General features: G+C 38.7%; 3 protein-coding genes and 1 long non-coding RNA gene across 11 annotated transcripts; 1 reads left to right on the top strand and 3 right to left on the bottom strand.

Annotated features, from left to right (window-relative positions):
- Positions 1-2507: 2507 nt before the first annotated feature.
- LOC144709913 (uncharacterized) lies at positions 2508-7279 on the bottom strand. 6 transcript variants are annotated; one of them, XM_078583586.1, is made up of 10 exons: positions 7140-7279; positions 6297-6422; positions 6082-6223; positions 5386-5490; positions 5157-5285; positions 4598-4647; positions 4419-4516; positions 4059-4343; positions 3278-3325; positions 2508-3132 (listed from the first exon to the last, which is right to left on the bottom strand). In XM_078583586.1, the coding sequence occupies exons 2-10, from the start codon at positions 6400-6402 to the stop codon at positions 2635-2637; spliced, it is 1461 nt and encodes a 486-aa protein (XP_078439712.1). In that variant the 5' UTR covers positions 6403-6422; positions 7140-7279; the 3' UTR covers positions 2508-2634. The 6 variants fall into 6 exon arrangements, with proteins under 6 accessions (XP_078439712.1, XP_078439715.1, XP_078439710.1 ...); XM_078583589.1 differs by having other exon boundaries at positions 5157-5224; XM_078583584.1 differs by having other exon boundaries at positions 4419-4647.
- A 160-nt stretch (positions 7280-7439) lies between these two features.
- LOC144709915 (uncharacterized) lies at positions 7440-8448 on the top strand. Of its 2 annotated transcripts, none has more exons than XR_013583149.1 (2): positions 7440-7541; positions 8147-8448. It is a non-coding gene; the product is annotated as an uncharacterized LOC144709915 (long non-coding RNA). The 2 variants fall into 2 exon arrangements; XR_013583150.1 differs by having other exon boundaries at positions 7447-7541; positions 8144-8448.
- Positions 8449-25814: 17366 nt separating this feature from the next.
- HSP101 (heat shock protein 101) lies at positions 25815-31459 on the bottom strand. Its single transcript, XM_078583007.1, has 7 exons — positions 30510-31459; positions 28953-29470; positions 28601-28882; positions 28131-28471; positions 27210-27489; positions 26882-27079; positions 25815-26176 (listed from the first exon to the last, which is right to left on the bottom strand). Exons 1-7 carry the CDS (start codon positions 31327-31329, stop codon positions 25889-25891), a joined length of 2727 nt encoding a protein of 908 aa, XP_078439133.1. The 5' UTR covers positions 31330-31459; the 3' UTR covers positions 25815-25888.
- A 29898-nt stretch (positions 31460-61357) lies between these two features.
- On the bottom strand, positions 61358-68820 carry LOC144709430 (uncharacterized). Of its 2 annotated transcripts, none has more exons than XR_013583027.1 (4): positions 68403-68820; positions 65218-65278; positions 62215-63221; positions 61358-61627 (listed from the first exon to the last, which is right to left on the bottom strand). XR_013583027.1 is itself a non-coding variant. In XM_078582981.1 (4 exons), the coding sequence occupies exons 1-4, from the start codon at positions 68456-68458 to the stop codon at positions 63164-63166; spliced, it is 321 nt and encodes a 106-aa protein (XP_078439107.1). In that variant the 5' UTR covers positions 68459-68820; the 3' UTR covers positions 62157-63163. The 2 variants fall into 2 exon arrangements, 1 of the variants encoding a protein (XP_078439107.1); XM_078582981.1 differs by lacking the exon at positions 61358-61627 and adding an exon at positions 65588-65733 and having other exon boundaries at positions 62157-63221.
- Between the last annotated feature and the right edge of the window lie 3269 nt (positions 68821-72089).

Here is a 72089-nt window from a genome sequence, read left to right as displayed (position 1 = left end):
TTAGGGTGATTTAATCTCTGTTGAAGATTAAATTAACCCCAATTAGGTTCAAATTATTCAAGAAGAACATCAATTGGATTCCTTACTAGCTTCCCTCGGACGACACTTGTACTTATCACTACACATCTTAAGTAGAGTTTTTATAAATTTTATTGTATAAGCTAAAATTGACAACGACAAGGGTTTAAAATTGCATAAAATTTACCCCTATTTTTGGCTTATCAGAGATAACAAGGAAAAATGATGACATGAGAAAAAAAAAACCAAGATCACACTTGCCTCCTCATCTCATGCTCCACAAGCCGAGTGGTGCTTTTTCTTCACAATTATTGATCTGAACAGTGCTTTAAAGAATGGACCCAAACAGATGTCCAAGTTTGGGCCCAAACAAAAGAATGGGCCCAAAAGGGATTTTGATATCACCAGACACGATATTGAATATAATTAAGAAATTTTACTAATTGTTTTAAATGCATATTAGATGTTGTGATAATTAAAAATTTAGATACTTTTCTTATAAATGCAGTTTAATTTTTCAAGATTCCAATGGACAGAGAGGGTTCTTAAAACTCATTGAGTCAGAAAGGATAATCATTCCTAATACAAGATATGTATAGAATAAAATAAATTATATATTAAAATAGGGTTTTCAAAATGTTGGATCAGTCTTGAGTTTGAAAATGGATATCAGAGAGAGATATATACAGAAAAAATGAAGACCAAAACCAGGGTTTTGATAGTTTCAACCATAAATTAGCTTTAAAATTGTATTAAAATGTAAATACAAGTTTTGGATCAATACCAACAAAAAAGCTATCAAGGTCAAGAAATGTAAACTCAAAAATATGCATCTCATAAAGGGAAAAAGAATTTGAAGCTATTAAAAATGATATGAGCTTTCAAAATCAAGAAATGCAATTCTGAAAACTCAGAAGAGAAAAATAATGCATTTCAAATCAATGAGAATAAATTTGGATTCTAGATTAAGAAAAAAATCCAAATTTATAGATGAAGAACACAACTCATAAAATTTAGGTTCTCATAGAACTCTAATATTTCTAAATTTTGAAAAGCTTCTCATTCTCTGATTATGTTTCCTATTTTTTAAAAATCCAAGATTATTTGATATTTTGATCCAGTCTTCCATCGATCAACCTCAGATTGAACCATTTATGATAAGTTTTTTTTATCAACCTAATGGCCCCTATTTGATGTATACAACAAGGATATTTGATTTATGATTGTTATTGTGATCAACTGGTGATCACAATACGGCAAGAGGCTGGTTGAATGTGTTGATTATTACCTTTCAAAAAACAAAACCTGATACTTTAATTACTGACAACAGCCAACAGACAAAACCTTTCGAAGAAGAGCAACATCAACAAAAAAGTTTTTGGTCCACTTTATCCACTTGCTATACCTCACAAACCAAGCTGTAGTCAAGAAATGCCGACTACATTGGCATAATGTAATAAGACATCTTAAGGGTACCTAACAGAGGATCTCAGTTCTTAATTTTGTATTTATTGAAATTATTTGTCAAATTTATCCAAATGTTATTTAGGAAAGTGCAAATCTATCAAAATGTTTTCATAATTTTTACTGATTGGATGAATTTATTGGGCTACAAAGTAGATTCAAGTCTGTATGAAAAAAACGACCCTTCAGCTGATAGAATATTAAAAAAACATAAAATTATACTCATGGTTTTTGGGTCCAGAATCAACAAAACCCACAAATCAAAGGATTGGCAAGAAATTCAAGATCAAGAGTCTTCATAATGCCATATAAAGTTTACATGAGCATTAAATATTTCTAATTTTATAATCTATGTTCTAGTTGTGATAATACACCCAGTTTTGATGTATGTTACATAATTCATATAGGAATTATTTTAAATAAATTTAAGAATTTAAATGACTGCTTAACGAGAACTAGCCGTAACACGTCCCATGGACCATTAGGTTGGCCGTCTGCCCTTAAGAATTTAAATGACTGCTTAGTTGGCCGTCTGCCCAACCCAGAACCACAACACCCAATTCCCTCCCCCCAGCACCATACAAATCATATACATATTAATTATTTTTTAATGAATCTTCCATATGGTATTAACCCTCTTTCCCATCCAACAATCAGTCCATTAGATTAGTACCACAAAAAAAACCTTACATAATGGGTGCCATACAAACCATATTCATATTTATTATTTTTTAATGAATCTTCCATATGGTATTAATCCTCTTTCCCAGCCAACAATCAGTCCATTAGATTAGTACCAAGAAAAAGACCTTACATAATGGGCACCATACAAACCATAAACATATTAATTATTTTTTAATGAATCTTCCATATGGTATTAATCCTCTTTCCCAGCAACAATCAGTCCATTAGACTAGTACCAAGAAATAAACCTTACATAATTATATTCATAATAATTATTTTTTAATGAATCGTCCTTATGGTATTAATCCTCTTTCCCAGCAACAATCAGTCCATTAGACTAGTACCAAGAAAAAAACCTTACATCATTATATTCACATAAACTATTTTTTAATGAATCTTCCATATGGTATTAATCCTCTTTCCCAGCCACCAATCAGAGTCCATTAGACTAGTACCAAGAAAAATACCTTACATAATGGGCCTACAGTAACAATCCATATTCTTCCCCAAGTATAAAACCAACGTGAACAGCGCCTCGCACATCTCCGACGCGCTGGGATCTTCTTCTACGCTGAGTTCTTGCCGGCGACGAGAGCAGTACACCATCCACGCGTGATCGAGCTTCCTCTCAAGCCTAATGGCGATCGATCCAGGAATTTCCGCATCTCTACGAACCACCAGTCCATCGCTACGCTCGCCGTAGCGCAGACGGAGGTGCATCGCGCTCGTAGCCATGGCTGCAGCCAGTGGAACGACCACTGGAACCCTAGACAGCCCCGAGAAGACGTTCCTAAGCCATGGAACCTCTGCGTGGGCGACGTGAGACATGGTGGCCAGCATTCCTGGCCCGGCGCCCACCTCCGTGTGGAAGGAAACCAGTGGGATCTGCTGCCATGGTAGTTCGTACCTCGCCAAGAATTGCCTCCGCCGATCGTAGGTTAGATCTTCCAGAGCCCTGAAATCTCCCTGCGGGGAATCAATCCGCTGATTAGATTTGATGGGGGACTGGTGGGTGTGTCGGATGGGTTCTGGTTTTAGGTGAGGGATCAGATCTGAGGTGAATCAGCGGATCGGATCTGGTTTATGGAGGGAGATCAGATCGGAAATTGACCTCAAAATCAGATTTTGCTCTTGCGGTAACGTCAGATCTGGTATTAGTCTGCAGATCAAATATAGTTTAAGCTATGAGATCATATCTGAAACTGACTCTCAAATCACATCGTGTTATTGCGGTAATGTGACATCTGAGGTTAACCAGCGGATCGGATCTGGTTAAATGGACCTCCAAATCAGATCGTATTTTAGAAGAAATGTCAGATCTGATCTGGTTTTAGCCGGGAGATCAGATCTGACGTTGACCCCCAAATCAAATCATGTTCTTGCGCTAATTTCACATATGAAATAACACTGTAATCCAAAAAACTCATTCAACGTATCCGCTGTAGGCTTGAATGAGGATGACCACTGCGTCATCATCTCTTGTCATCAAAGAGACAATTAAGGCTTGAGGATGGATGAAAAATTGCGAAGAATGAACTCCAATCCGTCATCAGTCATCCATCCTGACCTCAAAATGAAAACAGAACGGAACCTTTTGATGATTTAATCTTTTAGATTAACAACCCTCCTCTGTCTGTTTGATCATCCATTCCGTTTTTCGCCCTAGTCAAAAGTGTAAGGAAACTACAGAATCTGTGAGGGATGACTGAATGAATTGTCGTTCTGTCCATCCAATTACGTCGTCCATCATCATCATCATCATCAGGATGATGATAATGATGATTTAATGTCCTTACCATCATCCTGCCAAGTATGAATGACTGAATAATGATGACTCGTCATCATCATTATAAGTCAATCTGCAGATTGAAATGGGTAATGGCTGAGAGAACCTTGATCAGCTTACAGACGATGAACTCCATAATTCGCCTGGCTTCGTGCTCGGCGACTTGGCCGGGACGAAGGACGTCAGAGGCAATGGGGCTGCCGCCGTACGGGCACTGGACGACGGCGAGTCCAGAAACCATTGGCTTGAGCTCAGGCCAGTACATTGATAATGCTGCTGCAGAGTCTACCCCACCTTTGCTGTGGCCAAGTATCATCACCTTCTTCCCAGAGCCCCAGAAGAGCTCCTCAATATAGTTTTTGAGCTCCCAAGCATTTCTCTCCACAGAAGCCTGCCAGAGGAAGAAGAAGATAATAATGAAGATGAAGGAGCTTCAATTCTATTCAAATCAATTACTGAAGGAGACCTCGCTGTGGATTTTGGCAATGTGACAGGTAAGGCCCATCTTGGAGAAGAATCTCCTCGTGTTGACAAAGTACAGAGGGCTGAGATTACTAAAGAGACCTGCAGAATAAACAGGTTTTTCTTTGTTACTCTGAAATTCTTGGAACTTAGGAAGTATAAACAAGGTAGGTAAGAGACAACCAGGGACGAGCAAGTAGACAAAGCAGCTGGGCAGATGATGATCTCCTCTCCTGACACACCCAGAAAAAAGAATTGTAAACTAAACTTTGACTGGCAAGTACGGTTCGACGCTAGTCAACGTCATTGACCCTAACAGATGTTAATGGAGACGTTGATGAATTTTTGGGTGATTGACAATGGCAGTGACAAAGTTACCATTGATGGTTGACAATGACATGGTATCACAGACAGTTGACTCTGCTTGTGAATCAAATTACACATCATCATCTCTTTGAAACAAAAGGAGACTCTGGTTCTGTCTGTGCTTTGAACAATTTTGTCTTCTCCACTTGTCAGAAAATTTTTAGTGAAAATGTTATCAACCCGATGAACATTTGATCAATCGGCCTTATGGATGATGACATTGACAGGTTTTGTATGGACTGCTGATGGTAACAACATTTGACAAGACTGTCAACCAGAGTCAACATCACAAGTTAAGGTCTGGGTGCCCCACCAAACTCTACTAACAAGATCAGGGAAATTTGCCCAAGTAAACAGAGAGAGAGAGAGAGTTGACCTTATGCCATGAAGCAGCTCGTGGAATCTAACAGTGCCGTCTTCAACGGGTGGCGAGCCCTCAACCCTCTGCAGCCAACCAATATCTTCAGAAGATCCCCGTAGAGTTGTCCTTAAGCTGGTCCAGAAACTTGGGGAGAAGGAGAGAAACAACAGCGAGGAGAGAAGCAATCTTTGAAACCACAGAAAGGTGAAAATTTTGGCCACTTCCAAACTGGTCAAGATCTCACCCGAGAAGTTGATTTCCGAATCGACAAGTGTATTGAGACAGGGTTCCGAAGTAGCCGTGTAAGGCCTTCCAAATCTGTCTTAAGCTGCATGGTGCAAGTGTTGACCTGCAAAACATTTGATGCATCATCAAGATTTATGTAGCTATGCTAGTTGGTATGGTTCTTCAATGATAATGAATACGTCATTGCGGTTCATATTTGGTATGATGATTTTTTGTGAACACTATCATTCCCAAATCTGATCTTGGCCAGATCCTGACTATTCATTATCAATAATGAATGATGAGGACAATAACAATGATAATCCATCATCATCCTCATCATCATAGTCATCGTCATTCATTTTATGACAGCCAAGTGACATCAATGGATGGATGACGGGGACAATGAAGATAATGATCTGTTATCGTTGTTGTCCTTTTCTCATCATCACTGTCATCCCCAAAATCTCATTTTCATCATCCATGCCTGTGATTGGCAGAATGACGATTATGGTGCGACATGAGGACAGTAACAATCATGTTTATCATTGCCATCCTCCACTCATCATTGTTATGATGTCGACAGCGAATGCAACGTCATCCTCGTCATCATCAACGTCACTGTCATCCAAGTTAGGAAAAATTTGGAAGAAAAACCAGATGATCAAGGAGACAAATTAAAGTAAGAAAATAGAAAAACCAGGCAATTTATTACCTTTGCACAGTAAACCGACGTTTTTTGGAGCATTTCTTGTTTGACAAAGTCTGAAATCTGGAAGAAGTATCCACTTGTGATGACAAGCTGGAGATTGGGGGAAGTATCCTCAACCCAGAGAAATCTTTGAACGCCAGATCGTCTGGACAGATGACGTTAATTGACTGTTTGATCCACAGTTTCATGCTATTATACTTCCAATGATATTATATTACCAATAAAGTGCATGATCTTGCAACCGAAGTACGAGGTCAAGTCTGCAAGATGGGAGAAGATGCCATCCATCCAGCTAGTTGACGAAGTTAGAGAGAGAAGATTCATTCTTCTATGGTCTCCAGAACCTGGTTAGAGGATTATGGAAACATCGTTTATAAAAGGTCGCAGTTCCTCTCAAAAGAATGTTCTTGGACGAATAAGATAAACATATGGAAAGACAGATCGATGGACGGATGGGGGACAGATGGAAAGATAGATAGATAGATGGATGGATGGATGGATGGATGGATGGATGGATGGATGGATGGATAGACGGGTGGATAGATAGATGTATAGATAGACAGAAAGATAGGTAAAGTAAGAGAGAGACTGATTTATACAGATAGAAAGAAAGATAGATATGTAGAAATGATGAGAAAAAACTTGAGACAGGTGGCGATGTAAATAAATGGATAGATAGAGAGAGAGAGATGTATAAATAGAGAATAAATTCTGAAAGTGAACAGGCGTCGATAAACATCATAGCGATCTTGGCATGACGCATACAATCTATCAGATCAAAGATTATAGAAAATGATCAGAATAATCAGCCGATCAAGCTCAAGAACTGCAGCAACCTCTTCATCTACTTGGGTCTACCCATTTAAGATTATCAGAACAATCAGGCGCTCCAGAACGAGAACTGCAGTTATCTCTTCATGAACTTGCGTCTACCCATTAAAGATAATCGCAAATCACCATGAAATGCGAAGCAGAAAGAAAATTCGGAAAGAACCCAGAAAGACTCTGCTTCCTGTAAGAACATTAAAGAATTAAAACCAAGACAACCGCGCAATTCCAACCTGTTCAGCCAAAAGGGTATCTGCCGCGAGCAAGAACAAACGAAAAAGAAGTGTTCCCAGTGGTATTTATAGCGAAGTAACAAGGTGTTTACGCTCAGAACATGAAACGGAGAAGAGAGAGAGAGAGAGGACAAAATAGGGGTGACGGGTCTTCCACGAAGAGGGGAGATGAACGAGACCGGTCTAAGGCAGACTATCGTTATCCTGCTATTGAAACTATCGTTATCCACTCTACAGCAGGCCCCACCTCTTTCTTCTCTCTATCCTTTACTGTGATAAGTCTTTATCCTTAACAGAGAAGGAAATCCGAGGAAGAAGAAGACCGCGGCGATAAGCCTTGGCCGCGCGCCGCCCCACGAGAATTCGACACGAAGAACCGTGAGCTCCCTTCCCGGTACGCCGGTCAGTGTCGAATTAAATAATTTGCATGGCAGTATAAAATACTTTATTAGAGATTGGGGCATGGAAATATTATCATACACGGTTTTTGGAGTATGAGTTTATTTATCCTAATTCTTTTTATCCTCAGCAGTGTTCATTTCCACCGCTTTGTGTATACCGCATCCTTAATTTGCAGTTTAAGTTTTAAATTTTTTTGGGTTTAGTCGTTTCTATAGATAGACGCATGGAAATATTATGGAACACAGTTTTTGGAGTATGGGTTTATTCTTATTCGTTTTATCCTCGGCAGTGTTCATTTCCGCTGCCTTGAGTATACCGCATCCTAAATTTGCAGTTTTAAGTTTTAAAAATATTTGGGTTTAGTCGTTTCTAGAGATAGACGCATGGAAATATTATGAAACAGTTTTTGGAGTATGGGTTTATCCTAATTCGTTTTATCCTCAGCAGTGTTCATTTCCACTGCCTTGAGTATACCGCATACTAAATTTGCAGTTTAATTTTTTAAAATATTTGGGTTAGTCGTTTCTAGAGATAGATGCATGGAAATATTTTGATACGTGGTTTTTGGACTATGAGTTTATCCTAATTCTTTTTATCCTCAGCAGTGTTCATTTCAACTGCCTTGAGCATAGCGCACCCTAAGTTTGTCGTTTAAGTTTTAAAAATATTTGGTTTTGGTCGTTATTAGACATTGACGCATGGAACTATTATGAAACACAATATTGGTTTATCCTTTTTTTTTATCCTCAAGAGTGTTCATTTCCATTGCCTTGAGTATAGCGCACCCTAAGTTTGTCGTTTAAGTTTTAAAAATATTGAATTTGGTTGTTATCAGAGATTGACGGATGGAACTATTATGAAACACAGTTTTTGGAGTATGGGTTTATCCTAATGTTTTTTATCCTCAGCAGTGTTTATTTCTAATGCCTTGGGTATCGCGCACCCTTAGTTTGCGGTTAAGTTGTAAAAGTATCTAGTTTAAATCGTTATTAGTATAATTTTATGAGGTGATACAGCTTAGCTAACTGGTGTTGGCTAATGAGCGAATCATAAGCATAGTTGTTAGATTTGAATATGGTTTTCCCCAGTTTTACCTGAGTTTACCACCTCTTGAATTTTTAACGCTAATTATTATTTGAGCCTTATCTGTAGAAAATCATACATAGGATTTTTGTGATTGCGAGATCTTATTCTCTGACATACTAGTTATTATTTGACTCATATGCGAAAAAAACATACTTATGATATTTTTATTTGCGAGATCCTAACAGTTTCCCATGCTTTGTTATTTATCAGTCTAAACTGCCGCAATCATATTCTTTTATCTATTTTATTTTCACTTTAAAAGATCTTTGCTTTCTCACACGCCAATTTTTTTCGAACCATTATAATGAAGCAGTCGCTCAAAACCAACAATAAAAATCTTCTTAAGCAATGAGAGGTTTTCTCGACTGGATCAAATCTTCGATTTATGCAGAATATATTGAATCTAGAAGTAAGCGGATTCATGTATTGATATGCTGGTTGAAGTCCACTTATAATAACAGATTGATTAAACTGACCGGAGCTTAATGAGGGAATATGTTATGATGACTTGGTGTTGTCATTGAGAAGATAATATAGTGAACTTTACTTGTCTCACTGGGCAATCTTCTGAGAAATAATATTTTCTCTGGATGATGCATCTCAGCCAGAAGTATATCATTTTAAAGAAAAACACGCTTTAGGGCTAGAATATCAGGGGTTCCATTCAAACCCAAGGCATGTTTGCTATTCACTGTTGTAACAAAAAATAATCTGTGATCCCATGCTGGAGTTCTAAAATACAAACTAGATCTCTAAAATAGTTTTCAAGGGGAGTACCCTTGCACCTGAAATCCCCTAAGCAGTATAACCCATAACTTTTCTCCATTCCACGGCAAAAGGGAGCAACACAAGAGTAAATTATGATCCCTTTCAAACTAAGTATTAAACATGTGAGAAGGTCTTCATCCAAACAAAAATCAGCATAGTGCCTTTTCTTGGGAGGGGATTCAATATCATTGGCACAGTCATACTGAAGGTTTTATTATTCCAAAGAGATGAATTTTTTAGTCACTCACTTCAGAGATGATCAATGACCATGAACATTGGTAATTAGTCATCAATTCAAAGTTTCCTAAGGGCAACCAAACCATGCTCTCAACGGAACCAACCCAACCAATAAAACATAAAGTAGTTCTGGCAAACCTGGGGTCAAGACAGGGAAGCCTGACCACTAATCAAGTTGGCTAAGTTGACCTGACCAAAAATCCAGATCAATGGTCAAGTGAAGAGATCAGCAATTCGGGTCAGGTTGGGTCACTTAAACCAGCCAACCCGCTAAGCGCATGTGTCCCATTTTAAGTTTTTTCCTTTATTTTATTAATAAGGCTATACCTATCATTAAAAATCACTGTCTCTAGTAACATAAGTTTGAATTTTGATTTGTATTATGAGATATCCTCCGTCACTTTATCTTAAGAAAATTTGACTACCTGAGGTAATTTATTTGAGGATATAAGTGAAGTTTGATATCGATTCGTATCAGTGTTGCCTTCATTTATTTTTATAATGAAGTATGATAAGAAACATTATTTGAATATATGAAATTTCATGAGGAATTCATACTTTCTTTATTTTTTTTTCAGAATATATATAGCTTGATGTTTTTTAGAATTAGGATTAGACAGTGTGTAAATTGTATTCATATGTCTAGTTGTTTCAATGTGTAAACATTCAATACTTCTTTGAATCACTTGCGAGCATTCCCAAAATTTGTGAAATTTTCTCACAGTATATTTGTTGAATAAAAATTTGATAAATTTAAGGGATTATCAGATTAAATAGGTCAAAGGATGAATCATTCATGAATCATATCTGAAAATTGTAGTGATAAATTTCTGTTTGAAATTGACCATGAGATAACTAAACTTATTAAACAGAAAATGTATTAGATAATGGAAACTGATTGATTTATATGGTGATCTCGGGTACAAAAAATTAGAATTGAGATTTGAATTTTCTTTCTGAATAGTTGTGGTTTAGATTTTGACAAAAATAAAATTTATGAACATGGGAGCTAAATATTAATAACTCATCTACATGACTCAGAGATTAAAATAATTAATGTTACAAATCTATTGAGTTTCTCTTGCACATATTAGTGAGAAACTGAATTTTATAATGTTGATAACATTAGGGAATGCATTATTGAAGGGGGAATTTTTTTTTAGAATTAGCTGAATGCTTCAGATTAACAAGTTAAAGAGATATTATTGGGGATAATTTAAACCAATTCTTAGGTTGAGATACAGATGCGTGGTGTATTGATTTTGTAAAAATTAAAAGAATATAAATTATGTATGGAAAGAGAAAATAATTTTGATTAAAAATCAATAATATTAGTGAATTAAGATTCAAAACTCTTTAAAAGGGTTAATCCTGTGATCTCTTTATCCTCATACGAAAGATATTTGACTTTTGCTGATATTTTAATTGAGATTTCAATAATCATCTACTAGGATTTTCGATATTGCATTGAATTCATATTTGGTATAGTAAAAGTTATTGTGTTGACTAAGATTTTAGGACAGTTTACAATGGATAACACTATTTTGCATTTATTACTGGTTGACTGAAAAGAGTTGTGGTTGACTCGAGAGGAGCCTTGTGGTTGACTTGTGAAGTGTCAGGATGTGGCCCATTTTGAGCCTAATGGTGAAGCATGAAGAGTTGGTGCTTGACTTCGGAAGAGCCGTGAGTTTACATGAGTAATTTACAAAGTGTTGTATTAGTGTTTGTTTTAGTGAATAATACTGATTGAGGTTTAGATGACATACTTGGAGGAAGTGTGGTGATTATGAAGATGGTAGGACATTCAAGACAAAGGCTGGTTCAAAGGGAGTAGGGGAGAGATAAGCCAAAAATAGGGATGAATTTTACTAAAATTTAATCCCTAGTCGTTGTCACTTTCAGCTTATACAATAAAATTATAAAAATTTATAAAAGATGTGTAGTGATAAGTAAAGGTATCATCCAATGGAAGCTAGTAAGGAATCCAATTCGATACGTTGCTGGAATAATTCAACCCTAATTAGAGTTAATTTGATCTTCAATGAAGATCAAATCAACCTAATCAGATAAGGAAGCTAGAAAGGGCGGTAGAAGAGATGAGAGGAATAGAAGAAATAGGGGGCTCTAGATTGGCTTCTTTGATCCAAAGAGAAGGGTCAAAGGGGTCAATTAGAGAGGTTGAGAAAAATTTTGATTTGGTTTGGTTGGTTTTGTAGGTTTGATAATTCAAAAATAACTACACTATTAGATAATAAAAAGGGAAATTTAATCTCCTCGAAATTGAATTTTTTTTATCGTTTTTTTAATGTGCACTTGGAATAGCTAGGTAAATCTCTCAATCTCTCTTCTCAATCTCAGTAAGGGATTGTACATTTTGCTCAAGCCTAGTGATTTAGAAGTTCAGACCACGATCAAGAAAAACAAAGAAGGTACCAAATAGGTTGATCCAAGATGGAGCTCCTCTATGTCTTGCAGCTGTGATAGATCACCATCTAGAATGAACTCCTCCTCTCAAAATTAGGCTTTTATACTTATGTTACATGGTGAAAATTACCATTTTACCCCCCTTTAGTAGTTAATTTTTATCTATCAATTTAGGCTTGATCTGAATGATCCAACAGAGATAGAAAGAGGGGGTCAAGATGAGCAAATCCATAGAAAAAGCATCTCAATCGGACTTCAGGATTAAAAGTTATTCATAAATGAAAATTGACCGATCTAAGCCTTTGAATCAATTTCCATTTATTTAATTTAATTAATACACATAATGTCGTATCGTTCCCTGATTGGTCGACTCATTTGAATGTTAAAAGTCGGGTTCAATCTTGTAGTGCCATGCGATAACATGCATTTTTAGTGCCTTATATTATTATATTTATGCAACTTTATGCATTAAATTACTCATATTTGCATGTTATCAAGCTTAAAATGATTAAATCTATTTTTAAAAAAAATTTATGAATTTTCTATATTTTTAGGATTTTTCTAATAGTATATTCTAAAAGAATATAATTTTTTGAGAAAGAATATGATTTTTCTGGAATTTTTGGATCTTAAATTTGGAAAGATATGATTTTTATGATTCAAAATATATATTTATAGGTATTTTTTGGGCTTTTATTTGATTTAATATGAAGTTTTAAATATTTTGGTTTTTTTATGGCATAGTGTGACGTGGCGTGCGGATGCGCCACCACGTCAGCGTTGAGAAACAGATTTTTTATTTGTTTTTTGTCCTTTTGACATGTACATGTGGCACAGAATATGAAAAGTTGCGGAATACGAAAGGCCACGGAATACGAAAAGCCATGGAATATGAAAAGCCACGGAATACAAAAAGGCATGGAATAGCAAAAGCCACGGAATACGAAAAGCCACAGAATCCCAAGTGCTTTGACTTCTTAACAGACACAAACTGATGACATTGATGAGGAGAGAGAAGAAATTAAAGGCTAGGATTGCTTCAACTTCCAATGGCCATAACTTTTCATCTTCCCCTCCTCTTTCTATCCACACCCTCTAATCTATAAATAGAGGCCTGGATCATTGTAAAAAACATCTTGAACTTGCTTCCCACTTTTGTGGGCTGATTGAAAGAGAGTGAGTTTTGAGATCCATCAAGAGTGTTCTTGGTGTCTTGGGTGTGTGGGAAGAGACAAAAGAGAAGAGGGGGAGCTTACCGGCACTCGCAAATCGCCGTGATCCTGGCGGAACGTAAGGATCTAAGGTAAGTGTCTTCGCCTTACGTTGTTTCTCTCCTAACATCATCGTTATCATAGTTCTAGTTTTTATTATCACCGTTTCATTTATCACTTCATACGTTCCCATTCTCTCATCTCTCCATCCTTGTCATCGTGCCATTCCATATCCAACCACTATCCTCATTTATCCCATCGTTCATCCTCATATCCATCACAATCACTTACTTTTTACTATAAGTTAAATTAGCTTATATTCTTATACTAGCTCACGTCCTCAAATCTTGCTTTCGTCAATCCTCTCGTCCATCATCACTAGTATAAGAAAGTAAATCCTTAATCATCGTTCCCTGTGGAGACGATCCATACTCATCACTAACTAAGTATTTTCAAGTACGATCAAATATATTTTATTGAATAATCTCAATCACCAACGACAAATTTTAACCCTAAAATTGAGATTATCACCATGTACCCCTGTCCTGGAGTCAAAAATATAGAAAAAACAATAAAAAACTACATGACACATTGCAATTTGCACTCCCTATATGCTATTTATAATATAAGCCAGTCAAAAGGTGCCATGTCACCTCCCATGCATGCACTTTGCATGCACATCACGAGAGGTGAGCTTACCTCCCATATAGAGACAGGCCTGGAATTTTGCAATCAAGTCCCAGGTAAAACGTGCGCATGCAAACGGGCGCTGCTCGGAAAATATTTGTGTATATATCCTTTTCGATTTCTCTCTCCTCCTTCTCATAAAAACCATTAAAAATTGCTGATTAATTGCAATAAAACCCTGTAAATATTTAAATAATATCTTTACACCTTCACACACGACCTAGAGCTATTTTTAAGGGCATAATTGCAACTAAAGTTTAAGCAAAACCCCTTTGACTTTCGAAATTGCTTTAAGACTCATATTTTTCATATACATATATCCTTTTCCTATTTAAAAATTCATTTCTTCCACGAATAAATTCCAAAAAATCCAATTAAATCCTAGAAAAATCTATAAAATTCAGTAATTCGTCCCCATAGAAAAAATAATTAAAATTAAAATAAAATTTTAAACCTGATATTTTCATTTAAATACAATTTTTTCCAAGTGTAAATAAATTCCCTAAAATTTTTAAATTAACAGAAAATGAGGGAAAAATTACAATTCACTTAGAAAAATTAATTAACATGTAATATATGATAACAACCCCATTTTAAACTCTTTAAATGTATAAATATGTGCTAATTTCTTGAAATAAAGACATAATTTTGGGTGTTATCAGGGAGTAAGGAGTATCAATGGGATCTTATGGACTCTACCCTAGGTAGTCAAGGTGGAAGTCAAGCTGTGAGGAGATGCATCTAGAGTGCAAGATGAGGGACTGTGAGCTTTACTGAGTGATCTATAAATGGTAAACTTTAACTGCATTTTCTATAGAACTGTATATCCACTGGAGTACGAGACCTTTGAGCCCCCAACCTAAGTTTAAAAAATCTATACAGAGAGAGAAGTAATGTAGTTTTAAGTCAAAGGATTCTAAAAACAGATATAGATAATATGATTAGATGTCAAGAAAGTACTCATTCTTCCCTCAATTAACAAGGCAAAGAGGTTATATTACATATAAGTGGAATCTCCATGAATTGTTTTAGGCATGGGGCAAGTGTAAAACTATACCAATATACCTTACAGAAAGAATATCCTACTCCATAACTAAATATTAGGGTTTACAGTTCGTGGACAAACTGTATTCTTGTGGTCAGCAGTATCGAGAACAATAAACAAGACCATGACTTAATAGTAGGGTCATGATGAAGGTGGCATTTTTTTGGAAAATAAGTGACACTGAAAAACAAACAACAAATAATGATGAATGAAAAATTACTCACATAGAATAAAAGAAAAAGTATGAGTGATAGGTACATCACCATCAACAAACAGTTAATGTTAGCAAGCATAATAGGAGTAAAGGGACTGTGATGGATCCATGTCAAGAATGACAGCATGGTTGGAATGACAATAATGTGAGTAGAAATAGTCATTGTTGTGCATGAGGCAGCAGAGGAGGCAGAAAATCCATGAAAAGTAGGGTTAGGACTTGGGCAAGGTTCTGAGTTGGATTGCTTCTGAGTTTGACACCTATGTTTTACATTTCATGAAGGGGCCACGTGTAGCAAATGATGTGTTTTTCTTTCATCCCTGATTTGTCCATTTCTTAGCTCTATCATCATCTTCCCACTTTATGTTGATGATGATGATTATGTTGAGGATGATACTTCATTCCAGATCTTGCACTAGATCACAATGACTATTAAGTCATTATCATCTCTCTTTGGTGATGTGTGATTGGTGAGGATCACGATAGCTTTATCATCACCAGTTAAGAACACTATAGATTAATTCTTTACAATACTATTTGGTTTATTGTAAGTTATTTTTTGGGACAAGTTAAATGATACATTTTCATCAAGGTAATCATAAGTGTTTTTTAGGGGTTGTTAATCCATTTGTGTTTATATACAAAGTGAGAAATTATTATTGTCTAATGAGTCGAATGGCCCAATATGCAGTATGGCCCATTGATAATAAACCATATTATTAGGTAAATATGATTTTATTTACATAGTTATTAACATTAAACTAGTTATAGATGTATGTTATCAACCCTAAAATGATTAAATCCATTTTTAATATTGTGCATTCTTACGTAGTTTTAGGGTTTTTATGAAAACATATTCTGAAAGAAAATGATTTTTTGAGTTTACGACATAGTTTTTTCCTGAAATATTTTATATCAGTATGGTCAAATATGAATCTTTGTAAAAAATATCTTTAAGCTCACTTCTTCCTAGAGAGGCCGATTGAAAGAGAGTGGAGTTTTGAACGTCCACAAGAGTGGACTTGGTGTCTTGAGTTCTTGGGGAAGATCAACAGAGAAGTGAGGAGGCCGATCTGCATCAGGAAAGCACCTTGATCCTGGCCAAACGTAGGGATCTAAGGTTTGTCTCTCGCCTAATATTTGTTTCTTGCGTTCACTTACCTTTACTTAAATATTTGGGGTTTGGATGATGAAATGGGTGAATGGATGTAGAAGACGAATAAGAAGATAAGATGATGAAATGGGTGAATGGATGTGAATAGATCTGTATGAATGATGGTAAAATAGAATGGTGGAAGCATAAATGATAATGATCTAACTAATGTATGTGATGGAAAAATGGATAGGTGGTTGTGAGATGAAGAAGAGGATGATGGATTAGATTATTTAGGTTTTTTTAGATGAGACAAAGGTGACGAGATCGAGATCAGAGATGGCTATGGTAGGGTTAGATGATGGAAGATGGTGATGAGAATGAGATAATATGTATCTCCTATCATCCCTCTTGAATCATCAGTTAAAATGTATTTAAACCCTAATATCCGTTCTCTGTGGAGAAGACCATTGCTCATCACTAACTAGTAAAATTATTTTATGATTAAAGGTTTATAAATTATTCTTTATTAACTCAAATATCAAAGATAAATGAACACCGTAAATTTGAATTCATCAACCATTATAATGATGAATGATGAAAAAACAAATTTGTGGTGGTGCGATTTCCCATCAGATTTTACTGGCTGAAAAAATGTGGTTAGTTTCTTTTTTGTGTGTGGCTTCTCTTGCCCGAGGCTCTGTCTCTGATTTATGGGTTTCCTTGCTCATCATCGGTTACCATGTATGCATAAAATTTTTTCCCTCATTGGTTACTATGTACTTGTAATCCTTCATCCATGTAAGACTCCCAAATGACTTGTAGAATAGTACTGATTATCCAAGTTAACCCCTAATTGATTATCCAAGTTAGTACTGATCCATAACCTAAAACATTGGGAAACACCTTCTCTAATATCTCTTCTACTTTGGATAGGGAACTGATAAGCCTAAAAAATGTGTGTAAATATGTCGTTGATTTGGTGTTTAGACTAATACAATAAATTTTACAATTTCACTAAATATAGAATATAGAGCAAGCAAGGGGTCGGACCACAGGGAGGCAACAAGTAAGAAGTTTTATCCAATTTTAATTAATTCATTCAAATATGAATTAATTTTGCACTTAATAAACCTTAATTATACTTCATTATGTTTTTAACTAATCAAAATCAAGTAAGAAAACTTAATTTTGATTTTAAATATTTCCGTCAAAAATCTCAAGATAGAATTATTTAAATTATAAGATCAGATTAATTCGGACTATTAATCTCCCAATTATTATAAAAATTTAAAATAATTTTTATGAATTAAAATTGGGAATTAAATAATTAAGAAAAGGATTCTTAAATTGGACTTCGAGATGGATGAATTTTCAGTTCAAATTTTATTTTTAGGGTTTTTATATATTAAGTTAAATTTTCAAATAATAAAAATCGAAATCTAGAGAGAGAAACTACACAAATTAACCTAGAGAGAGAAAGTGAAGAATTTAAGGAAAAGATGAAATCCGACCCTAAATTAAAAATCTAATAATGCAGAAATCTTCTAAATTGATGTAGAATTAAAGATCAAAAATCAGTTCTTGAATCAGAATCAAAATTCAGTGTTAATTTCATTCAAAACCAACTTCTAGGGCATGTACATTTCGCCCATGCCTTGGCGTTTTAGAATCGTTCAAGAAGAAGATTGAAATACAAATCAGAAACTTACAACTTTGAGTGCAGAATTAAGAACTGTCGACTTCCAAAGAGTCCCTTGTGTCCTTCCTGGCCAAATCCTTGGAGAGAGCTTTAAAAAGTGAATTTTGCCCTTTTCCAGACCTGTATTTAAAGATCCAACCGTCTAGATTGTAGAGGGAGAAAAGACGAACCTACCCTCAAAATTTCAGCTCAATCGAAAGTCTAGATCTCAAGATATCGTCATTTTACTATAGATTAATCTAGGCCGTTGGATTTAGTTTATCTCTCCTCCAATAAGTTAGGAAATTGCACTTTTCTATTGGTTGGCATATTTATTTCTTGTTTTCTGCCTTCTCGGATTGCGCTCTGGCACATCGTTGTGCACCTCCACAGCGCGCAATCATCGGCAAATGATTCCGACATTTGAATGGCTAGAAACGCTCCACATCACCCTGAAATAATAAAAAAGAAAATTACAAAAGGCTTCTTTTTTATATAATTTTTTTTATTCTTTTCAGCCACAATTGTTGACCCACACGCGGTGAATCGACGCCGCATGCATGTATTCACGTGTGTCGGTTAGCGCGTGCATTTAATATACACGTATAATCGATTCAAGTGCAAATTAAAGTACGTGTGTCGGTTGCCGCGTGCATTTAATGCACACGGCTTACCAACGTGGTAGGCAAAGAAAAAAAAAATCAAAACATTTTTTTATTTCCTCCGACACGCCAATTTTTTTGACTTTTCTACCTAATAATATTCTTATTATGGCATCGCGATTTGCGATGCCATGATGAGCTAATAATGCTCTTTCTTCATATATATATAAAAATGTATCCACGTATTTGCCCGAATTTTGGGCGAATGACGTGGATGCCCCCCTTTATATTTTATTATATATACAAAAATACAAAATAAATAGCATATGTATTATTTAAATAAATACAAATCATTTCTTGGCGATATAATGGTCAAAAAATTATATAAAAATATAGAAAAATTCTATAAAAATTAGGAAAGCCCTTAACAACATTTAGCCAAGTATTTAAGGCCCTGTAATAAATATTTCTTCACTGAAATGAGGTTAAATTCCTTGTAAAAAATGATTAAAAATAAAAAATAATAGTAAAATCATAGTGTAAGTGATTTATCTTCGTTTTTATATGATAACATGCAAATATAGTCATTAAAACACATAAATATAATGTAAAATTCATCAATTAATCATGTTAATTTGCAAGTTATCAGGAATTAAATACATATTCATTCTTGGGACAATCTCCTCCTCCATGGAGGATGGGCAGTCTCATTTTGACCATCCACTCACCATTGCATACTTCTAGTCTTATCCTATATAGGAGTGATTAAAGACTTGTATGTCACGGTCCATCCCTAAGATATCATTGTTATATCAAGACTTACACGGCTGTGACATGAAACAATTATACTAGCAGATAGGTATAATACTATTTAGAGACTCATATGGAAAAATTCAATGAAATCTTTCCCTAAATGTCACCCACCATCTATTATGTTTGAAAATCAGTGATCACTATGATCTCATCATAACTCAGTAATTCATTGCATGCACTAAAGTGTTTCATAATAAAAATCACGCGATTATAATAATCAATGAATTTCTATTGAATCATATCTCTTTGTATGAATTTCATTTTTCACCATGATTTCAAAACGAGGGAAGAAAACTGAATGCGTACAAGGATTCAACGATTAAACATTATCACTTTACAATTCAAATGAGCTTGAAGAACCATGGTATGTCATTAATTTGTTCCAATTTTTTTACGGCTAATGTGTATTTTAAGTTGGCTGAATATGTTTATTCTATGTTTCCAAAACTGTATTTTAATCCTTGCATCATTTCACATGGAATAAATTAAAATTTTAAAAATATTGGTTTTTAAAAAAAATTCCTACCCTCTCCAATATCCCGACCATGAAATCGATCATATCCCACCTTTGAGAGCCCAACCAATCAGCATTCCTGCCAATGACAAATACAGCTAATCATTGCAAAAATGTACCATGGCATCACAACTCATGATGTCATCATGGCCCTTCATTAGCTAACACATATTTTTTTGTAAAGTGCAGGAGACGTGGACCAATAGAAAAAATTAGGGATTTAAGTTTCCATAAATGTAATTTCAAAGAATGAGACAAAGGGACATAAGTCAGCATGATAAATATTAGTAACGTGTGTATGTGTCCTCTCTCATCACAACACTCGCTGCGAGGATGAAACAAGTTGACCTAGCACATGATGAGGTGTCACCATGTCACAAATAAAATAAGTTTCAATATATTTTTATTTTGGTGCTTGGATACTTGCAATTATTTGAACCATTGATCATGATTAATCTAGAAATCTGAATCAATGATCACTGAGGAACCATCAGATAAAATAAGGGCATGAAACCCTAAAATTAATGTGGCGGTGAGGCGGATGACGAGAGAGAATATTTATACAAAATCAATGTCAAATATTTATAAAATTAAAACTATGAAATTCAAAGATCCAGGAGGCCCATCAAACTGAATTTCTTAGAGAAGCTTCTACTTTCTACCCTCTATCCTTCCCTGTTCTATGATGTTTAAGTGGAGGTGATCGCCAGTGTCAAAGTTGCCTTTCAACACATTTTTTATACTTGTAGATTATTAGAAATAGTGTGAGCTGAGATATCCAGGAGATTCATCCGTGATGCCTTGGGTGCTTGAGGAAAATTATTAGAACAGGAGAAGTCACCTACATCTGCAAATTACCTTGGTCCTAAGGATATTCTCCTTTCCTTGCATTATTTAATTTTCATCATCAAAATTTTGGCTAGATACATCTCTATATTCCATCACATTGCTTCCCATCATATTTATCACCTCTTAAACATTTACATATCACCTTGCTTCATCATCCCACCATTAATTAACCTTCATAAATATCAACATCTATTTATCCGAACACACTTACCCATACCTCCATATCGCCCCTCTAATTTCACTCTACCCTCATGAACTTCTTTCTCACTCCCTCTCGACATACCTATCTTCTACCTTCTATATGTCACTTTATCCTTATTCATAACTAGCTACCTGTATTTCACTGAGTACATGTTTTAGAACTATTAATGATTAAACTCAAAAACCAATCATGACATACGTAATACCCTAATTTTGATTTTATTGAGTTCCACATCAATGCATATTCTCTCCCTTTTTTTATCAGCACATTTTTTGATCAAACTTAGCCACCTACCCTACCACATTAAAATGTTATCAAACTTATCCAATAAAATGTTGCCGCACATTTTTTGATCAACACAGCATTGTTATTCATTTTAATCAGCAATTTTTGGTGTCACCATGATTCATCATTTTAATGCGCGTTTATTGTGATTTCATTCACACCTTTTTGGAACTTAGCCACCTACCCTACCACATTAAAAAAGTAACTACCCTTCACCTAATGATTGGACATTATGGCATTGCAAATTGTGATGTCATAACCACACATTTTTGTGATCACTAATGTAAATTATCAATGGTGGATATTAAAGATTGGTTGCCATATTATAAATTTGATTCTGAAATGTGGCAGAATTGATATAAAGCCAGAAACCCTAAAAAAAGTTATATATTCTAAATTATGCTTATTCCAACTTTAAAAATTCCATTAACTATAAATATGATGGCAAAAAACGTCATTAAAATACCCAAAATATAGATAATCAAAATATCATTTTTAAAATATATTTAATAATTTTAAGTTTGATAACTTGCTTATGATTATTTTTTAAAAAATAAACATAAAATAAATGATATGAATATTATAATTAGAGTGTTATATATTTCACATGTAAGTTACATGTTAACATACATGTCACAAAAGATTCAAGTTAAATAATGGTCAAAGATATGATGGTCAAGTACCAAATACTTTGAGTGATCTGAAGAAATAAATTTTTAGGTTTTATAAATTAAATTTAGGTTAATTTCTCTCTTCACGGTTCAACTTACATAGTCTTCTGGACTGGCCATGACATTGTTTTGTGGTTTTAAGGAAGCCAAACTTCATGAACAAGAGAATTGTTCGATGATTTAAGTGTTGTAACTGTTTGAACATTCATTATGAATTCTTAATTGGGAGTTTTGAAATGAATAAATCAACCTACGGTATTAAATATTGATAAATAATTTTCTTGAGTTTTGAACTTATAGATAAGTTATTATATTTAACTGAAATAGTATCTCATCAGTTATGAAAAGAACAGTTTTCAGATATGTATAACCATATAACTAGTCATATTTAAATTATATCATCCATATCTTATTATAAAATTAATAAATATGCCTCGCTATAAAAATAAGTTTTTATTTATAAATATTTTAATTTTCCAATCAATCCCTTAAAAAGTGTTCATTAAGTTTATAGAAAATTGTTCACAAGGGAAATTTGTAGATAACGGTTTTCAAAAAAATTGAAACTGAAGTTACAATAAATAATAGAATATAGTGAACTTGAATAATATAAAGATCCAGTTCTGGACTTTATTAAGAAGAAGACATAAATGCCTATTGGGTGAAATATGGATAAAACATATAATCTCATATTGCTAGTGTTTTTCAATTTAATTGGGGTCAATTGGACATATAATGGGCGATAGTTAGGACAAGAAGAATTTTAAAGATTTAATACTAATATTTGGAAATTAAGACATCAAGTATAACTGTGACAAGACCAATCATAAATCTGAAATCACTATTTAAAGTGAGTTATACACAAATCGTACAACTCATGAAAATTTTTGCAGTCATTACTTGTAAATCCTTGAGAAGTAGAGGAGATTATCCGTCTTATCCTATTTTATAAATTGAAATTATTTTTGGCACTGTTGAGCCGGATTTTTGGGGTATAATTACTACCAGATATTATAATGTAATAGACAAAATAAGAGCATAAACTATTTCCTCCCTTTCACTTATCTATTTCAAATAGATGTATACACATATAAGACTTTTTATTTTGATATATAAAGGTTTATAGCTCCAAATTTATTCTTTAAAAATTAATCTGGGATAACTCAAAAATATGTGGATTGATTGGAATCTGGGATAGCTCTTGTTACACTCAGAAGGAAGTCTCTTACGAACCTCATACTCCAAAGGCTTGCACAAATTTGGTTTGCTTCTTTTCATTTAACCATTCATGTTTTCTATACTCCTTCAATTCAAAATTACTAAACATAAGTGTGAATAAACATAATATAATAGTCCTCATAAAACCCTGAACCAACTCACTACTAATCATTTATATATGTCTCACTCATCTTAAGGGGAACAATTTAAAAATCAACTTTATGCTATATCAATTCAGTTTTTAAATAAGTAAAGTCAACCTTATTTCATAGGGGTCTCAAAAATTATAACCATACACGTTCTACATGGATGCAGCATGCCCATTGTGTCTGATTTCCTTTTTTATTCCAACACCTTCAAAATTTATGACCATATCTTTGCAGAGCTCATTTTCTCCCCTTTGTTCGTCTTCTCCATGGCCAAATGAGCCACATACATCAAAACATCTTTCTTTGGAGATTATATATTTTTTGAGTATGCCTTAGAAATTATAAACATTAATATTTTCATTTCTTAGGGGATATTTAAATTTTCTTTATAATATAACTCGAGCTTGGAAGAAGCCTTTTTTAACTGGTTAATGCCCAACTGTAAGGGCCTAACTTGGCGGCATTCCCTGCCCAGATGCTTGCGCACTTATTGGGAGGGTGTGTTTGCGTTGTAGACTCACAATATTACAGGATTGAGTCATTATGGGTAGCAATGCCCAAACCTGATCTTTCAGGCCATCGCCCCTGTACGTGGTGATGCACTACAGACTACGCGCGTGCCCGTCCATGCCCAAGGCGGGATGGATCAGGTGAAGTCCACGCATGCTAGGCGCGCGGGCCAACAAGCATGAGCGCGAGCGCGCCAAGCGCCACGCGCGGGCGCCAAGTGCCGGGCGGGAGCCAAAAGTTCTGCGCGCAGGCCCGAGACACGCAAGCCGGGCGGCATGCCGCGTGTGCAGCGCGCGGAGTTCTGCGGGGTACCACGCAGCGTGTGCAGGGCACGGGGCAGGGAGACATCCCGCCGAGAGACTAAGGCATGTGGCACACTGAGCGCGCTGAGGCAGAGAGACGACACTACCCAAGGGTAGTGCTGGGCGCGCTGCGCCCAGCTTGGTGTAGAATGCGGCGGCGTCGGGCACACTGCACGCGAAGGTGTCGGCGCGGGTGCTATTGACGTGTGTGATCGTCAAGGCAGGGATGGCGTGTGTGATCACCACGCTCGCGGGCGGACGGCGCCCGGCCCGGGGCACATGTATAGTGGCAGAGCATGCGCCCGTGTGCGGAGCGGCGACCTCCAAGCAGAGAGATGACACTACCCTAGCGCAAGGCGCCGCGTCTCATTTGTTGTATCACCCCTCGTCTTCCCCCATGTAATTGTCCCACCTACGATGTAGCACTTCATGATATGAATGCAATGAGCCTATTCCCTGACAGGACTGCTCCCCCACCATCTCCTCTAACCCCTTCTATGCGAACTTAAGCATTTGCAAAAAACTTCCGCTGCAAGATATCAAGGCTGCTCAGTGTTTTGCTCCGAGCACTGAGGCTGGCACACGCCAAATTCGAGCAAGAGACCTAGCTCAGGATTTGACCGTGTGACACTAACCTATAGCGAAGCACATACATCATGCCTCATGCACATGAAGAGGCCTATTATTTCATCGATTATGTCAGATATCTTGTTATATCACTGAAAATAAAATAGGTTTCCATTTGGACAAATATTTTGCATATATAAACTCTCTTTACTTTTTCCCATTAATATCTACGATAGTATCATTGGATCAACCTCTATATCATCTCAACATATATCTAAATTTCACAATTATCTCTCTCAAGTTACTACCTCATGTTCTGATAAATCACTCAAATTCACGCATCCAGAGAAGTCAATATTCTCAAAATGTCACTTTCTCACTAAATATCTTATGTTTAAAAATTACTCAACTCTCTTCTTCTAAAATAAATCAATCTCTTATCTATATTTATTTTAAAGCACACCATATTACTACTAAAATAAATATCTTATGTTTAAATGTTTAAGTTTTCAATTCTCAATAAAATACTGACTGTCTACGATGGTGTATACTCATTTCACAATTATCTCTCTCAAGTTACTACCTCATGTTCTGATAAATCACTCAAATTCACGCATCCAGAGAAGTCAATATTCTCAAAATGTCAATTTCTCACTAAATATCTTATGTTCAAAAATTACTCAACTCTCTTCTTCTAAAATAAATCAATCTCTTATCTATATTTATTTAAAGCACACCATATTACTTGGTTTTCAATTCTCAATAAAGTATTGACTGTCTACAATGGTGTATACTCATTTAATTCTCAACTTTTATCCTTGGACTCCATGTACTCGGTACCCTTCCCACACAGGTAGCCACACAAATGCAAGACCATATGACTTAATCAAAAAGGAATAAGAGGGCTTGAATAAGTAAACAACCCCACCAGCTTTTTACCAAGTCTTCTCTTTGCTGAGCTTACTGTCATGTTCTGAACAATTTCACTAACTAAACAGATGACTGGTTTATTAACTTTTCAATTCTGAACAAATCCCCCAGACTATTTTTTTTTCCTTTTTCTTTCTTTCTATATCTCTTCACAAATAATATATATGTATATATATATATATTTACCATCTTTAGCATGTAAATGGTCTTCAGAGATTTGAAGTTTTTCTGAACTTTTTAGAATGTACTAAATTGATGCTTTACAGGGAGAGAGTGAGGGAGAAGTTCAGAGGTCCATGTCCTCATCATCCTGGACATCAGGGTCAAGTTTCATCTTCTTCGGGGCCTGCGTGGCGGAGTCAGGTACCTGGATGAGGATTTCGGCTACGTGGCCGGTAGCCGGGTCCACCAAGCCGCCGTTCTTGTGGACAGTGTAGGAGAGAACGTCCTTGCCAGGCTCAGCATTGATGAAGACAGTTGAGTTTTCATCAATCTCCTCCCTGATGAGCATCCTGGACAGCTCTGTCACCACTTTCTTCTCTAGCCACCTTCTTATCGGTCTCGCCCCATACACCTGCCACAGACCCACCCACATCCAGGATCAGATGATGATGATGACATCAAATGATGATACAAACTGATGATGACATTAAATGATGATTATGTCTAAAGGTGACGCCAAATGATGATTAAGCGAAAGGGTGACACTAAATGACGATGATGACGATGACACAAATTATCATTCCATATGATGATAATGTCAGATGAGTTTGATGATGATGCCAAATGATGATGATAATGATGATGATGATGTATGAGAATTAGCAGTAAGGTGAATTTTGATTGCAATGATGAAATAGAAGCAAAGTATTAAGCAGATGAAGATGATGATAATGATGATGATGAACTCGAATAGACAGTAAGAGTGATGACTGTGATGATGATTGCACAAAAGAAAGATTCAAGTGTGAAGAGTAGAATGATGAAAAACCAAAGAAAAGGATGGTGATGGTGACAGTGTTGTTGATAAGATAGAAATGAAAGAACTATGATGAAGAGTAAATAGAAGAAGAAGATGACGATGATGATGCTGATGATGATAAGGGTAACAACATATGCGTAGTAGTATAGGATTAATAATGATGTTCTTGTTGATGGCAATGATGATGGTAACAATTCAGAACTAATATATGAAAATCGAAGAATTAAAAGAAGATAAAATTATGATTATCATGATGATGATAATTGATGATGATGAGAAGGGATGGGAATGGCTTACAGGATCATAGGCCTCTCGGAGGACGAGGTCAAGGGCAGCATCAGAGACAGCGAGGGCAACGCCACGCTCCGCAAGGCGGACAGCCACATCCTTCATCTGAAGACGTGCCACCTTCTTCAGCTGCTCGTGGGATAACGGATCAAACACCACGATCTCGTCCAACCTGTTCAGCAGCTCAGGCCTGAAGTACTTCCGTACCTGCCCATCATGCAGAGATAAATCAAAATATTAGAATTACTAAATGAAAACCCTGAACCCTGAACCCTAAAATCTAAACCTCGAACCCTTGACCCCAAACCCTCATGTTTATTCCTGTAATGTTGATTACCTCATTGAGGACACGGTTGCGAGCAGCTTCCATGGAACATGAGCCAGATAGGGCGGAGAGAAGGTGATCAGCGCCAAGGTTGGATGTGAGAATGATAACAGTGTTGGTGAAGTTAACAGTTCTGCCCTGGCCATCAGTGAGGCGGCCATCGTCGAGGACTTGAAGCAGCGTGTTGAACACAGACACGTGTGCCTTCTCCACCTCGTCAAAGAGGATGACACTGTATGGTCTCCGTCTCACCGCCTCTGTCAGCTGCCCACCTTCTTCATGTCCCACATACCTGTAAGAACCACCAGTCACAGCCAGGCCGTAAGAATCAGGAAGAAGCTTCAGTAAAGAAGACAATTATTAACGATGATGATTTCTTCCAAAAATTGATGATGATAATTGGCAAATAGAAGAAGATGAAGAATGTGATGATAAATTAGAAGCAATGATGATGATAAAGATGAAAAAGGTGATACTGAAGAACATAGAGAAGAAGAAGAAAAAGAAGAAAATGGCAATGACTAAGATAATGGTAGAGGCAGTGGGGTTGGTAGTGAAGAAGGACAAGAAGAAGATCATGATGAAGAAGAAAATGATGATGATCACCAACATGGTGAGGATGAAGAAAAAGATTAAAGAAGAAAATGATTAACATGATATTCTAGAAGAATTTAAGATGACGATGATGTGGAACATGAGGCTGATGATAGCGAGGATGAAGCTGAATAATAAAAATAAAAAATGATGTCAACGCAGAAAAGGATAATAATCATGATGATGACGATAATGATGAACTGAAAGAAAAAAGAAGAGGAAAAGGATCAAAAGAAAATAAATGACAATAATGACAATGAAACATAAGAAAATGACCAGGATGAGGAACCTTATGCACCATCAATATCATGTTGGTAAAGAGGAGGATATTCAACATACCCTGGAGGAGCACCTATCAGACGAGCCACGGAGTGTTGCTCCATGTACTCGGACATGTCAATGCGGACTAGGAGATTCTCATTGTCAAAGATCTGCTCCGCGAGGGCTTTCGCAAGCTCTGTCTTTCCCACTCCAGTTGGACCCAAAAAGAGGAATGACCCGGTGGGTTGCTCCGGCCGACCGAGCCCAGCTCGGGACCTCAACACCGCTTCAGCCACTGCCGTGACCGCCTGGTCTTGACCCACAACCCTCTGGTGCAGCCTCTCTGCCAGCCCAATCAGACGTTCCTTCTCATTCTGTCCAAGCCTCGTCACTGGAATCCCAGTCCACCTTGCCACAACCTGCACCAATTCCACCATTTAAGGAATTTCCCTAAACAGATGAAGTAATTCTTGTTTGGCATGCATCAACATCATGATGACAAATTCCACTTGCTGAAAATCAATAAAAAACTTCATTATATAGTTTACCTCTGCGATTTGGTCAGGCCCTACAGTCTCCGTCAACATAAGATTTTCATTGGTAGATCCTTCGAGGTTGGCAATGGCGACGTCAAGGTCTTGGATGGCGCCATACTTGAGATCAGCAACACGGGCCAGATCCATCCTACGCTCGGCTTCCTGCAAACTGAACATCAGCTCCTCACGGCGTTGCTTCAGCCGTCTAATCTCATCAATCCTCTCCTTCTCTTTCCTGTACTTCATGACCAATGGCTGCAGCTTATCCCTGAGATCATCAAGCTCCTTCCGAACCTATACATTGGGGAAGAATGAATTAGACTGATTATCATCAAAATTAGAGAGAGTAAAGATACAAACTTACCTCAAGAAGACGGGCTTTACTGGCTTTATCCTTCTCCTTTTCAAGAGCATGAAGCTCCACTTCAAGCTGTATCCTCCTCCTCTCGAAATTGTCAATCTCCTCAGGCTGGCTATCAAGCTGCACCCTTACATTAGCGCAGGCCTCGTCCACCAGATCAATTGCCTTATCAGGCAAATGCCTCCCTGTTATATATCTATTGGAGAGCTGAGCTGCCATAACAAGTGCTCTGTCTTGAATCCTCACACCATGGTGCCCTTCATACTTCTCCTTGATCCCTCTGAGAATACTGATAGTATCTGCCACGCTGGGCTCTGCCACATAGACTTGCTGAAACCTTCGTTCAAAGGCTGCATCTTTCTCCACATATTTTCTATACTCCTCCAATGTGGTGGCGCCAATACAGCGGAGCTGCCCACGAGCCAGCATTGGCTTGAACAGGTTTGCTGCATCCATGGCGCCCTCCGTACGGCCTGCCCCAAGCACGAGGTGGATCTCATCGATGAACAGGATGACCTTACCTGTTAAAGAACAAATTAAGTCTCTTTAATACCAGCTATCGCTAAATGTAAATAATTGAACTAGTGCCTTTCCTTAATCTCATTTGCACCAATAGCTGGTAAACTCTCAAATCTTAAGGTCTTGTATAAATGTTAATCATCGAAGAGCTGCCCTTCCTAAATGTCAAGAATAGAACTAGCAATCTTCCTACCAGCTATAGCTTTGACAACAGTGGTAAGAGCTCAAAGCTTAAGGTCTGGTATAAATGTCAAGGATAGAACTTGCGCTCTTCCTATCACTTAGAGCTTAACATCCGGCATATATGTTAACCATAAAACAGCCACCCTTCCGATTAGCTATAGCTTTTAACACAGTAGTAAGCTTCCAAATTTCAACATTCTGCCCAAATGTGAAGAATGGAACTAGTACCCATCCTTGTAGCTATAGCTTCTAGCACAGTGGTACGCGCTCAAATCTTAACATCTGAAGTAAATGTTAAGCATAAAAGAGCCGCCCTTCCTTAATCTCAAGTATAGAACTAGCGCCCTTCCCATCAGCTATAGCTTTGATCAAATCTTAACATCCAATCTAAATGTTACTAATCGAAGCATCGCTTTCCCTATCAGCAATAGCTTTGATCAAATCTTAACATCCAATGTAAGTGTCAATAATAGAAGCAGCGCTTTCCCTATCAGCTATAGTTTTCTGGGTTTTGTATGACCCAGAATGCGGATATTGTGGGGAGTACAGAAGATCAACATCCTACCGAAATATTAATAATAGAAGAAGCGCCATTCCTATCAGCTATAGCATTCATAACAAAGATAATAAACACTTAAATTCTAACATTACCTTGAGCTATAGCATTATTAGCTATAGCATTTAGAACAAAGATAATAAACGCTTAAATTCTAACATTACCTTGAGCTATAGCATTATTAGCTATAGCATTTAGAACAAAGATAATAAATGCTTAAATTCTAACATTACCTTGAGCCATAGCATTATTAGTTATAGCATTTAAAACAAAGATAAAAAACGCTTGAATTCTAACATTACCTTGAGCTTCTTCCACCTCTTTGAGCACAGCTTTGAGCCTCTCCTCGAACTCTCCTCTGTACTTTGCTCCCGCTACCAACGCGCCCATGTCAAGCGCCACCAACTTCACATCTTCAAGATTACTGGGCACGTCGCCTTTCATTATTCTCTGAGCAAGCCCTTCGACGACGGCCGTCTTCCCAACGCCAGGCTCTCCGATCAAAACTGGATTGTTCTTCGTTCTCCTGGAGAGAATCCTGACCACGCGCCTGATCTCCTCATCCCTCCCGATCACCGGATCGAGCTTCCCGGCCTGATCAACGAGATCTCGACCGTACGTCTTCAAGGCTTGGAAGTTGCTATCCCCGGAAGCGCTCTCCACCTTCTTCCCCTCTTTGCCGCGAGTCCTCTCCACCTCGGCCTTGACTCTGGCCGAGCTAACCCCGGCTTCCTTGAGGCAATCCCCGATCTGGGTATCCTCGAGGAGGCCGAGGATCAGCTGATCGACGGCCAGATGCGTGTCGCCGCGGGATTTCTGGGACGATTGCGCCCGTCGGATGCATTTGATGAGGGAATTGGAGGGGGGAACCTCGTCGGGAGGGGGGTGTTGAGAGGGGATTTTCTTTAGGGTTTGGTTGATTACCCGCTCGAAGGAAGCGGCGAAGGAGTCTTCTCCGCCGGCGGCGTTGGCGACGGCTTGGCGGAGAACGCCGCCGGCGTCGCCGACGAGCGCGGCGGCGAGATGGACTGGCGTTAGCTGGGCGTGGCCGGAGTTGACGGCGAGCTCGTGCGCTCCGGCGAGGGCTTCGTTCGTCTTGTGCGTGAATTTGTCGGGGTTCATGATCTGATCTCGCGAATTGCAGAAGAGAAACTTGGGATTTGAATCGAGATGTCGGGGTTCGTGATCTGATCTCGCGAATTGCAGAAGAGAAACTTGGGATTTGAATCGAGTTTGAATCTGATTTCGGGGAAGAACGAACCAACGGTTGTTTATATAGGATTCAAGAAGACGGTTCGTGGGTGTTCTAGAACAGTCTCGAGAGTCGTGGAACGGTCTGGGTCGTTCGATTATTTCTAGGCTGCTAAGATGGAGCCACGTGTGAGTAGCCGTTTCCCGCCTGGAGAGTATCCGTTGGGATCAGAAGGTCGATCGAATCTGCCGATCGATCGTCGGATGTATTTAAATAGGATCCGATTCGATCCGATTTGATCGGATTCCCCGTCCTTAGTGGCATTGGGCGGATATATTTTTTTATTAATTTTTTCAATTAATAATACTCTCTCTCTCTGTCTCTCGGAGAGACTCTCTCCGTCTCACTCTGACTATGTCTTCGTCTCTGTCTCACTCGCTCTCTGTCTCCGTCTCTCTCCGTCTCGCTCTCTCTCTGTCTCCTACTCTGTCTCTCTCTCTCCGTTTCACACTCTCTGTCTCTCTACCACCATTTCACTCTCTCTGTCTGTCTCTCTCCTTCTCACTCTCTCTCTCTCTGTCTCTCTCTATCTCTCTCTATCTCAATCTCTCTCTGTCTCTCACTAGCTATCTATCTATCTCACAATCCCTCTATCTGTCTAGCTATCTCTCTCTCTCTCTCTATCTACCTATCTATCTCACAATATCTCTATCCATCTATCTATCTCACTATATCTCTATCCATCTATCTACCTCACTATCTATCTACCTATCTACTCACTATAACTCTATATATCTATCTACCTATCTCACTATCTATCTACATGTCTATCTCTCTATCTCTTTATCTATCTACCTATCCATATCTCTGTCTATATCTATATCTATCTTACCGTCTCTACCTATTTATCTCACTATATAGCAGTATCTCTCTCTATCTCAGTGTCTCTCTATCTATCTATATAACTTATATCTCTATCTATCTATATATCTCTATCTATCTATCTATCTATCTTTCTATCTATCTATCTATCGTACATTTTTTAGAATTTATTTTAATTGTTGTTAATAAAAACATTTTTATTGAAACTGGCCCTTATTGGGCCAGTTTAATCATTAAAAGGGTGTTAAGTGCGCAGGGAAACACACCGAGGAGAGCGCCGACGAATCAGAAGATGCGATTGGGATTCGGTGCGTGGCATGCATGCACACCCGGTCGTGCGTGTCGTGCACCACGTGCAGCATGGCTCGCAGCACACACTGCACGACATGGACCAGTCAGAAGAGAGATCTAAATAATACGCACGATCCGCCGTGCGCACGACACATGGACCTCCACTTTGCCATGTGGCCGGTTGCGTTGCGTCGCACACCCTGCGTACAGCGCGCAAAAGATAAAAAATCTAGTGGAATCGGAAGAAACTGTTTTTCCGATTCCACGGCGAATAAGAGCACCTATCATGTTGAGGTTGTCAAGCACATCCTGCACCATCCAAGAAGTGTTTTATGGCATGAAAGTATTTTTTCGTTCCTGTATAAACTCCTCGAATGTAACGAGCCAAGCCGCATCGATCAAACATGGGCCCCGCCATTTTTTTGTATCCCTTGTGAGGTAGAAAGTGGTAGTGAAGACCTTCCTCTCCTCTGAGGTCTCTCTCAAATCGAAATGTCTTTGCAAATCGTAAAGGAAGTAAAAATCCCACCCCTCCCTATGGTTAATGGTGTACGGTTTTGGGGTTGGGACAGCCAGCAAGTCTTCTCCCCCGCTAGATTAAAACTTGGACAGCTCTGCTCTCCATTGAGTCGCAAACTGCATCTATAGAGATATCACCATCCTGGTGAGCTTCTTGATGCCGCCGTGCATGGAGTGATTTGTTTTTTCCAACTGCTTGAGTCTGGTCTCCAACAGTGACATCCTGGAAATCATTTCTTTTTCTAGTTTATCCACTCAAGCCATGACTCCCAATAGTTCATTGTGAATCCCACCTAGCTCTTGCTTCAAGCATTGCGCCCTTGAGCGCTTCTTTTGTCTTAACATTGTTGGATCTCCTCTATACTTCATCTCCTTCAGAAAAATGTCTCAATAATGATGGGTGAGGAACCCACCCTGGCTTTGATACCAAAGGCGATGCGGTCAAATCCATAGCTAAGAATAATGCTCGATCTTATTCTTGCCAGCTTCAACGATTGAGCAAGAATATTGAACATCTGTCACTTTTGCAGTTGAGGTCTTTTTGAATAGCTTAAGATAACTTGGAGGTCAATGACAGAAGGTAGGGCTAGGCCCATAGCATAAATTAAGAACATTAGATTATAACAAAAAAATTACATCAATGTCTTTAAGCACGTTCCAAGTTCAAAGTACCATTTGTACAAATAAGAATCCCTTTCCTTACATGATTTGTTCTTCATATACATAGATATATGCTCTATGAGGAAATTACTTTCATGTTATTATTTATTTCACTTTTATTTTTCTTTTATTATGAATTTATAACTTGTCTTTATTTTATGCCATTCTACATACATTTTTTACTAAAAGTTGAAATGATTTCACATGTCAGAAAATATTGATTTGAATTTATTTAAATATTATAAGGGGTTTAATATATTTTAAATATGTTCTGATTTTTTGGGATTTTATATTATTTTAATGGAAGTTTCTGAAATTCAATTCATAAAAAAACTGTTTTACAATTCATAAAAAATAATTTTAAATTTATTTAAATATTTTGCATGAGTTATTTCATTTCTCTGGTCCTAGAAATTCTTCCCATGATAGCAGTTTGCCATAAATTTTTAAGGAGAGAAAAATCAGATGGCTCAGGTCGCTTCAAATTCAAACAATGATATCTAATGAGGGTAGTTCCAAATTTCCCTGTTCTAATCTTCAGCATCTTAGATCTATAAGTAGAATTGTCTAATCATCCAGAATCTTAGATCTATAAGTAGATCTAAAAGTATAATCTTTTATTTTCTTCCTAACTATGGTTATCAGAGTGGTGTTCCCCTCCATATTTTTGCATCAGTGACACTAAAATCATCATCACAAGCCCTCCGTCCTATTTTTGTCGGATTGTATCCACCATCATCTCTTTCAAAAAAAGGATGGCATCTCTTTCATCTGCTCTCCTTCACTCATCTCCATCTTTGTCTATCAAAGTGCAAGCTAAGATATTTTAAACTTAGAAGTAATTAGTAATTTTATACTGCAAAGTCATATCAAAAAATTCCAAAATTTTATATAAAATCTGAAGAAAGTGGTTCAATAGGATTAATATCCTCTGACCCTTATGTAATAATAGATGGTTTTGACTATTTTTCTTCCATAAGGTTAGATTTGTTTCCTAAAATCTATATAAATATACTAAAAATAGAAATCAAATATGAAATTCATTTATTCAATACTTTACGTGGATTCAACCGTAAATTTCTCTATGCTTGTAAGGAATATTACAAATATTTTTGCATAATCTGGAAGCCTTATATCATATGTTTAACCCTAAAGTTTGGTTCTGTAGTGAGCACGAGCAACATGTGGGCTGTAGCTTTAAAGATTATGAAAAGGCTTCATCTGTTTTTATCTATCTTAATCTCTTTATATATGTATTTAATGTTCTGTAAAAAGGTTGAGAGGGTAATAAAGTTTTTTATTCATATTTAGATATTTAAATGATTCAAACCTGGGAAAATTAAGATTGTTTCCTTTTTAATTTACCTTTTTAAATTTCTGTGCCTGAATTTTTATTATTTATAATTTTTTCTTAGTCATCATGACATCTAAAGGGATGCCCAAGTTTCTGAAAGACCCTTATGAGACTAACACCATGAGTCAAGATGACTGGACTTCTTGTCCTTGAAGGACATGTCAAGGTACCAACATGGATATATTCATAAGAATTTTGAAAAGAATAGCATGCATGAATAAAAATGAAATATGATTGATTTTCACATAGTAAAGAAATCCACGGGAAACTGAACAAAGAACTAGAGATACCCTAATCACATTGAATTTTAACTATATATTAAATATAATAAGTTCTCTATCTTTTCCTTGTTGATAATGAAACACTTTTAAAGTATTTACAATCCACACGTTTTGCTAGTCATCTGGGATTCTGTTATCAAATAAAGATGAAGACCACACATTTTCTTAGTCTTTTCTTTTGGGAGGTAACTATAAGGGTAGAACAATTGACAGTCTCTTTATGAAGTAGATTCTAGAGAGAGAGTATGTGAGTGATTGACAGAGAGAAAGAGATGGAGAATGAGGGAAATGAGAAAGAATGACGGAGAGAGTGTAACTTTAAATGTTTATAGATTATTGAAGTAAGATAGATTTAATAAGGGTTTAATAAAGTAGAGTTAAGTTTCAGAGAAGTAAGAAAGTCAAATTTAAATTAAGAAGAGTATAAGAAATTTATAGAGATGGAGATCTAGAACGTGATGGATAATTATGAGGGTTAATTAAGATTTAAATAATTAAATATTTCCCCACACTTTGATAGAGAGGTGCACGTAAGAGAAGATAGAGAGCTGAGAGACATGAGATAAAGAAGTGAGAGCGAGATATGTTAAAGCGTATTAGACAGAGGTGAGAGCGATAGTAGATAGGAATCTTCTAGAGATGATATAGAGAGCTGAGAGAAAGAGGTATGAGCAAGATAATATAAAGGGTGAGTGTTGTGGGACACAATTGCTGACTTAGGGAAATTTTTAAATGAACACAAAAATAATATTTATAAAGTATTCCGTGAGAGTGATCAGAATGGGTTTAATCCTATAGAAATGGGACTAAATCAGTAGAATAGGGATTTAATAAAGACAATAAGGGAATAACTGTGATATGCCAAACTTAATGGAAGTAGGAGATTTGAAATACTCTGGCAAATTTTAACACATGGATTCATCAGGTCAATACCCACTTAGAGAAAGTCAACAACTATCATGCACCAACAATTATCTGAAACTTAAGGCGTCACAAGGTATCTTGGAGACAGGAACCAATAGCTTGGTTGTTCATATGTTGAATGGCCTGGATTGACATTGATCTACTGTTCCCAAAACACGTGTGAATGAGAAGAACAAAGTGTGGGAAGATATAATGGAAGTTAAAATTTTAACTGGCGAGAGATGATGTTGACGTGTAGCACGAGACAGATGGAGGTGAAATGTGTAAAATGAACTCACAAGGTTGATGGACTAACATGTGAGAATGGATGAAGATAGGAAGAAGGGAGAAAATGAGAGGTGAGATAAAGTTTATGAGGGTGAGATGAAGGTGTGTGGTCAACAAGGTCATGGTTAAGATGTTAGGAAGATGATGAGGAAAGACAAGGCATGGAAGAAAGGGAGGAAGGAACCCAAGAGGAGCTGATTGATGTTGAAGACACCACATTAGTCATTTCCATTATCGTAATTGATGGATATTATATGGCCGTCAAGCCAACCACACAACCATGCTTATTTAAGTTCATTGAATAAAAAATTTATGTTTATTATAATCCAAGTGTGATGTTTATAATGAAGTCCATGAATACATGCAATGACATAGTGAAATATTCCTATTCAATGGATACAATGATCATTAGTGTTTCAACATGTATTCTAAATATTTCTATTCTATGGACAGTGGAGATGGACATCGAATTATCAGGATAGAATAGCAACAGCTGATCCTACTTATATGATAAGTATAACTGATCATGTGGCTATTAGTGTGGAGACACTGAGGACAAATAGTGGGTGCTCTTTGGAGAAAGAGTTCTCTGAATTGATTTGTACGAATCCCTGAATGGTATTATATCTAAACGTCAATGAGAATGATTTATGTCACAATTGTATAAGTGATCCACTGAACCTAAGACACCAATGACATCTTGTGAATGGATGACTACATTTTGGTTAAAACTTATGAGCCACTAATCATGGGATTCAAGTAAGTCATAGCTTGGATGTAGTAAGAAGCTCACAAAGATGATTGAGTGGTCAAGACGAGATCATCCTCCCTTGGTATAAGAGGAGATTGACTCAAGGAAGACGATGCAGAAAATCCCTAGCTAGGGTAGTGAGGATATTGGAGGAGTTTTCCAATTATCTCCATTACGCACCAAACTAATCGAATGACGGATTAGGGTTTGACGATAAACCGTACCCTAAGTTGTTGAAGAGTCTTGCACGGATGATGGATTCTACATACATGATAATTGATGATGGTAAAGGTTCCATGAGAGAGTTCAACATTATATGGTATCTTTCAAAGCACAAGGTGTAGTTTGGCACTCCACAGGTGGAAGTTTAACCTATCAATTGGGTTAAATTTATCCTTAGTTAATTAATCTAGATGTTGATATAGTTAATTAATAAAGTTGGCCAATAATTATTTTTGGGCCACTAGAGTTATTAACTATAATGATACATGGGCCTAGAGGGTCATACGCGCAAGGTCATAAGGGCATTAGAGGATATATTTTACTTTGTAGGGTATTTGTGAAAAACTTAAGTAAAATATAAATAGGGAAGGGATATCAACTTCAAGAACCTAGGCCAGCCAGATTTGGGAGCCCCTCCCTTTCTCCATTCTCTTCTCCACTCATCCAAGGAGAATGTCTTCTAGAATTTCAAGAAGAGTTGAAGAAGAAGACATGGAGATCCAAGTGCTGAATGATTTCGTGGATACTTCTAGATGTCTGATGCGTGAAGGGCTTCAAAACAATCTCAGAGTGTCAAAGTCAAGGGTGGAACGAGTTCCCCATAAGGTACACTCAACATTTGTTTTAAAGATCGATTACAAATCGATCAACACACTTCCACATCCATAGAGTTGTGTTTCCCATGGAAGAACCAAGGCAAAGAACCCAACATTTATCACCAGACAACCACTCTTCTATGATAAAAAAACTTTGCAATAATTCTAAAACAAAAATTTCGTAAAGACAGGCTCATTGCCCTTTCTAAAGAAAAAATAAACATGCAGATACAAGGCAAATGAACCATAGGCTGTTTAAGAAGAAGTGGTTGAGAGTGGATACAGGTTGTGAGAAAACTCAAGTTTGGAAGTTACAGAGAGAAGAGAAAGAAACAAAGTGAGGGAAGAAAGTGGTAGAATTAATAATAGTGGGTGGTTAAGAAGATGAAAGAGGGGATAGAAAGAGAGGTAATAGGTGTAGTAGAAAACTCAAAGAAACGGTTGAGTGAGGAAAAAGAAAATGAGAGTGAGGAGAAAACTCAAAGAAAGGGGCTGAGTGTGTGTGTGTGAGAGAGAGAGAGAGAAAAGAACATGAGAGAGGAGAACACTCAAATAAAGGGGCTGTGTGAGGAGAGAAAGAAAAAGAATGTGAGAAAGAAAGGAGAAAAGAAGTTCAAGGAAAAAATAGAGAGAAAGAGAAGGGAGAGAGAGTGATAGGCACATGTGAAAGCAACAGGAGATACAGATAGATAGAGATAGAGGAGATAGTTAAGTGGAAGGAGGTGAGATCAAGATAACTTAAAAAGTAAGAGATAACAGTGAGATGAAGAGAAGAAGGAGAGTTGCAAGCGCTCTGTCATAGAGAGGTAAAAGAAAGGGAAGATAAAGAGCTGGGAATAAGAGGAGTTTCAGAAGTAAAAGTGAGAGAAGATAGAGATATGTGATACCCAGGTCCTTCATAATCTTTATCATAATCATCATAATCATAATCCTAATCACCATACTTCTCACCATAATCTGTATCATCATCATGGTCATCCTAACCCTTATCATCATCATCATTATAACCGTTATCCTCATCCTTATTATTGTCATCCTCATTATAACCATTATACTCATCCTTATTAGTATCATCCTCACCATAACCTTTATCATGATCCTTGTTATCATAATACACATCATAAGTCTTATTACCATTCTTATCGTCCTCCCCCTCATCCTTACCCTTATCATCATCCTTATCGTCATCATCCTCATATATCCATTATCACCATCCTTATCATCATAATCCTCATTATTGCACCTATCATCATCCTATCATCATAATCCTCATTATAATGTTTATTATCATCCTTATGATCATCATCTTCATAATAAGTTTTATCATCATCCTAATCGTAACCCGTATCATGAGAATCCTCATCATATCCCATATATCATCCATATCATCATCACCATTATTTTTACGATCATCATCCTCATCATAACGCTGATCCTTATCCTTATTATCATCATCCTCACCATAACCTTTATCATTATCCTATGATCTTCATCCCCATGATAGCCCTTATCACTATCCTTATCATTATAGCCCTCATCATATCCCTTATCCTCATCCTTGTTATCATCCTGATCGTCGTTATTATTATATTCCATATCATAACAATTATCCTTATCCTTATGATTCTCAGCCTCATCATAACCCTTATCATCATCCTCATTATAAACCTTTATTGTAATATTCATCCTAACCTTTATCATCCTCCTTGTGATCATACTCCTTATTATAACATTTATATCTTCCTCATCGTAGCCCTTCTCATATTTGTTATCCTCATAATCATCATCATGTCCCCCATCATGATCCTTATGATCTTGATCCTAGTATTTATCATATTCCTTGTGATTATTATCCTCATTATCACCTTTATCATCATCCTTATTATCATCATCATCCTTATCCTAAACCTTATCATATTATACTTATCCTAACCCTTATCCTCATCCTCGTCATGCCCATTATCACCATACTTATCATTATAATCCTCATCATAACATGTATTACCCTGCTCGCGATCATTATCCGCAATATAACCCAAAGAATTCAATTAGAGAGATTAAGAAGAAAATATAGAAGTGTTTTGGTTGGTTCTTTAGGTTTGAAAATTCAGTAATAACTACTTTATTGGATAATGAAATGGGAAATTTAATATCCTAGAATGTTAACACTTTTTATAAGTTTTTTTATGGTTTTATTTTATATGCACTTGGAATAGCTAGGAAATCTCTCAATTTCTCCTCTAAATCCTAGTCAGGGCTTGTACATTCCGCTCAAGCCAAGCAATTTAGAAGTTCAGATAGGGATCAAGAAGAAAGATTAAGAAATTCAACTAACAACATCCAAAATACACCAAAAGTTCAAATACAAAGAAGGAAAAAGTACCAAATAGGTTGATCCAAGCTGGAGCTCCTCTCTGTCTTGCAGCTGTGATAGAGCACCATAAAAAATGACCCCCTCCTCTCGAAATTCGGCTTTTATACTTAGGTTGAATGGTAAAAATTACCATTTTACCCCTAATTAGTAATTAATTTTTATCTATCAATGTAGGCTTGATCTCAATGATCCAACCAAGATAGAAAGAGGGGATCAAGACGAGCAAATCCATAAAAAATTCATCTCAATCAGACTTGTGGATCAAAAATGATGAATAAATGAATTTAAACCAATATTAACCATTGGATTTAAATCATTTATTTATAATTTTTTTCTTTTAAACGGCTCACTGAGGTGTCGTCCTCTCACTGGCGGCGACCTTTCAACTTCTTCAGGCGGGTGCGTTCTCGTTGTGCCACGTACGCCGTGGCGAATATAAAAAAGAAAGAGAAAATGTGAGAAAAATAAGCGCCATAAATCCACTCGCAGCTCGCCACGTCACCGCTCATGCATGCGCTTTGCATGCGCCGCACGGGCGGTAAACTTACCGCCCAGTGGCCGCTATCACTACCCCCCGTCAGATTCTCATCGGACGACTGTGATGAGGCCACGTTGTCGCCAATGAAGGTCGCCCTGTCATTTTACACATAAATCCTTTTTAAAACGTAAAATTGCCGCCCGATACCGCCCAAAAATAATTGTGTATATACCCCTTGCGCATTCTCTCTCCTCTGATTTCTCCTAAAAACATTAAAACAAATATTAAATAATTACAATAAAACCCTAGAATATTTTAAATGATATCTTTACACCTGCAACGACGACCGAGAGCTGTTTTTGAGGGCAACATTGCAACAAAAATTTACGAAAAGCTCTTCAAAGATCGAAAATAATCTTAATACTCATTTTTTTCTCATAAATATATCTTTTTTTCTTAGAAAAAATGCATTTCTTCCTCAAATAAATCTCAGAAAAATCCAATAACATCCTAAAAAATCCTAGAAAATTCTAGAACATTCACTGATTCATCCCCGTACTAATATATCTCAAAATTAAATATTAAAATTGCCATTTTCATTCAAAAATAATTATTTCAAGCTCAAATAAATCCCTTAAAATTCATAGAATTAACAGAAAATTAGGGAAAAATCAGAAATCACTTGAAAACAGTATTTTTATGTAAATACATGATAACAACCCCATTTTAAGCTCTTTAAATGCATAAAATTGTGCTGGTAGCATGAAATAAAGACCGAATTTAGGGTGTTATCATTATTCCTAACCCTTATCATCATACATATCATCATAATCTTCATCACATCCCATATCATCATCCTCATCATTGCAGTTATCATTATACTTAATGATCTTCGTCCTCATTATAGCCCTAATGATCATCCTTATTATCCTCCTCATCATCCTTATCATCACCATCAACATTATAACCTTTATCATTATCCTTATGATCATCACCCTCATCAGAACCCTTATCATCATCTTTATCATGATGATCCTAATTAGTACCCTTATCATCAACCCTATCATTATATTCCTCATCATTATGTGTATCATCATTCCATAATAACCTTTATCATCATCCTTATCATAATTATCCTGATCCTATTCCTTGCCATCATCATCCTGATCCAAACCCTTATTCATGTTCCTTCTCATCATCATCCTCATCATATCCATTGTCACCATCCTTACTATGCATATGATGATTTTACACGTTATAACCCGTATTATCATCCATATCTGCATAATCCTCATTATAACCCTTGTCATCATCCTTATATGCATAATCCTCATCATTCCAATATCATCATCCTCATCATAACACTTTTCATTATGCTTATGATCCCCACAATCATCATAACCTTTAGCATCCTCATCCTCATCCTCATCATAAGTCTTACTACCATCATCTTATCATTATCATCCTCGTCATAACCCTTTTCATCCTATTATGATCATTATCCTCGTCATAACCCTTATCATCCTATTATGATCAATATGCTCATCATAACCCTTATCATCTTCCTTATGATCATCAGGGTCATCATCAAAACCCTCATCATCATCCTTACCATCTGCGTCCTCGTCATAATCGATATCATCATCCTTATCATGCTCATCCTCATCGTAACCCTCATCATTGTCCTTGTGATCTATTCATGTCGAAAACGATTTCTCTTTCTATCTTTCTTTCTTTTTTCTCTTAATCTCTTTCGCCCTCTTTCGCTCTCTCTTCTCTTGCTCTCTTTCTCTCTTTATTTTTCTTCATCTCTTTCGCTCTCTCTTCTCTTGCTCTCTTTGTCTCTTTATTTTTCTTCATATCTTTCGCTCTCTCTTCTCTTGCTCTCTTTCTCTCTTTATTTTTCTTCATCTCTTTCGCTCTCTCTTTCTCTCTCTCGCTTTCTTTCTGGTATAGGGGTTGGATCTGCGCCAGGTTCATTCTTTCTCTCTCTGTCTCGCTCTCGCTCTCTTTCTCTTGCTCTCTCGCCCTCCTTCGCTTGCTCTCTCGCTCTCTTTCTTTGCTCTCTCGCTCTCTCTCTCTCTCTCTCCCTCGCTCTCTTTCTGGCTCTCGCTCTCTGTCTCTCTCTTGCGGTCTCTCTCTCTCTCTCCCTCGCTCTCTTTCTGGCTCTCGCTCTCTATCTCTCTCTTGCGGTCTCTCTCTCTCTCTCCCCCAAACGAGCTCTCGTTCGACACCTCCCTCTCTCCCTTTCGTGTACTCTTCTTCTCTCCTATCGAGCTCTCGTCCAACACCCTCTCATCCCTCTCTCGTTTGTGCTCTCTCCCTCTCGCTCTTATTCGAGATTTAGACTTGAGGTATAAATATTGTAGATTTACCCGGCGACCAAAATCCTGTTATTTTGGCACTGGCAATCCGCGGTTCGTCGCCTCGTGTCTTCCGCCTATCAAATCAGGAAAAAATCGATGGTAAAATATGAAATATTCGATTTCGAAAAAAGATAATGATTCAGCTCAAAGCCTCAAACATCGAATAAAGTTACGGATTCCGGCAAGATTTCCAGCCACCGCCGAACGTCTCTTTAATGTGCGATTCGACCAGATCACATCTTTAACTTTATTCTTGATACAACAGATTTTGTTATTGGGCTCGATACGGATCCTTCTTGCCCAATAACATCGGCCCACGACGATAGACAACACTGAGCCGTACGAAAAATTAGGCACGTGCACCAGACGAGCTGGCACAAATGGACACAGCCGTGCAAATGTACGTACGTATAAAAATCACTGTTTTCTCTTACTGGTAATAAAGAGAGTGCTTCGGCATTCATCAATCACTGAGTAAATGGCTGATTCAAGAAGTGCTCTGTGGAGCTCTTCTTGTACCCTTGTTTTATCGTTCCACTTGGATCCATGATTGCAGGTAAAGACTCGGAAAGACACCAAGTATAGTTTTCTTACGTACCTGAAAACTTAAAAAATACAAAATTGGCACAAATAAAAACACCACGGAGATAGTATGCTACCAATAAGAGAAAGAAAAGCACGGAGAAAAATAAATAAAAACACCACAGAGAAAAAAAAGAAATTGGAACCGAATGGAAAACCCACTTACTAATAGATGTGCCCAAACGAGACACAAACTTAACGGCCTATTCAAGCATCAGGTTACTTTAGTGAAATTCGAACGCAATTAAATATTCAAGCCATCAGGTTACTTTAGTGCAATTCGAACGCAATTAAACATTGAATAAATTCACGTAATTCTCCATCGACCTGCGGTCACGGTCACGTAATTCACGTAATTCTGGATGTGATGGAGCCACATCCAGAATGACATCCCCCTCTCCGAATTCGGCTTGTATACCAATATTACATGGTAAAAATTACCATTCCCCTCCATTTAATATTTAATTGCTATTCATCAATTTAGGCTTGATCTGAATGATCCAACCATACAGATAGAAGCAAGAAGTTGGGACGAGAAATATCATAAAAAATATGTCAATTGGACTTCAGGATCAAAGGTTATTAATATATAAATATTGAAAAATCTAAGCCGTTGGATCAGTTTTCATTTATTTGATTTGATTTTTCCTACACGTAATGTCATGTCATCTCCGAATGGCCGACGCATTTGAATTTAAAATGGCAGGTTCATTCTCGTAGCGCCACGTATTCCCTGTCCTGAAGAAAAAATAAACAAAAAAAAAAATAGACATAACGTATCGTGGTTTGCACGTACCTATAAGTCACACCAAATCAGATAACGCCATGTCACTTCCAGTGCGTGCACTTCGTATGCATAGCACGGGAGGTGAACTTACCGCCCGGAGAGAGAATATCCTGGAATTTTGCACCAGAGTCCCTAATTAAATGAAACCACCCAAAAAAATGTTATGTATATGTCCTTTGGGCTTTGTCTCTTCTCCATTATTCATGAAAAACCCATGAAACAATCCTGATTATTTTCAATAAAATCTTGCAAATATTTTAATTGCTTACAACCATGTCTAAGCGCTCTTTCAAGGGCATTATTGCAACAAAGATTTAAGAAAAACCCCTTTGACTTTAGAAGTTGCTTAAAAGCTCTAATTTTCCTTGTTAATATACTTTATGTTCATAAAAAAATCATTTATTTCTCAAATAAATTCCAAATAAATCCAATGAAATTCCAGAAAAATCTAGAAAATTCAGTATTTTTTCACCATATTAATTCACATTAAACTTAATTTTAAGCCTGCCATTTTCATTTAAACAGAAAATTTCCAAGCTGAAATAAAATACTTGAAATTCATAAATTAACATGAAATTAGGGAAAAATCAGAATTAACTTGGAAACATTAATTAACATGTAATATATAATAACAGTCCTATTTTATATGATTTATGTGCATAAACTATGATAATTTCTTGAAATAAATATCGAATTAGTTTGGTTGACATTGACAAAACCAACCAATAGCTTGGTTTTTCTGATGTTGAATGGCCTTGTTTGACGTTGACATACATAACTTAATGGGAGTAGAAAGCTCAAAACACCCTATCAAAGTTTAACACATAAATGCATAAGGCCCACAACCGCTCAGAGCAATTAAAAGATTATCATGAACAAACATTTATCTCAAAGTTAAGGCATGAGATGGTACCTTGGAGAAGGCAGTAAAGAGCTTGGGTGTTCTGATGTTGAATGGCCTTGGTTGATGTTGATCTGAAGCTCCGCAAACAGGTGTATATAATGGTAGTGAAGTAGTTGGTTGACAAGAGAAGATGTTGATGTGTACCACAAGAGAGGTGGAATTGAAGTGTGGAAAATAAACTCGCAAGGTAGATCGGATAAGGTGTGAGAATGTATGAAAATATGAAAAGGGGAGACAATGAGAGGCAAGATGGAGATTATGAGGGTGAGATGAGGGTGCGTGGTCAATGAGGTAAAGGTTTAGATGTTAGAAAGAGGAGGAAAGACAAAATATGGGAGAAAGGTAGGTAGGAACCCAAGAAGGGCTGGTCAATGTTGAAGACGAGATGTCACAATAGCCATTTCCATTATCATTATCACTAGAGAACCACTCTTCTCTAATAAACAAAATTCATAATAATTATGAAGAAAAAGTGTTCATACAGACAGGCTCGTAGCCATTTTAAATCAAATATAAATATGACGTTACAATGCAAATGAACTGCCGACACTTTAAGAAGAAGTGGTAGAGAGAAGGGGTGTTATTGGTAGTTTATACGGAAGTCAAAGAGGTTTTGAGAAAAACTCAAAATTGGAAGTTATAGAGAGAAGAAAAAAATAAATGACAGGTGGTTAGGAGGATGAAAGAGATGATATAAAGAGATAGAATAGTTGTAGGCGAAAAGTCAACGAAAGGATATGAGTAAAAAGAACATGAGAGAAGAGCACAACACTCAATAAATGGGCTTAGGGAGAGAGAGAGAAAGAACATGATAGAGAAGAGAAAGCTCAAATAAAGAGGATGACTTAAAAGAGAGAGAATAAGAACCTGAAAGATAGGAGAAAAATCTAAAAAAAGGCTTGTTGAGGAGAGAAATAAAAGGATGTCAGAGAGAGAGGAGGAAATATAAGTGAAGGTAAAGAGAGGGAGAGAGAAATTGAAAGGGATAGAGAGTGAAAGGGTAAATGTAGTACAATTCTCATCAGTGAGAGACAGAGGAGAAAACTAGAAATGATAGAGAGAGAGAGGTCACAAAGAGGTGAGAGAGATGAGGAAGCAAGATAAGTTAGAGATTAAGAGACAAAGGTAATATCTAGAGAAGATGTAAATCTGTAAGGAAGAGTTAAATAGAGAAGAGAAATCAAGAGACGATTAAGAGATGTGGAAGAGAGCAAGGAGATAGAAAGGATGACGATGAACGCGAAAGAGAATAGAGCTTAAAATGGGGTTGTTATCATATATTTACATGTAATCGTATACAAAAGAATGATGAAGCTGGAATAACTCAGAAAGAGAGAGGCGCCTGGCCGTTGAATGCGTCTGTTGTATTTGTAGAATAACCATATGATCTTGATCCTGCCCCCTTTGGACATTGTACGCATTGCCAGGGGAAGGGGTTGCCCCGACTTTCATAGGTCCTTTCTTGCAATGCCCCGTGCTTCCTCGAGTGCCACCTGTAGAGAGGAGTGCCATCAACTAGGGCGCTACTTGCCACTAACAAGCAGTTTTCTAGCCACTCGGGCTCTGCGTTTCAAGTTCGTTATCCTAACCGTTCCGTCTGCTCTACCGCTAACACGCCTTCTTCTTAACACTTTGCATTACCGCCACTCATAAACTCGCGCATATTTCTCTAGCCTCCGGCTGTAATAGCTTGCTTCTCAAGTGGCTCGCTGATGTCGAACGTCGTGGATGGCATTGTCCGATGGGCAAAATTGCAAAGTGAATGTAACTACATGGATGCAAATGTCCTGAGTGGAATGTACATGCAGGACAGAAGAGTGGAAATTCATTGAGCTCCGAACTCCAAGGTGACGGCTGTCGACAATAACGGTAACCCCAAATTTAGGGGTTGTTGACTGTGTAGGTTTCAGATTATACAAATGCACATGATAAATGGGGAAGGCCTGGTGTGAATGCTCTTAATCATAAATAAAAGGATTGATGTCACAATGTATTTTTTCACCATGATGCGAGAAATCTATAAGATGAAGAAAATATTCAGATTGTTAACTTTCATAAAGACAATGATCATGGTGATAATTTTGATGCAACAAATGACAATGAGAAATTTGCCCATAGTAGTGAGACATGGTTGCTTCATATGGTTAAAAAATATTGTCTATTATAAGCAATAAAATATAGTACAATAATATATATTAGATTAACAATAAGCACTTTATAAAAAATTAAATCAAAAAGATTCTGAACACAATTTTATAGCGCTCAATTGATACAAATTAAAACCAACTGAACTTTCATCTTATCTTAGCGTTGCTTCCCCGGCAACGGTGCCCATTGATAACCAAAACTAGGGATAAATTTTGCAATTTTACAAGCCCTTGTCGTTGTTGATTTGAGCTTATACAATGAAATATATAAAACCCTAAATCAAGATGCATAGTGATAAGTAGAGGTATCGTCCAAGGGAGCTCATAAGGTAACATAATTGTGATATGCTTGACTAATTTGAGCCTAATTAGAGCTAATTGAATCTTCAATGAAGATCAAATCATTCTACTTAGACGAAAAGTTTGGAAAAGGGGGGTAGAAGGGATGAGAAGAATAGAATAAGTAAGGAGCTCTAAATTGAATTCTTTGTTTCGATAAAAAAGATCAACGGGGTCAACTAGAGGGGATAGAAGAAAACATGATTTGGTTTTAGTTTGTTATTGGGTGATACGGTATTAAATTTTACTAGTGATTGGGTCAAAAAGGCAATCTAATATCTCCTACAAATTAAATTTTTTATAATTTTTTAATGTAAAAAGGGAATACCTTGGTAAATTTCACAATCTCGCCTCTCAATCTCAGTACGGGCTTGTTCATCCCGCTCAAGCCTAGCGATTTAGACAAATATAGAGAAGAAAAATGAAGAAATTAACTAAAAATCATCCAATATACACTAAAAATCTGAATACAAGGAAAGAGAAAGCACCTAATATTGCAACTACTCTCTGTATTGCAGCTGTGAAAGAGCCATCTCCAGAATGACCTCCCCCTCTCCAAATTGGCTTTTATACTTGGGTTTTATGGTAACAATTACCATTTAACCCTCATTAAGTAAGAAATTTGTGTCCATCAATTCAGGCGCGATCTGAATGATCCAACAACACAAATAGAAAGAAGAGGTTGAGACTAGCAAATCTATAAAAAAATCATCTCAATCAAACCTCAGGATCGAAAGTTTTTAATAAACAAATATCTGTTGGGTTCTAGAGGCCTTGATCTGGATGAATAAAACAAAACGATGCGCAGCGGAAGACTTCTGCGAATCGAACGACATCGATAAAACTCATTAAAATAAAGTACCTTTGCACGAATCTCATTCGTGATTTCTTGGATCCCGGAGCAAGACGAGTCTAGCTGCTCAAGTGTGCAGCCTCTAGACGTATCCATGCGGTCCTCGGCGCGTCGGATCTCCTCCTTCTAGTTGACGAGCCCCGTTCTTTCTCTGTCGGCGTAGTTACGTCCTCCCGATCACATCAGAGATGGAGAGGGGGTGTGGGAAGAATGGAGAAGGGGAAAGGCCCCTGAACAATTCTGGCCTGGGTGAATTTCATTCAGGGCCTTCCCCTATTTATACTAAGTGGGTATTTTTCATAAAAACCCCCAAAACTTAAGTATATCTTCCAACGTCCAAAAGACCATTTGCGTGTGACCCTCTAGGCCCATGGATCAGTCTAGTTAACGACTCCAGCGGCCCAATAACCTTTATTGGCCTTCAAAATTTATTAACTATATCATCATATAGATTAATTAACGTCGGATCGATTTAACCCAATCAATAGGTCAAGACTCCGACACGTGGGGTGCCAAGCAACACCTCGTGCCCTAGAAGATACAAAGGAGTGTGTATCGACTCACTCATGGAACCTGTTCATCATCGGGTACCATGTATGTATAATCCCTCATCCACTTGACGCTCCTTGGACAACTTAGGGTATGGTCAACTGTCAAACCCTAATCGATCATCCGAGTTAACACTGATGCATTCGGAAATCATCGGAGAACTCTTCTCCGATATTTCATTGCCTTGGCCAAGGACTTCATTATTTCATCTTCCTTGAGTTGTCACCTCTTATACAGAGGGTGGACGGTCCCATCTTGACCACTCAATCGCCTTCGTGTACTTCTTGATGCACCCGAACTAAGACCATTTAGAATCCCATGATTAGAGACTCGTTGGCCACAGCCAAAGTACAACCGTCCGTCCACAAGACGTCTTTGGTGTCTCGGGTCTTAGGACCACTTACACAATCGTGACGTGAATCAACCTGATTGACAGTTTGGTATAATACCATTCAGAGATTCGTACGGATCTATTCAGTGAACTCTTTCCACAAAAGAGCACCCACTATCTATCCTTAGTGTCGCCACACTAATGGCTACGGGACCGGCCATAGTCATCATACGAGTGAGGCTAGATAGTGCTATTCTATCCGGATACTTCGATGTCCTTCTCGCATATCTTTCAAATAGGAATGTTTAGAACACATGCTTAAAGACTAGTGATCTCCGCATTACGATATCATCATAATTCACTAAGCCCGATCATGTATTCATGGACTTCATTATACGCATCACACGTACACTATAACGAATATGGAACGAGATGTGGAATGTGTGATTGGCTTGCTGGCCACATATATTTCCATCAATATGGACCAAGGAAGTCGTTGAATCGATTTTCTTATATTTAATTTGATTTTTCATCTACACGCACTGCCATGTCATTCTCTGATTGGCCGACACATTTGAACTTAAAATGGCGAGTTCACTCTCTTAGCACCACATACCCTCTGTCCTGGAATCAAAATAAAGAAAAAAATACATAAAAATAGACACAATATATCATGATTTGGATGTCCATGTAAGTCACACCGAATCACATAGTGCCATGCCACATCCCATGTGTGTGCTTTGTATGCACATCACAGGAGGTGAACTTACTTCCCGGAGAGAGAATTTCCTGGAATTTTGCAAACGAGTCCCCGATCAAATATGCGCACGCAAACCAACGCCGACCAAAAAATATTTATTTACATGTCATTTGCGCTTTTTCTCTCCTCCATTATTCCTGAAAAAACCATAAGAAATCATTATTATTTTCAATAAAACCTCGCAACTATTTTAATTGCTTACAACCACGACCGAGTGCTGTTTTAAGAGCATAATTACAACGAAAATTTAAGAAAAACCCCTTTGACTTTAGAAATTTTTTAAAAACTATTACTTTCCATATAAATATAGTATATTTTCATTTTAAAACTCATTTATTCCCTAAATAAATTCCCAAAAAATCCAATGCAGTAATTGGTCCCCACATTAGTTAGCATTAAAGTTAATTTTTTTAAACCTGTCATTTTCATTTAAACAGAATTTTTTTCGAGCTTAAATAAATTCCCCAAAAATCATAAATTAACAGGAAATTAGGGAAAATCCAGAATTAACTTGAAAATTTTAATTAATATATAATATATGATAACAAACCTATTTTAAACTATTTACATGCATAAAACTCTGCTAATTTGTTGAAATAAATATGTAATTTTGGGTGTTATTAAAGCCTAATAGCTTGGTAGTTCTGATGTTGAATGGCCTTGTTGGACATTGCCATACATAACTTAATGGGAGTAGAAAGTTCAAATATTCATTCAAAGTTGAACGCATAAATGCATAAGGTCCACAACGGCTCAAAGAAAATAAGAAATTATCATGAACCAACAATTATCTCAAAGTTAAGGCGTGAGAAGGTACCTTCGAGAAGAAAGCCAATAGCTTGGTTGTTCTGATGTTGAATGGCATTGATTGACGTTGGTCTGCAGATCCACGGATGGGAGCGAATGAGAAGAGGACAAAGTGTGAGAAGCATATATAATGATAGTGAAATAATTGGTTGGCGAGAGAAGATGCTGATGTGTACCACAAGAGAGGTGGAATTCAAGTGTGTAAAATGAACTCACAATGTAGAAAAGGTTTGAGAATGGACGAAAATAAGAAGGGAGAAAATGAGAGGCCAGATAGAGATTATGTGGGTGAGATGAATGTGTGTGGTCAATGAGGTCATGGATTTTATGTTAGGAATATGAGGGAGGAAGATAGGGTATGGAAGAAAGGGAGGGAGGATCACAGGAAGAGATGTTCGATGTTGAAGACGAGATGCTACAGTAGTCATTTCCAGGGCCGATATCACCAGAGAACCACTCTTCTCTAATCACCAAACTTCATAATAATTCTGAACCAAAAGTGTTCTTACGGACAGGCTCATAATCCCGTTTAAATGAAATACAAACATCCATTTACAACGCAAATGAACCGTAGACACTTTCAGAAGAAGTGGTAGAGAGAAGAGGTGCCCTTGAACTGAACAAAGGCCGTGGCCTTCTCCTCAACTTCCACTTTGACAGGCCTTTACTCACCACCGGAATTGATCTCGTCGACTTGTAGAGGAGGAAATCCGTTGCAGACCGTGTAGTTTGATAATGAAGCCCCGAACGCGGGCAAACAAAAACGTCTACAGCGCCATCTTTATCTGCGGATCCCGCACCATCTACAACTGTCCCCGGTGGGCATCTCGCTTGCTTCTCCAGCCTCCTCTCCGCCTCTCTGTTTCATTGAGGGACCTTGAACTCAGAGACGATATTAGAGAGGAATTCAGAAATTCTCTCTAAAATCATCTCTCAGTTGAAGGCCCCACAGTAAAAGAGAGAAGCAAAGAAGGATCTCGAGAAGTAAGCGGGACCCCCACCGAGGAAAGCTTTAGAGCTTTGCTTGCTGGTGTTGGACGCTTCTTCTTCTTCTTCTTCACAACAACATGGCCGGCGGCGACGGAACTTTTCCTCTGCAAGTTGCCGAGAGCACTTGGAATAGTCAGCAAAGGCCAGCCAAGGAGGAAGATTAGGAGGAGGCGACAGCTCTCGTTTCGGTGCAAGTGCGAAGAGGGAGTTTGGATATCGGTTTCCACGACAAGGAGCCCCCCGGCGGGAAGATTGATATGACTCTCCCTTCCTGCTCCGACGACGACGACCCTTCTGCGTTCTCGCAAAGAAACAGAGAGACGGAAAGAGAGAGAGAGAGAGAGAGAGATAGATAGCCGACCTTGCTCTCGGTGGGACAGGTTATAAAGAAGGGGGAAGAGTGGAGGGGTTGAGGAAAACAAACACTAGCCGGAGGACGAGAGAGGTCCCTCGGATGGCCACCCTGAAGTTTCGCTCTTGGAGCGGCGTCGGTTGGCCACTTGTATGGACAGCGTTCATTTGATCTACTCGACCGTTGCAGTAGATCCCAGGGGAGGAGGTTGGAGTGGAGTTCTGTCATAGGCGTTGGATATGAGCGCGGTTCTTTCTTTCCCTGTCTCTCTCGCTTGCTCTCTTTCTCTCTCTCTCTTTCTATCTCTTTTTCTTTCTCTTGATCTCTTTCGCCCTCTTCATCTCTCTCTTCTCTTGCTCTCCTTCTCTCTTTATTTCTCTTCATCTCTTTTGCTCTCTATCTCTCTCTCGCTCTCTTTCTGGTATAGGCGTTGTATCTGCGCCAGGTTCATTCCTTCTCTCGCTCTCTCTCGCTCCATTTCTCTCGCTCTCTCGCTCTCTTTCTCTCGCTCTCTCTCTCTCTCGCTCTCTCTCTCTCTCGCTCTCTCTCTCTCTCGCTCTCTCACTCTCTTTCCCTCTCTTCTGGTAATCTCTCTCTCTCCCAAACGAGCTCTCGTTCGACACCTCCCTCTCTCTCTGCCTTGTGCTCTTCCTCTCTCCTCTTATCGAGCTCTCGTCCAACACCTTCTCATCCCTCTCTCTTTTGTGCTCTCTCCCTCCCTCTGTTTGCTCTCTCCCTCTCGTTCTTATTGGAGTTTTAGACTTTCGGTATAAGTATTGCAGATTTATCCTGCCACCAAAGTCCAGTAATTTTGGCACTGGCAATCCACGGTTCATCGCCTCGTGTCGTCCGCCGATCAGAAAAATTCCCGGAATCAGGAATAATTCGATGGTAAAATATGAAATGTTTGATTCCGAAAGAAGATCAGCATTCAGCTCAAACATCGAATAAACTTGCAGATTCTGGGAAGATTTCCGGCCACCGCGGAACATCTCTTCAATGTGTGACTTGACCAGGTCACATTTTAAACTTAGCTTTTATACAAAACATATTTCGTGATTGGGCTCAATATGTATGCTTCAGTGCCGAATAAATATTCGGCACGTGCTATTCGGCACGTGCACCGGAGGAGCTGGCTGAAATGGAGATTTAGCCGTGCAAAAGTAAATATATAAATCATTGTTCTCTCTTATTGGGCGTTTTCTATATCAGTTAGACCCAACTGCGATGGCCCACGCCAAAAACTTTGTGGACCCCACCAAACAAAATAATAGGTGGGATTCCAGCCGTGCAAAAGTAGAAAAGAAGCAAAACAGTTGAATATATATTATTTCGTCCAGATAATCCTAAAAACACAGTCCCGCATAAGGAAAGGTACTTCTGGGACATGAAGGGACGGATGACGACTGGTGTGGGATGAGCAAGTGACAAGGAGTTTGTGAAGTCTCCCCTCCTGACGCGTCCCATCACATATTCGTCGCCTGTCATTGAACAGCGTCCCCTAACAGAGGTGACAAAAGGACATATCGACAATTAAAATTTTAATTGTTTAATTTTTTGAATTTTTTCAGTTCTCTCTCTTTTTACAAATCACTCTCTCTTCCTGACACCCTCTCTCTGTCTCCCTCACCCTCTCTCTTACTCTGTCTCTCTGTCCATCTCTCTTTCTGTCTCTCTCTTTCTCTCTTTCTCTCTCTCTCTCTGAAACTCCATGCCTTTCTATTTCATACGCTCTATCCCGTACTCTTTGCTAAAAAATTTATATGCTAAAAAATTTCGGTCATCAGCATCATCAATGAGGGGCGTCTCGTTACGTCAGGCATCTGAGATTCTCTGTCATTGTCATGTCAACCGTCACTGGTTTTTTGTCTCGTCATCTGTCCTTGTCGTGGGGCTAAAAATCATCATCGATCACCGTCATGTCATCACCCTCTGTGACCAAGGACGAGACATATGATGTTTGTTGTTCATTAGTCCCACAAACATTGTATTCTTACTTATTTCTTCAGACTGTCTACTGAGCAAGCGGCATAATCTTGTAGTGGAAAGGCGGCGGCGCCCTATAGGTGGGATTAGATGCTAGCCTTAGATAATTATGATGTGATGGTTATGGTGGTGGTGTGTTGGGGATGGCGATGGTGATAATGATGGTGATGATGATACAATGATGATGTTAATGATTGCCTGTCCAGATACCGCTATTGGATGACAGTATCAGGACGTATGTTGTATCGGATACCGAAAAGACATTGGATATCAGATATCGGTGTCAGATATTGGATATCGATATCGGAGATCGGTTGCTACAGTAACGATATCCGATATTGATATCCGTCTCAATGTCGTCATCCACTTCTGTGTTAGGGATAGGACGAGGACATCTGTTGTCGCCGACATCTATAACATACTAACCTGCTTTCGAATATTAAAAATTTCAATTACCGATTGTAGATCCAGCAAAATTACAATTATAAATATTTAAAATTTTCACTTAATTGACTAATGTGATATTGGCTAAATTGTGTGTACCTATGTGTTTAAATCATGTTTAAGAGCAATATAGTGTGAGCATTATTTATAGAATTTTTAACATTTATCTAAAACTTCCTAAATTTTTTCCAAACATCAAAAAAATTTCAATTACCGATTGGCTATATTGTGTCTACGAATGTATTTAAATCATGTTTAAGATCAATATAGTGTGGGCATTAGTTGTAGAATTTTCAACATTTCACTATAAATATCTAGATTTGTTAACATCAAAAATGTTACATTACTGATCGTAGATCCTACAAAAACACTAATATAAATTATTTAAAATTTGCACTTAATTCACTAATGTGACATTGTCTATATTGTGTGCATGTATGTATTTAAATCATGTATAAGCTTAATATAGTGTATACATTAATTGTTTTATTTCAACCTTTCCCAAAACGTTTCTTCATTTTATCAGGGATTTATGGTGGATAAGGAGACATCTTCACCGTATACATGATATTACTTTAATAAAATAAGCTTTTGGTTTAATTTCTAATTTTGAGGAAAATATTTTAAATATTCCTTAGAAATAGGCCCCCTAAAAAAGCTAGGTTACACGTTTCATAGGTATGAATTGAAATACATAAATTATAGGGGCTTAATAAATAAACTATTGTTGTCATATAGTTTTCCTATTTGGAGAATATAGCATCAGGGGGGACATTTCTCTAATAATGTCACAAGCAGCATCTGTTTTTGAATGCAATATAATACAGGCGTATTTATGAAAAATGGCTGGACAGGATTTAAACTTTAAAAACTCCTACACATCTTCCATACGGGATTAAAATGGTTAACAACAATATTTGGATATCGGTCCTCGACTTCCGGATATCGGTTTTGATATCTGGATAATGATAATTGATGTCTAGTATTCGATATCTGTCTTGTCCTTAGCCAACCGATATCCGTCCATATCTAAAAGACGGATATCGATCAATATGCGATATCAGACACTGTCCCAATTTATTTGCCGATATCAATGTCAGTCGTGTGGGCAAACACTAGATGATGATGATAATGGTAGTGGTGGTGGTGTGATTTTGATATGATGATGATGGTGGTGATGGTGGTCGGATAGTAATGATGAGGTAGAAAGAGAAGTAGAGAATACGGCTGTGATTCCAACCAGTACCTGTTTTTTGCATTTCAATCGTTGGCGATTACCAAATAGAAGAAGGTTGATGATGATGATGATGATGATAATGATGGCGATGGTGATTATGATGATGCTCATGTTCAACTGAAAAGAGAAAAAGAGGTGATGCCGGAGGTCGTCAAGACGTCGTCCGGTTGACACCGATGGTAACGGAACGGTATCGAATAAGGATCTCATTCAGACGTCGACGATGAGTGTCATCCGAAAGTGCGAATGGACAGATATGAATGATGATGGAAATGTGAAAATCCTACTATAGTACGTGCGTGCGCCGAAGTGCGGTGTTGCCGTTCCACAGATTGATGGGATCGCTTCTGGTGAGGTCAAACAGACCCCCCGAACCTCGCCCAAGAGGATCGAGGGTGAGTACAACGCCGAACGGGGATACCCCGCTCATATTCTCACACACGTCAGGTGAACCCGACTCGTACCGGGCATGTAAGACCCACGTATAGACTGTCGTCGTTTTCTCAACCTGTCCCACTCTCACCTACGTCTAACCCGAGCACGGAGGAGGCGAATCGAAAGTGCACTGAAGAAAGTAAGAGACGTAAAGAGCAGCAGAGTAGGGGTATCTTCGTCGCACTGGCGACAGATATCTCGTATCAGGAGTTCCAGAGAAAACAGCAAGGCTGAGGGCGCCGACGTCTGACTGGTGGGGGAGCGAGGGGAGGCGCGGGGTGCGGGCGTGGCAAAGGCGCTGACCGAACAGATGAGGGTGCTGGCGTACTGGGCGCAGGGCGGTGGTCGTAGCGATGTCGCGGGGGTTGGGATGGTGTGGCGGGCATTGGTCACCGTAGCACGCACCACGCGCGATGCACGAGCGCTGATGCAGGCGCGGGCAGGGCACTGCTGGTAGAGCGCGCGGACGCGAGTGCCGGGTAGCGTGCGGCGCTCAGCAGGACGCGCGTGCGGGCGCACAGGGAGGTTGCGCGCGGCGAGTGAGTGACGGCGGTGCGGGGCCGCCCACAGGTTGACGACCTGCGGTGGGCTAGCGGTAGAGGTGGCCTCGGCCGGCAGGAGACGGCGCGCCGACGTACACAGGTGGCGCGTGAGTCGCGCGGTGGGGGGCCGCGACGGGACTCGCAGCGGCGACCCACGTCTGCGGGCGGTGCTGGGCTCGCTCGGCGTGTGGAAGACGGTGCACGGGCGCGCTCCGGCGGTGAGGCAGCGGCGTGCGCAGGACTGGGGAGGCCGCGGAGCTCGTAGCAGCGTCGGGCGGTGGATTACAGCAAGGCAGCAGCACGGTGGCGGCGGGCGAAGACGGCCGGGGAACGGCGTCGGCGGCGGCGGCTTGAGGGGCGGAGGGCGACAGCTCGGCGGCGGGTCACGATCCTGCTCCTCTCTCTTCTTCTCTTCTTTCTCCTTCCCCTTCCTCTTCTCCTTCTTCTTCCTTCTTCTTCTCCTTTCTTCTTCTTCCTCTCCTCCACAAACGTGACTCTTCAACTTCTTAAAAGTTATAACTTCATAGAAAATTCAAGAGTGTTTGAGGGGGACGCCCTCCCCTCCCTTTTATAGGAGAGAGGAAAATGGGCCCCTTAACTACAAAATGAAAGAGAAATAAAACCAAAAAAAGAAAATGGGTTCATTAGGCCCACTAAGGGGAGGGAAAGATATCCTCATGCGGGAACTTCCCCTCGCAACATGCGGGTACGAAGAAATTGTAAAATGGGAAATAAAAAGAGGGAAAGGCGAGCAAGTACGGGTCGACGGTGGCCCGTCGTCACGCTAAATATCTGAACCCGGGGTTGCGCGTAGATGCTGCGGCTTGTCGTGTCGGCTGGATACGTGTCGGTGGTGGGTTCGATGACGGTGCTGGCTCCTCGAGTGACGGCCCTGCGGTGTCGGACGGTGCCGCGCCATCAAGAGGCAACGGTTGTGTGATGGAGAATCCCCATTTGAGATTGCCACAACCTCATCGAAGTCGTCATCATTGTCACCAACAACCCGCTGGATTGTGCAACGCACGCCAAGGCTATGGTGAATAAATCCTTGTTTAACGCACCGGGTGAGAAGCACAACCATGCCACAATGATAAACAACGCTCGTGCAAAAAAATCCACGCGTACGCAAAAGTTGGATAGTAAAAGTCCTCAAGATGGGAAATTCATATTCTGCCCTTGAAGAACGAACAGATCACAATTGTTGCTGGCATTTGTATTTGTTTGCATTTGTAGCTGTGTGCGCATTATAAAAAAACATGTGATCCTGTAGTAAGGTGTTTATCCTCCTCCATGCTATTAAAGGTTGAAATTATTCATTTCACTTTTATAATGAATTTAAGCTTTCTTTTGTTTCATGGTATTTTAACATGATTTTTAGACAATATTTTCATCCACATCATTCTTATTATCATCATCCACATCATTATCCTTATGATTCTCAACATCAGCATAATCCCTATCAGCATCCTTATCATCATTATCCTCATTGTAATCCTTATCATCATCCTCATCGTCTCATGATTACCATTCTCATCATATCCCTTATCATCACCTTATGATTATCAACCTCATCATAACACATATCATCATCCTTACAATCATCAGCTTCAACATAACTTTTATAATCATACTGATGATCATCCTTCTCAGAATAGTTCTTAATATCATCCTTATGACTGCCATCCTCATCAGAACCTTTATCATCACCCTTATTATCATCATGCTCGTCATAACTCTCATACTCATCATCATCGTCTGCATTCTCATTGCAACCTTTGTCAGCACCATCATGATCATTATCCTTATTGTAACACTCATCTTCATCCTCATTATAATCGTTATCATCATTCTTTTCATCATCATCCTCGTCAGAACCCCTATCATCGTCCGTACGCTCCATTCATGTTGAAATAATCTCCAATGGAATAAGATAAATGGGTTAAAATTAATTGTCGGAGTGATTAAACACCTGAAAATGGAGGATACTACGCCACTATTCAGTATGAATATTCAATGGGGATTTGAGTGAAGACATTTTCCATTTCCTTGCACAATAGTGTAATTTGATGTGAATTCTCGCCGCTGATCCTCCTCTCTATCTTGCTCTCCGGTGACGTCACCTTTGCTCGCATCCGGGCTTCTTGTTATGGAAACGATACCCCGACTCCCTCTATGCTTTGCCCTCCACAAACAAAGAGGTCACAATTGTTGCTAGGTTTTGTATTTGTTTGCGTTGGTAACTGTGTGTGTTACAAAAAAAACAAATGATTCTGGAGTAAGGTGTTTATTCTCAAGAAAAGGTGTTTATAATTAATTTAAGCTTTTCTTCAATTTATGGTATCTTAACATAATTTTTTGACAATATTTTCATGAATAAAATAATTTTATGTCCGAAAATATCTATTTAATAGCATGATATTTTAAGGGGTTTACTAATTTGTTGATATGACATTCAGATTTTCCTGGATTTATTTATTTTTATAGAACTTTCTAAAGTCATATTCAAAATTAAAATTGCATTAAATCAGAAACCAAAATTTAAATTTATTTAAGAATTTCTAAATAATTATTTGAATTTTCAACGCCTAGAACTTAGTGTCATGTTGGCATTCCGTCATAAAAGCTTTTCCTTGAAGGAGAGAGATATTCGAATGGCTCAGATTGCTTAAAACTGAAACGATGATATCTAATGATCTAAAAGTAATAAAATACTTAGAAAATATTGTCTATGATAAGCAGTAAAATGTAGCGCAAGAAATTTATTAGATTAACAATACACACTTTATAGAAATTTATTTCAAAAATATCTTAAACACAATTTTAAAGCACTGAATTGATAGAAATGAAAATCAACTTAATTTTCTTAGCATTGCTTTCCTGAAAATAGGGGTGAATTTTGCAATTTTATTAACCCTTGTCATTGTTGATTTTTGCTTATAAAATAAAATTTATAAAACCCTAACTTAAGATGCATAGTGATAAGTAGAAGTATCGCCCACGTGGAAGCTAGTGAGGTAATTCAATTGTGATATGAGTGAATAATTTGATCCTAAGTAGAGCTAATTCAATCTTGAATAGAGATCAACTTACTCTAATTAGATGAACAGTTTAGAAAAGGGGGGTAGAAGAGATGAGAAGAATAGAAGAATTAAGGAGCTCTAGATTGTCTTCTTTGATCCGATAAAAAGGACCAAGGGGTCAATTAGAGGGGATCTAAGAAACATGGTTTGGTTTTAGTTTATTTTGGTGGATTTGGTATCAAAATTTAGTAACTACTAGATCATAAAGGCAATCTTATATCTCCTAGAAATCAAAACTTTTATAATTTTTTTAATGTGCAAATGGAATAGCTATGTAAATTTCACAATCTCTCCTCTCAATCTCAATAAGGGCTCATACATTCTGCTCAAGCCTAGAGATTTAAAAATTCAAACAAAGATAGAGAAGAATGATGAATAAATTAACTAACAAATCATCCAAATTACACCAAAAATTTCAATACAAGGAAATAGAAAGCACATAATAGGGTTGACCCAAGATGAATATCCTCTTGGTATTGCAAGTGTGATTAAGCCACCTCCAGAATGAGCTCTCCCTATCAAAATTTGGATTTAATACCTAGGTTACATGGTAAAAATTACCATTTTATCCTCATTTAGTAATTAGTTTCATCTATCAATGCAGGCTTGATATGAATAAATACCAACCAACCATAAAGATAGAAAGAGGAGGTTGAGAGAGCAAATCCATTAAAAAATCACCTCAATCCGACTTCAGGATCAAAAGTTATTAATAAATAAAAATCTACCAATCTAAGCCTTTGGATCAATTTTCATTTATTTAGTTTTATTTTTTTTCAACACACAATGTCGTGTCATTCTCTGATTGGCCAATGCGTGTGAACTTAAAATGGGGGGTTCATTCTTGTAGCACCACATATCCCCCCTCCTAAAGTCAAAAGGAAGAAAATAATAATAATAATAGATACAATACATCATGATTTGCATGTACCTGTAAGTCGCACCGAATCACATTGCGCCATGTCCCTTCCCCTGCATGCGCTTTGTATGCACAGCACAAGAGGTGAACTTACTGCCCAGAGATAGAATTTCCAAGAATTTTGCAAAAGAGTCGCTGATTAAATATGCATGCACAAACCAACGCCCAAAAAAAAACCAACGACGCCGTTCTTTCTGCTTTCTCTCTCCTGCATTATTCCTGAAAAATCCATGATAAAATCCTGATTATTTTCAATAAAACCTCGCAACTATTTCAATTGCTTACAACCACGACCGAGAGCTGTTTTAAGGGCATAATTGCGACAAACTTTTAAGAAATACCCCTTTGACTTTAGACATTGCTTAAAACTCTTATTTTCTTATAAATATACCTTATTTTTATTTAAAAATTCATTTTGATGTCGGACGTCATCAATGACTTTGTCTGACGGGTAATTCACTAAAGGGAATGTGATGACGTGATGTGAAATGCCTTAGGTGAAGTGGACGTGCATGGGGTCTTCGAGTGGGGATTCACTGAATTTTGAGCTCTAAGGCGGGCCACCGATGATGATAACGGTGACCTTCTGACCCTCCTTGGAGTGACGATGGCGACTAAGGTGCAAACTGAATAAATCCATAGGGGCTCACATGTAACAGATGGACTCGGTCCGTACCTAGGAAAACACTTAGTTTGTAGTCTTCTTGAAAAGTTTCTATCACCTAAACTAACTCGAGCGTGGTGGAGAGCAGCCAAAAAATACTGTAGAAAGGAATGTAACAAACCAGCAAAGGGGAACAGTGTACCTTGTCATTGCCAGAGTTCATCGTCAATGTCTTCGTCAATGCAGTGGTCGAAGCGGGTAAGTGCGACGGGGACGTGCCGGAGAGGAGCACGGTGTAGCTCGAGTGGCAACGATGGCCCGGCACATGAACGGATGTGAAGAAGAGAAGCTTGGATGAGTCGGGTCAAGCGATCGACCAAACCCGGCAGGCACAACCAGGGTTGCAGAAGTCGCGACGATCACGTGTGGTAGTGTCGACATCACAGACATGGCGCTGGCAAGGGCAGCAGGATCCAAGCAGCGTATGTAGGTGCAGAATGTGACAGTGGTTCATAAGCGGCGTGTCATGATCCCGTCGATGAAACAACGCTCGCGCGCAGGAGCGCAGGCCAACGACTAGGTGTGTGGGCTAGCGACGAGTCCGAAGAAGCACAGCAACCTAGTATCGTCTGGACCAGCGATTAGTTGCATGTCCGGTGTGATTATCTCTATGCAGCACTGTTGTTTGACCGCTATATGAGCATGTTTGCGATGTGCTGATATTCCCATTGCGAGGCTGGGGCTCGAGGCCTGGGGGGGGGGGCGTCGTAGGAAGGGGCAACAAACTGTCGTGTGGGCTAGGACGTTGACCAGAGCGCTGTCGTGTACAGAGCTAAAGACTCAAAACCACCAGCGTTAACGCACGACGGGCATTAGCCAATTTCGCGTCAAGGTCAGCATGCGCAATGCACGACCACAAGGGCGCGAGCTAATGATCAGACGGCACACTGACGGCTGTTGGGCGCTATTGGCAGCACTAGGTAGGTTCCCCGCAGGATACAACGACGTTTGCATGGCCGTAGGTGCACTAGCATCGTCGTGCGATCAGGCCACGGAATCAGCGCGTGCTTTACATGGCAGAGGGAAGACGAGCAGGTGAAGAGGCAGCCTCACCGCATTCGGCGGTGGCAGACTGGCAGCGTTCGGTAGCATTACTTTACCCTCCTCCTTTTCTCCTTCCTCTCCTCTTCTTCCTCCTCTCGTTCAGACCTGGTTCTCATAAAATAACTGTCACAAAATAACCGGATCTGATGTACGTGGTCCATCATGGCCTTATATAGGGCCATGATGGACCTATTACACAGTACACGTAGGGCCCCAATAAGTGACCCCTTTTACAACACTGAAAATGAAAAAAAATAAGGAGAAATATTAAATGACTCAAAATAAAACAATGGATGAAAATGCGACGATACATATGCATCATGACGAGCTTGGTTATGATAATTGCTTAAAACTGTGATAATTTCTTAAAACAAATATTAAATTTAGTGTGTTATCAAAACCCAATAGCTTGGTTGCTCTGATGTTGAGTGGGCTTGTTTGAGATTGACTTACATAACTTATTGGGAGTAGAAAGTTTAAAATATCAAATCATAACCATATCAATGCATAAAGTCCACAACCGCTCATAGCAACTGAAGGAAGATAGGTATGGATGAAAGGAGGGAGGATCCCGGGAAGAGCTGGTCAATGTTGAAGACAAGATGCCACAATATCCATTTCCATTGTCGATATCACCAGAGAACCATTTTTCTCTAATCAACAAACTTCATAATAATTATGAAGCAAAAGTGTTCATACGGACAGGCTCAAGTCCCCCTTTAAATGAAGTACAAGCATCATTTTACAATGCAAATGAACCATAGAGAGGACACAGAGATGTGAGAGAGATGTGGGAGCAAGATAAGTTAGAGATTAAGAGATAAATGTAATAGCTCAAGAAGATGTAAATCTGTAAGCAAGAGTAGACAGAGAGGAGAAAGCAAAATACAATAAAAAGCAGTGGAAAAGAGGAGATAGAGTGGGTGATGGTGAACGCAAAAGAAGATATAGTTCTGTGACACCGTCATCCCTCATAATCCTTATCATGATCATCGTAATCATAACCCTTATAATCATTCTTATGATCATCATCCTCATCATAACCCTTATAATCTTGCTTATGATCACCATGCTCATTATAACCCTCGTCATCATCCTTATCATCCAAATCCTTAGTATCATCATCCTCATCATAACCCCTATCATTGTGCTTATGATAGTCCTCCCCATTACGTACCTTACAATCATCATCGTTATCATAACCCTTCTCATCATCCTTATCATCATCATCCTCATCATAACTCCACTAATCATTATCCTCCTCATAACCTTTATCTGCATCCTTATGATCATCATCCTTTCCATAAACCTTATAGTGTTCATTGTCATCATAACCCTCATCATCCTCATGCTCATCCTACCGCCTATCATCATCGTCATCATAACCGTTATCATCATCCTTGTCATTATCATCCTCATCATAAATGTTATCACCATCCTTATTATTGTTACCCTCATCATAACCCTTGTCATCATCATTAGCATTATCCTTATCATTATCACCGTCATCATAACCCTTATTATCATAGTTGTCATTATCACCCACATCATAACCCTTATTATCATCCTTACCATCCGTCTCCTCATCCTCACACGCATCATCAGCCTTATTTCATCATCATCCACATCATAACCCTTATAATCATCATTGTCATCATCACTCTCATTACACCCACTATCATCATCCTCAACATCATAATCCTTATTATAACCGTTATCATCATTATAATCCTTATCATTATATAAATTCCATAAAATTCATAAATAACAGAAAATTAGGGAAATCAGGGATTAACTTGGAAAATTTTATTATATGTAATAAATGATAACAACCCTATTTTAACTATTTACACTCATAAAACTGTGATAATCTATTGAAGTAAAAAAAAATTAGTGTGTTATCAAAGCCCAATAGCATCGTTGTTCTGATGTTGAATGGCCTTGTTTGATGCGTTGACATACACAACTTAATGGGAGTAGAAAGCTCAAAATATGCATTCAAAGTTGAACCCATAAATGCATGAGGTCCACAACGGCTTAGAGCAAATAAAAAACTATCATGAACCAACAATTATCTCAAGGTTAAGGTGGGAGAAGGTACCTTGAAAAGAAAGCCAATAGCTTGGTTGTTGTGATGTTGAATGGAATGGACTGACATCGATCTGCAGATCCACGGACGGGTGCGAATGAGAAGAAGACAAAGTGTGGGAAGCATATATGATGATGGTGAAATAATTGGTTGGCGAGAGAAGATGCTGATGTGTACCACAAGAGAGGTGGAAATGAAGTGCGGAAAATTAACTCCCGGTGTAGAAAAAGGTTTCAGAATGGACAAAAATAAGAAGGGAGGAAATGAGATGCGAGATAGAGACTATGAGGGTGAGATGAATGTGTGTGGCCGATGAGGTCAAGGATTTGATGTTAGGAAGATGATGGAGGAAGATAGGGTATGGAAGAAAGGGAGGGAGGACCACAGGAAGAGATGATCGATGCTGAAGACGAGATGCCACGGTGGTCATTTCCATTGTCGATATCATCAGAGAACCACTCTTCTCTAATCACCAAACTTCTTAATAATTCTGAAGCAAAAGTGTTCTTACGGGCAGGCTCATAACCCCTGTTAAATGAAATACAAACATCTAGTTACAATGCAAATGAACCGTAGACACTTTTGGAAGAAGTGGTAGAGAGAAGATGTGGGATTGGTGGTTTACACCGAGGTGACAGAGATTGTGAGAAAACTCAAATTTTGGAGTTTTAAAGAGAAGAAAAAAATTAGGGAGGAAAGAGAGTGGTAGAATAATCAATAATTAGGGGTGGTTAAGAGGATGAAAGAGCTGATAGAAAAAGATTGAATAGTTGCAGGCAAGAAGTCAAAGGAGCTGAGGATAAAGAAAATGAGAGAAGAGCACAAAACTCAAAGAAAGGGGCGTAAGAGAGAGACAGAGAGAGCAAGAGAGAGCGAGAGAACATGATAGAGAAGGGAAAGCTCAAATGAAGAGGATGAGTTAGAAGAGAGAGAATAAGAACCTGTGAGATAGGAGAAAATCTAGGAAAAGGAATGTAAGAGAGAGAGGAGAAATTATAAGTAAAAGTAAAGAGAGAGAGAAAATGGAAGGGAGAGAGAGTGAAAGTGTAAATGTGAAACAGTTCTCTTTAGTGAGAAACAGAGGCAAAAGCTAGAAATAACATACATATCTATAGAGAGAGAGAGAGAGAACAAGAGAGATGTCGGAGCGAGATAAGTTAGAGATTAAGAGATAACGGTAATAGCTAGAGAAGATGTGAATCTGTTAGCAAGGGTAGATGGAGAGCAGAAAGCAAGATACGATAAAGAGCTGTGGAAAAGAAGAGATTGAGTGGGTGACGGTGGTCGGGAAAGAAGATAGAGTTTTGTGACACCCTCGTCCCCCATAATCCTTATCATGCTCATTGTAATCATAATCCTTATAATCATCCTTATGATCATCATCTTCATCATAACCCTTATAATCTTGCTTATGATCGTCATGCTCATTATAACCCTCGTCATCCTCCTTATCATCTGACTCCTTATCATTACCGTTATTATCATCTTTATTATCATCCTTAGTATCATCATCCTCATCATCACCCCTATCATCGTGCTTATGATAGTCCACCCCATCACATACCTTACAATCATCATCATTATCATAACCCTTCTCACCATCCTTATCATCATCATCCTCATCATAAGTCTACTAATCATTATCCTGCTTATAACCTTTATCTGCATCCTTATGATGATCATCATTTCCATAGGTCATTGTCATCAAAACCCTTATCATCATCATGGTCATCCTACTGCCTATCATCATCCTCAACATAAGCGTTATCACTGTTACCACCATCTTTATCATTGTTACCCTCATCATAAACCTTGTCATCATCATTAGCATCATCCTTATCATTTTCACCCTCGTCATAACCCTTGTCATCATCATTAGCATCATCCTTATCATTTTCACCCTCGACATAACCGTTATTATCATCCTTACCATTCACCTTCTCATCCTCACACGCATCATCAGCCTTATTTCATCGTCATCCGCATCATAACCCTTATAATCATCCTTGTCATCCTCGTCCCCATTACACCCACTATCATCATCCTTAACATCATGATCCTCAGTATAACCGTTATCATCATTATAAACCTTATCATTATAATCTGGATAGTAACACTTGCCATCATCCTGATAATAACCTTGATCATCATCCTCATCATATCCACTCTCGTCATCCTTGTCATAATGATCCTCATTATAACCCTTAATATCATACTTATCATTATAATCCTCACCATAACACTTATCTCCACCCATATCATAACCACTATCATTAGCCTTCTCCTCATGATACTCATTATAACCCATATCACCAATCTTATCATTGTCATCTTCGCCATAACGCTTATCAGCCTCATCATGATCATTATTCTCCTTATCAGCATAATCATCATCATAACCCTTATCAACATAATCATCATAATAACCCTTATCAGCATAATCATCATCATAAACCTTATCATCATCCCCATAATAACCTTTATCAACATCCTTATCATAACCATCCTCATCATAACTCTTATCATCCTCCTTTTCAACATAATTATCTTCATATTATATATCATCATTCTCATCGTCATTATTGTCATCATCCTCATCCTCATTATTGTCATCATCCACATCTTACCCCTTATCATTATCTGTATGATCAGCATCATCATCACAGCCCTTATCCTCCTCATCCTCATCATTGCTGTTATTATCATCTTTATCATGATCATCCTCATGGTATTCCCTTATCATCCTCCATATGCCCGTCCTGCAAATGATACCCCTTATCGTCATCCTTATGGTCATCATCCTCATCATAAACCTTATCATCCGATTATTATCATTATCCTCGTAATAACCCTTATCATCGTCCATATGATCATCATCCTCATCATAACCCTTATCATCGTCCATATGGTCGTCAGGCTCATCATACCCCGCATCATCATCCTTATCATCTGCGTCCTCCTCGTAACCTTTCTCATCATCCTTATCCTCATCATCCTCATCCTAACCCCTATCATCGTCCTTTGATGATCATCCTCATCATAACCCTCATCATTGTCCTTACGATCTATTCATGTTGAAATAGACTTCTAACGAAATGAGATTAAAACATAAGAGCGAGTAAAAACCTGAAAATGGATCATGCTAGGCCACGTCGCAGTCTAAATATTCAACAGAGCTTTGAATGAAGATATTTTACCATTTCCACTTCTTCAGCCTCTTCGTCCCCTCTAGTGACATCGGGCTTCTTGCCATGGAAATCGATACGCAGACTCCCTCTATGCTCTGCCCTTGAACTGAACCAAGACCGTGGCCTTCTCCTCAACTTCCACTTTGACAGGCCTTTGCTCGCCACTGAAAGTGATCTCGTCGACTCGTAGAGGAGAAAATCCGTTGCAGACCGTGTAGTCTGATAATGATGCCCCGAACGCCAGCAAACAAAAGCGACTACAGCGCCATCTTAATCTGTGGATCCTGCACCATGTACAACTGTCCCCGGTGGGTGTCTCGCTTACTTCTCAAGCCTCCTTTCCGCCTCTCTGTTTCATTGTGGGACCTTGAACTCAGTGACGATATTAGAGAGGAATTCAGAAATTCTCTCTAAAATCATCGCTCAGTTGAAGGCCCCACAATGAAAGAGAGAGGCGAGAAGGGATCTTGAGAAGTAAGCGACACCCCCACCAAGGAAAGCCGCAGATGGCGTTCGACGCTGTAGACCTTTGCTTGCTGGCGTTGGACGCTTCTTCTTCTTCTTCACAACGACACGGTCGGCGGCGACGACGGAACTTCTCCTCTGCAAGTCGCCGAGAGCACTTGGAATAGTCAGCAAAGGCCAGCCAAGGAGGAAGATTAGGAGGAGGCGACAGCTCTCGTTTCGGTGCAAGTGCGAAGAGGGAGTTTGGATATCGGTTTCCACGACAAGGAGCCCCCCGGCGGGAAGATTGATATGACCCTCCCTTCCTGCTCCGACGACGACGACCCTTCTGCGTTCTCGCAAAGAAACAGAGAGACGGAAAGAGAGAGAGAGAGAGAGATAGATAGCCGACCTTGCTCTCGGTGGGACAGGGTATAAAGAAGGGGGAGGAGTGGAGGGGTCGAGGAAAACAAACACTAGACGGAGGAGGAGAGAGGTCCTCGGATGGCCACCCTGCAGTGTCGCTCTTGGAGCGGCGTCGGTTGGCCACTTGTCTGGACAGCGTTCGTTTGATCTACTCGACCGTTGCCGTAGATCCCGGGGGCGGAGGAGGTTGGAGTGGAGGTCTGTTATAGGCGTTGGATCTGAGCGCGGTTCTTTCTTTCCCGGTCTTTCTCGCTTGCTGTCGTTACCTATCTCTCTCTTTCTCTTTTTCTTTCTCTCGATCTCTTTTGCCCGCTTTCGCGCTCTCTTCTCTTGCTCTCTTTCTCTCTTTATTTCTCTGGCTCTCCTACTCGCATTATTTCTGTTGGTCTCTTTCGCTCTCTTTCTCTCTCTCGCTCTCTTTCTGGTATAGGCGTTGGATCTGCCAGGTTCTTTCTTTCTCCCGCTCTCTCGCTCTCTCTTTCTGTTTCTCTCTCGCTCTCTTTCTGGTATAGGCGTTGGATCTGCGCCAGGTTCTTTCTCTCTCTCGCTCTCTCCTCTCTCTTTCTCTGTTTCTCTCTCTCGCTCTCTTTCTGGTATAGGCGTTGGATCTGCGCCGGGTTCTTTCTTTCTCTCTCTCTCTCGCTCTCTCTTTCTCTGTTTCTCTCTCTCGCTTTCTTTCTGGTATAGGCGTTGGATCTGCGCCAGGTTCTTTCTTTCGCTCCCTCTCTCCTCTCTCTTTCTCTGTTTCTCTCTCTCGCTCTCTTTCTGGTATAAGCGTTGGATCTGCGCCAGGTTCTTTCTTTCTCTCGCTCTCTCCCTCTCTCTTTCTCTGTTTCTCTCTCTCGCTGTCTTTCTGGTATAAGCGTTGGATCTGCGCCAGGTTCTTTCCCTCGCTCTCTCGCTCGGTCGCTCTCTCGCTCTCTTTTTCTCCTTTTCTCGCTCTCTCTCTCTATCTATCTCGCTCTCTCTCTCTCTGTCTCTCTCTCTCGCTCTCTTTCTGGTATAAGCCTTGGATCGGCGCCAGGTTCTTTCTTTCCCTCGCTCTCTCGCTCTCGCGCTCTCTCCTTTTTTCGCTCTCTCTCTCTCGCTCTCTTGCGCTGTTTCTCTCTCTTTCTCTCGCCCTCTCTCGCTCTCTTGTTCTGTTTCTCTCTCTTGCGGTCTCTCTCAATCCCAAAGGAACTCTCGTTCGACACCTCCCTCTCTCTCTCTCGTGCTCTTCTTCTCTCCTCCTATCGAGCTCTCATCCCACACCTTCTCATCCCTCTCTCTTTTGTGCTCTCTTTCTCTCTTTTGGCCTCTCCCTCTCGCTCTTATTCGATATTTAGACTTCTGGTGTAAATAATGCAGATTCACCCGGCGACCAAAATCCTGTTATCCTAGCAATCCACGGTTCGTCGCCTCGTGTCTTCCGGCGATCAAATCAGGAAAAATGCGACAATAAAATATGAAAAATTAGATTCCGAAAGAAGATCAGCATTCAGCTCAAACATCGAATAAGCTCACACAGTAAATGGCCGATTAAAGAAGTGCTCTGTGGGTGGAGCTCTTCTTGTACCCTTGTTTTAACATTCCACTTGCATCCATGATTGCACGTAAAGACTCCGAAAGACACCAAGTACAGTTTTCTTACGTACCTGAAAACTAAAAAAAATACAAACTCGGCACAAATAAAAGCACCGCAGAGATAATTTGAGCTACAAAACACTTTTCTCTCTGCATCCCTAGAACCGAATGGAAACCCCACTTACTTACTAATAAATCTGCGCAAACGAGACAGACGCGACACAAACTTAACGGCCTATTCAAGCCACCATGTAACGTGAGTGAAATTCGAACGCAATTCAACGTTGAATTGACAATTCACGTAATTCTCCTTGACCTGCGGTCACGGTTAGTGAATGAGAGGCGTTAGCTGAAAATTCGAGAATTAAGATCATCTCCGCAACGTTTTCCCGGGAGAAACTATGGTTTCCTGTACTTCAAAATTATGATTCTATATGGTCCCAGTGATGACCGCGAAGCGCCAAACTTATTAATCCTAACCAACTGGGGCGGAAAAATGACGACCTTTTAAAATGCGCAAACAGATGCGTTGAACAGCCGAGAACGAGAGAGACGAAGACGATGCCAAAGATACAAGCCCAGAAGGAAAACTTCCGATTCGCCAGTCCAGGAAGGAAAACTTCCGGCTTCCAGGTCTGAGCAAGCCACGGTTCATCGCCTCGCGGCTTCCGCCAATCGAATCAGAAAAAAATCGACGGTGAAATCGACAAATTTGCTTCTGAAAGAAGAACAGCATTCAGCAAAGTCATCGAAATATAAAATGACAGCATTCCGAGAAATTCGAGCGCCGAACATGTCCTCTTCGATCCTTCCCTGCCGGCCACGACGGAAAGATTTGAATTCCTTCTCGCATTTTAGACAAACTTCATATATGCATATTCCCTTATTGGGCTTTAAATATCCGTCTAGCTTTTGGAACGAAACTCTTTATTGGCGCAAACTCTTTAAATATCTAGATCCGCTGGCCCAATAACGGAGGAAAGAGGCGCAAACCTTTTGGAAATAACACAAAGTTGGATAATAAAACTAGAGATGGGAAATTCGTATTCTGTCCTCTACGAACGAACAGGTCAAACATGTGATTTGTTGGCGTTTGTTTTGGTTTGCGTTTCCAACTGTGTGCTTTGTGAAAAACATGTGATCCTGTAGTAAGGTGTTCATTCTCCTTCAATTTTTCCTAAATCCATGTTATTAAATCTTGAAACGATTTATTTCACTTTTATGAAGAATTTAAGCTTCTCTTGGCTGTATGGTATTTTATTA

This window comes from Wolffia australiana, chromosome 11 (assembly GCF_029677425.1).
Source record: "Wolffia australiana isolate 7733 chromosome 11, ASM2967742v1".
NCBI classification, from domain to species: domain Eukaryota; kingdom Viridiplantae; phylum Streptophyta; class Magnoliopsida; order Alismatales; family Araceae; genus Wolffia; species Wolffia australiana.
The sequence above is the reverse complement of the archived record's forward strand: the minus strand, read 5'-3'. Positions and strand labels throughout refer to the sequence as shown.

Coding starts and splice junctions, on each gene's coding strand:
- HSP101 (XM_078583007.1), bottom strand. CDS start 31,329: ATGAACCCCGACAAATTCACGCACAAGACGAACGAAGCCCTCGCCGGA. Junction 27,080..27,209: donor GCAACCGTGTCCTCAATGAG/GTAATCAACATT, acceptor CATGATGGGCAG/GTACGGAAGTACTTCAGGCC. Junction 26,177..26,881: donor TCCGAGAGGCCTATGATCCT/GTAAGCCATTCC, acceptor GGTCTGTGGCAG/GTGTATGGGGCGAGACCGAT.
- LOC144709430 (XM_078582981.1), bottom strand. CDS start 68,458: ATGGCAAGAAGCCCGATGTCACTAGAGGGGACGAAGAGGCTGAAGAAG. Junction 65,734..68,402: donor AGGCTGAAGAAGTGGAAATG/GTAAAATATCTT, acceptor TTCATTTAACAG/GGGTTATGAGCCTGCCCGTA. Junction 65,279..65,587: donor ATCGATCATCTCTTCCTGTG/GTCCTCCCTCCC, acceptor GTGGATCTGCAG/ATCGATGTCAGTCCATTCCA.
- LOC144709913 (XM_078583584.1), bottom strand. CDS start 6,402: ATGAATCTTCTCTCTCTAACTTCGTCAACTAGCTGGATGGATGGCATC. Junction 5,491..6,081: donor CGTCGGTTTACTGTGCAAAG/GTAATAAATTGC, acceptor AATGTTTTGCAG/GTCAACACTTGCACCATGCA. Junction 3,133..3,277: donor GAGCAAAATCTGATTTTGAG/GTCAATTTCCGA, acceptor GATTCCCCGCAG/GGAGATTTCAGGGCTCTGGA.